Below are 72,089 nucleotides of genomic sequence, written 5' to 3'. Positions count from 1 at the left end.
ATCATTTGTAACACAATTCAGATTCCACGGCACACAAACTCACAAAAAAAAAAAAAAAAAACCCAAAAAACTACCACCATGTCTAGGAGTACAGCTAACAGTTCCTGAGTGGAGAAAAGACAATCCAAAGGTTTATTATTACACTGCAGCACGCTGCTTTCATCATGAACTAATGAGTGAGGTGCTATCAATGTTTCCCAGCAACAAATAAATGATGTAAATGTCTTTGTAAAAGACGAATTGTGAAATGTCTCATATGACGAGAAATCATCATTACTTCTTAAAGCCCAAGTTAACCTGTTCAGATTGTTTATTTTGTACATGACCAGCAGTCAAACTTTTCAAATTCTCAGTTTTTCATCACAGAAAAACTTAAAAAAATAGCAAAAAATTCATATTTAAAAAGCTGCTGTGAGAAATTTCTGTTTAAATTATTTAATTGAGAAAAGTGAAAACTTTCATGGAAAATGTCAAGCACAACAGAGGCTGTACCTAATCTTTTCTGTGCTGTTGTTTTTTTGGAGTAGGGGTTTATTATAAATGATAACCACAACCAAACTTGAACAAGTCAAATTTTCCATCTAAAACCTTTTTTAAACCCACAAAACCACACGAGAAAAACAAATGAGATAAAAAGTTTATTAATCCTGCAGAGAAACCATATTTCTGCCACAGAAACAAGAGAGAGATCCAACAAGCATGACTAATATCTAAATAACAGAGATGTTTCTGAGGACATAAAACACAATAACAACATAATAATAAAAGCTGTCTTCTGATCTGTGTTGCAGGGGGATTATAGACCAGCAGCTGGACGTCAGTGGTTGGACTGGTGGACTACTTCAGTGAAGAGTAGACGACGTCTGGCTCTGGTTTAACATCTGAACACAAACACACACAAACAAAAACAGGAAACATGATTACAAGCTTGAAACAATTAGCTCATCACCTGCATTAAATGACATTAAGAAGTCAAACTGTCTCCACCTCGACAGAATATTTCTCTGACAAGCTGAGAAGTGAGATTTTGAAATGGGGACCATCACCAGAAGCTGCAGCCTGTCTGCAACACTGGAGAATGAGCAATAACATTTGGTCACCCTTGTGCTGTGTTCAAATAATCTGCCAATGCTGACTGGTCTGGTGGACCTGCCAGATTATAATGTTATTATATCAATACAACCATAAAGGCGCATGTAAAGATACTTCAGGCAATTCTGAGCAATACAGACTGCATGTATGAATAATACTTGGGATTTGTCTGAATTTAGAATATACATATATATTCAAGCCCATAATTAGTCATACCCCTGACAAATTTTGACTCAAAGTTAGTTTTATTCAACCAGTAAGTTATTTGTTGACCGGAAATGACACATGTGTCTCCCAAAAGATAATAAGATGATGTACAATAGGCATGATGGGGGAAAAAAATAGATATCTCAGCGTTTATTTACATTTGGGCAAAATGTGTCATATCCAGAATTATTCATACCCTTCACAAACTTTCACAGTCTCTGGGAAAATCCAAAGTTCTATACCAATCCAAATAGTCCAAACTGTGAAGGATCCTAATTACCCTGATTAATTGGGAACAGCTGTTTTAATCAACTCAACAGGTTAAAAACAGCAGCTCTCTGCAGGTGGTTTGTGGACAGTAATGGCTAAGACAAAGGAACTCAGTGAGGACCTGCGGCTGCGCATTGTGGCTGCTCACAAGTCAGGAAGGTGCTACACGGCCATATGCAAATGTTTTCAAGTTCCAGTGGCTACAGTGCAAAGTATTATTAAAAAATATAAGACGTTCCACACTGTGGAAAATCTCAGAGGACATGGTCGGACGCCAAAAGTGACACCTGTGCTGGCCAGGAGGATAGTTAGAGAGGTGAAAAAGAATCCAAGGATCACCACCAAGGCCATCCTGGGGAATCTGTGCTCTGCTGGTGGCAATGTCTCAAGGCAGACAGTCCAACGGACACTGCAGACTTCTGGGTTCCAGGGACGCAGAACAAGGAGGACGCCAATTCTCCAGATAAGGCACGCAAAAGCTTGGTTGGCCTTTGCAAATGCTCATCTAGACAAAGAATAAGACTTCTGGTCCTCTGTGTTATGGTCAGATGAAACAAAAGTTGAATTGTTTGGTCACAATGATGTTTCCTTCATTTGGCGTAAAAAAGGAGAAGCCTTCAACCCAAAGAACACATCCCCACTGTCAAACATGGTGGTGGGAACCTAATGCTTTGGGGGTGTTTTTCAGCCAATGGACCAGGGAACCTTGTCACAGTAAATGGCACCATGAAAAAAGAGCAATACATGAAGATTCTCAACAACAACATCAGGCAGTCTGCAGAGAAACTTGACCTTGAGCACCAGCGGACATTTCAGCATGACAATGACCCAAAACACACAGCATAAGTGGAGAAGAAATTGTTAGCAGACAATGATGCCTCTTGTACATCGTCTTGTCTTTTCGGAGACGCCTGTGTCATTTCTGATCAAAACAAAACTTGCTAGTTGAATAAAAGTAATTTGCCAGGGGTATGAATAATTATGGGCTTGCCTGTATATGTCAGCCCCATCTAACAAACATCTTGTATGTAAAGTTTTAAATTAGATTTGATGTGAAATTTGTTAACTGCTGATGGGCTTGTTTTGGAGATCAGGCTCCTCCTTGTCTTCAAAATCACTGTCAGTGTCTGATTATAAGGCTATGCCTATTAAAGTTGATCTGATTGAGGAAGTAAGCCATGTACTGCAGGATAGAGTGCTCACTGCAGAGGCCTGCTGTAAACTATTTCCTGTGTGCCATTCCCAAGCACTCTCTCTCCTCCCTCCGGTCTACTCCCTCCGTTGTCCAGTGAAGGCAAAACGCCTCATGTTCTGAATACTCTTCATCTCTATTTTTTTTCTGGCTAAACATTGGAAAGAATGAAAACACTGAGGTCCCACAGACTCAAACATCAGCTGTTGTCAGAATTTCTTATGCACTCATGGGCTTGGATGTCATGATACTTTGGGGCTTTTATTGATTTCTTTCGACTGTAATTTTTCCCGCATGTATTGGCTTTACAGCATATATTATTCATGACTGTAAAAACTTTAAAAACAAGAATTGGAAGTGCAAAAGTTGGAATTTATTTTTGAATTGTTAGTGACTTATTTTTTAAATCATTAAAGATGTATGCTACTTAGCAGATAGAGAAAAAGAACCAACCAATGTTCAGCCAGTAGATGGCTGCATGTTACAGATATCATGTCCAGCAAGTTCACAATTATCTTTTTTATTTGGCTCTTTGATAGGAAACTGGTCGTTATCAATATCTATTTCCATTGTACAGGATTTCTCCTTGTTAAATCAGACACCACAAAAAGATGTTATGTAACCAAATTTAAAGGAGCTTTTTTGCTCCTTTCAAAATATTAATTTCAAGTCCCCCCTCTTTGACCTCATATAAATTAAAGAGTAGAACAATAACTGGTTCACAGGGATTACTTGTGCATACACTAATGTAATTTTTACAAATGCTGGTCATATTTGATATGAATATGTACCATGAACAGGATATAAATGACAGGAAATCAAATAAAAAGAAGTCCAGTTAAAAAAAGAAAATGAGCATTATCTGAATAAATAAGTTGGCTTCTGTTGGGTTCTGCTTTTATTGTGCAGAATGTGAATTTTTCCCTCTGAAAATACAAAGTCCAGATGAACAGAATCAACTTTCTGGGACTTTCTTACCTGGTTAATTGAACATACATTAAGACATACAGAGCAGCTGTACCTGGGCCTTCTTGTTCTGATGGTTTTTAGCCCATGACTGATGCCTTCAGTTCTCATTGCTGAGTATACAGCGACTGATTCTGTGTCTGCAGAATAAAGAGATTACAGTTATTACAACAGAATGACTGCTGTTATATTACTGCACTACAACAAAACCTGTGTTACTGTTTTCTTTTATGCAGCAGCATGAAAAGATTCAGTGATGGTTTTCATAAACCACAGCATCTGATGAGTTTTTTTTCCTCATCCTAACACCTCTGCTGTGAAACACACAATGACCACCTAGAAGTGGGGGGCATTTCTGTGAAAAGGCAGGTGGACGGCCGCAAAACTGGCAACTTTTTTTAATGCAGACTGACACTCTTCACCACAGAGCACAAAGTAAGCATGTTCTCGCACCAGGAGGAAGCTGCAGGGGTGGTTTTAACTGCAGACAATTAAAAAGTTCTTGTATTAAAGGACCGTGTGAGCTGATTTTGGCAATTACTGTATGTCTCATTAACAGAGATGGGCAGTAACGCGTTACTTGTAACGCGTTACTGTAATCTGATTACTTTTTTCAAGTAACGAGTAATGTAAGGGATTACCATTGCAAAAACGGTAATTAGATTACCGTTACTTTCCCGTAGGAACGCTGCGTTACTGCGTTACTAAAACCGTGATTTTTTTGCGAGAATGTCTCATGACAGTGACGTAAGCGAGTGCGACGTTCGTGACAACAGCTGTCTGCAGATCAACAATGGATAATATATGGAGTGCGGGAGAGAGTATGAGCATGCAGCGTTTAAAGCGTGGAAGTACTGAGCTTATTTTGAGTTTGATTCCATAAAAAGTGACAAAAACATTACTGTCCATTGTGCGTGGGAAGAAAACTTCTTTTTACAGCGAAAAAAAACCCCTAAACTTCCAAGAAAGCACCGAGTGTACTACGACTGTAATGGGAAATTCACAGAGAAACTCGCGGATTCTTCCACTGACCGCCGCGGCACACCTGCACCAGGGTAAACCTCCGCCTACCCCACTCCTGCTTTACAGGTGAAAATAGAGCAACAGGACCGCTAGTCTTTGATTTTATTTATTTTCTGCTGTGTTTTACTTGCATCTATTTGAAAGAGTGAGTGTAAACACAAAAAAATATTTTATTTTATGTGCTGGAATGTGCAGAAAATAGGTTTAAATGTGAAACAAATTTCTTCCAGTCAGAGAATGTTGCATATAATTAAGTTTTTGCTTGATGCATAAAGTTAAAAGATTTAACGTTTTAAAAAGAGACTTTTCCATTTGATTACATTTTGTATGATGGATTATGCAGAAAAAGTAGAATTGGGCTGAAAGATCTATCGCTTTACCTATTCAGGTTGTAAATTGTGTTTTTAAAAAGTAACTAAGTAACTAAGTAACTAAGTAATTAATTACTTTTGAAAATAAGTAATCAGTAAAGTAACTGGATTACTTTTTTTTTTTTTTTTTTTTTTAATTTGTTCATTTCAGGCACAATAATAAAGTTGAACATAAAGTGCACAAAAACAAAAAACAAACAACAAAATGTACCTGAAAAGGAGTGGGATGAAGAAAACTTATTAAATCCCACCCCTATATTCACTTATCAACAAAAACAATAAACTTCCCGCAGCTACGCCCAAGCAAAACAAATAGAACCTTCATAACTGAATACAGAATATATTAATTATAAATTGCGTTACCACAGGTAACAGGCAATAACAATTACAAATAACAAACACATACATATACATACATACATATATATCTACACACACATGTACATATATATACATACATACACACACTTTTTTTTTTTTTTTTTTGGGGGGGGGGAGGTAATCAGTAATTAGTAACTGATTACTTTTTTCAAGTAACTTGACCAACACTGCTCATTAACACAGGTTATAAAATATTAACTAGCACAGATTTGAAACAAAAGTCACAACACACCTTTCATTTAGCACATAGTAGGAGGGTGAATCAATGCAGTAGCACCTTTAAGGTTACATGTGTCCCTAAGAAAATGAGCTGCAATTTGGACAAAAAGATATTCTGTTCCTTCTAAAACAGCAATGGTCACCATTAAACTGCCCGCTCTGTTCCTACATCAATGTTGAAAATATAACTGTAGTCAAATGTAGATTATTAATCAAGCTTCTTTGCTTGAAGCCTCAAAAACAGGATATTGCTGTTGACACACACACACACACACACACACACACACACACACACACGAACGCACACACACACGCACACGCACACACACACACACACACACACACAAAACCTGCAATGTTCCCACCAATGCACACAGGGCCAATTACTAAATATTAACAAGCTAATATGATGGTAAAGATGGTGAATTATACTATACAATTTCAAAGGTTTAAATATGTTAGATCAAAGCTCGGCCTCAGTTTTAGCTGTAAAGAGGAGCTGTACCTCTGATCTTTGACTTGTTGTCCTTGTTTTTGATGTCTTTTGTTCTTGCTGTTGAGTAGACTGCATCTATATCAATGTCTGCACAATAAAACACATACAGAGGGCATCACTGTAGGTTATGCAGGTGATAATAGAGCTCTTTGTAAACTAGTGGCTACTGCAAAAATCATTATGTGAACAGGACTCAGATCATAGAGACTCAGATCTTTTCATTTGAGATTATTTAGTTTAATACAGTCAGATTCAGAATTTATATCTAGATGCTTCTAAAATGTTGGTATCATCTAAATATAAAACACATATGTATAACATATAACACATATATATTGTTTTTTATGATGACAAACAGGAAACTGGACGACTGCAGACCTGTTAGTGTCTATTAACCACAGACCACAGACAGTTCAGCACACAAAGAACAACACTTGGTGATACACATACACACACACACACACACACACACACACACACACACACACACACTCACACTTAAAAAAATAATAATAAAAATTGTGATTTCAGGGTTAAACTTGAGCCCTAATTCAGAAATAAAGAATGTTCAGTTTGTTCCTAATCATTCACCATTTTGTATTTATCTAGCTATTTATAATGCATAATCTCTTTAATCATCTATTAACTTGTATAAACTATTATGAAAACACAGTAATGTCCATCAACTTAAAACCAAGTCTAAATTATTGGAGGTTAGATAGTGTAAATTTGTAAACCATGTTGCCAATTTCCAGTTTACAAACCAACTGAAGATCTAAAATCCTGTCTTTCCTAACAGACCATACCTCACTAAGCAGGCACACAGTTTTGTAACATTGTTGCTTCATTAACAAGTTAATTCACAGTCAATACAATCAGTAGGTACGTACACACACATATATTTATATTGAATACAAACTCTAAAAAAGCTCAGATGTCTGAATATCAACTTTACCTTTCCTACAAATGCATCTCATTAACAGGAGAGCAAACGCAATGACTGATCCAACAGATGACAACACAGAGAGAACAGGAAGGGAGAGTGATGAAGAGGTGGATGTAGGTGGAGGTGTGGATGTAGGTGGAGGTGTGGTGGTGTGTTTGTCTAAAATAAAGCAAACACAATCATTAAGTCCTCGTCACATTGAGAATAAATACTAACACTAATACTAATGTAATCACGATGAGTGTATACTTTACTTTATTCTACAAAACAAACCTAGACATGTATAGTCTACAAGTCTGAGTCTCACCTTCAGGTTTCCTATGAACAAGTCGTCTCATCAGCAGAACCAGTATCACCAGAAGAACCAAAACACAGACTGATGCAGCAATCAACACAAGGAGGATGAAAGACATGTGGTTATTATCAGGTGGAGGTGTGGTGGTGTGTTTGTCTAAAATAAAGCAAACACAGTCATTAAGTTGTCGTCACATTGTGAATGTTGAAACCTGCAGAAACACAGACAGGTGAGTGTGTCACCTGTGACAGTGATCCAGCTGGATGGAGACTCTCCATGACCGCTGATGTCACACTTGTAGAGGCCTTCATCAGACCTGGAAACATGCTGGATGGTCATGTGACCTGTAGGCTGCTTCCTGATGAGGGAGCCATCTTTATAGAAAGCAGCTGGGAGGTTGGAGGGAGTGGTCTTTGTTTTACAGAGCAGAGTGACGTCATCTCCCTCCATCACAGGGAGGACAGGACTCTGCAGGATCACTGATCCACCTCAACACAGAGACAAACTACAGCATTTCATCCATTTACACACAGCTTCATCAACACTAACTCCACACACTCAGCTTACCAGTGACTGTCAGGTTAACCATGTTACTGATGGGACCCTCTCTGGACTCACACCAGTAAACTCCACTGTCCTGTGTTAAGATATAGCTGATACTGCAGGAATTCCCAGTAGATTTGCCCCACTCAGCTCCACATTGAGTCCTGGTTTCTTTGCTTGTGTTTCTCCTCAGAGTCCATCCAGCAGAGCTGTCGTCCTCCTCACAGCTCAGAGACACAAAGTCATATTCAAAGAACTGAGAGCTGCTGGGACTCACAGTCAGATGAGCTGTGAGGGCTAAAATGACATTACCATTGTTAAAAGGATGTTTTGCTGTATCTGCATTGCGGCTATCATTTTTTAAAGATCCAATATACAAACATAAACCCAAACGGGTCATATCAGTGAGCATTTATCAGGTTTAAACTGTGACAGAGGAAAGTTACTGACCTTGGTTTGTTCTGCAGCTCAGCTGTGACATCAGAACTAAAGAAATGACACTTTGAGGTGAACATCAAGAAGAGCCCCCCCCCCCCCCCCTTTTTTTTTGAAAAGCCTATCCATGCATAACAGAACCAAAGAAGGTGCTCACTGTAAGAGTGGATGCTTTATTTTATCATCTGTCACATTTCCAGTTTAGAAGCCTTAGATGATGCAATAACATGCCATAATTTTTTATCAAACAGTATAGGATAAAAAGAAAATGTACTTTTTATTATAAACTGAGAATATTGCTGCAGATTTTACTTTTTTGTCATATTTTTCATGGATAATTTGAAATGAAATGATTGCAGACTTAATGAAAATATGAAAAATGGAAAATTAAGGTCTACAGTGGGGCAAAAAAGTATTTAGTCAGCCACCGATTGTGCAAGTTCCCCCACTTAAAATGATGACAGAGGTCAGTAATTCGCACCAGAGGTACACGTCAACTGTGAGAGACAGAATGTGAAAAAAAAATCCATGAATTCACATGGTAGGATTTGTAAAGAATTTATCCGTAAATCAGGGTGGCAAATAAGTATTTGGTCACCTCAAACATGGAAAATCTCTGGCTCTCACAGACCTGTAACGTCGTCTGTAAGACGCTTTTCTGTCCCCCACTCGTTACCTGTATGAATGGCACCTGTTTGAACTCATCATCTGTATAAAAGACACCTGTCCACAGCCTCAAACAGTCAGACTCCAAACTCCGCCATGGCCAAGACCAAAGAGCTCTCGAAGGACACCAGGAAAAGTATTGTAGACCTGCACCAGGCTGGGAAGAGTGAATCTACAATAGGCAAGCAGCTTGGTGTGAAAAAATCAACTGTGAGAGCAATCATCAGAAAATGGAAGACATACAAGACCACTGATAATCTCCCACGATCTGGGGCTCCACGCAAGATCTCACGAGGGGACCTGGTGAATGACCTGCAGAGAGCTGGGACCAAAGTAACAAAGGTCACCATCAGTAACACACTAAAACGGCAGGGAATCAAATCCCGCAGTGCCAGACGTGTTCCGCTGCTGAAGCGAGTGCATGTCCAGGCCCGTCTGAAGTTTGCCAGAGAGCACATGGATGATACAGCAGAGGATTGGGAGAATGTCATGTGGTCAGATGAAACCAAAGTAGAACTTTTTGGTATAAACTCAACTCGTCGTGTTTGGAGGACGAAGAATACTGAGTTGCATCCCAAGAACACCATACCTACTGTGAAGCATGGGGGTGGAAACATCATGCTATGGGGCTGTTTTTCTGCCAAGGGGACAGGACGACTGATCCGTGTTAAGGACAGAATGAATGGGGCCATGTATCGTGAGATTTTGAGCCAAAACCTCCTTCCATCAGTGAGAACTTTGAAGATGAAACGCGGCTGGGTCTTCCAACATGACAATGATCCAAAACACACCGCCCGGGCAACAAAGGAGTGGCTCCGTAAGAAGCATTTGAAAGTCCTGGAGTGGCCTAGCCAGTCTCCAGACCTCAACCCCATAGAAAATCTGTGGCGGGAGTTGAAAGTCCGTGTTGCTCGGCGACAGCCCCAAAACATCACTTCTCTCGAGAAGATCTGCATGGAGGAATGGGCCAAAATACCAGCTACTGTGTGTGCAAACCTGGTAAAGACCTATAGTAAACGTTTGACCTCTGTTATTGCCAACAAAGGTTATGTTACAAAGTATTGAGTTGTATTTTTGTTATTGACCAAATACTTATTTGCCACCCTGATTTACGAATAAATTCTTTACAAATCCTACCATGTGTATTCATGGATTTTTTTTTTCACATTCTGTCTCTCACAGTTGACGTGTACCTCTGGTGCAAATTACTGACCTCTGTCATCATTTTAGGTGGGGGAACTTGCACAATCGGTGGCTGACTAAATACTTTTTTGCCCCACTGTATGTTAAAGCCAGCTGTGAACACTCTTTTCTTCAATAACAGTGAAAATCTTGCTGTGTCCATTTGACTTCATGACTGTGTTTGCCTGTCTGCATGTTGAGTGGGGAGCCAATGTGTTGTGACTAATTCGTAAGGTTGTAAAGATGACTTTGAGACAGTGGGAGTCTTTATCCCACATAGCAGACAGGTCTGGCCCGGATCTGGTGTCAAGCCGGCACTGCTGGCTGACTTCTGGCGTGGTCAGTGGTATGTCATCCAGATGTGGGCCAGACCTGACGTAAATGGCACTGTTTATGTGATGGCATGCCACATCTGGACCGATTATGATTTGGTTTATGTGGCCCAGGCTCATAGAAAACTGGTCTGGCCTGGATCCGGCATCAAGCTGGCATGTCTGACTGACTGGTGTCACAGCTTGGTGTATATCAACCGGATTGTTGCCAGATGACACTATTTATGTTCCTATTTTCCTATTTTAGTTAGAAAACCCAAATGTCATGTTGCAATACTATACTGCTATGGTAGCCAACGTTTCAAATGCAGGTTTGACACGGTTGTGGGTGTACACATTATCCAAAACCTAGTGACGGTTTACTCATGTTTACCGCTGCGTGGCTGTAGCTCAGGGGGTACAGAAGAAGAAGAAGTGTGTCTGCAACTGGCCTTGTGCTGGCCCAGATCTGGGCCACCAAAGGGCCGTCATTCTTTGTGGTATGTGGGCCATGTGTAAGCACATTGAGTGGGCCAGTTTTGCTATGTGCGATTAAGCACCATCTCTGATTGTGTCTCATCATGTCTTTGCCAAGCTCTCTATTAATGATAAGAAACAAGGGGCCACGTTGCTCAGACAGAGACCCGCAGAGAGAAAATGTCTTGGATACAGTTACTGAAGAAAAGAGCTGTCCAATCATTGACCCAATCATGTTTCACATACTGCTGTTTTCTCAACAGACAGAAGCTACACTGAACTTTGGTTGAAAATATGGACGATCTGACTTTGCCTTGATGTGCAGGAAAGCTTAACTTGAAAAGCCCAAAATGTTTCTTATGCTATTGGGACTGAAGTCCAAACATTTGTCTCTGACTATCTGTTTTTAAAATATGAGGAATCTATTTTGTAATCTGTTTAGTCTTCATTTGGGACAACTTCAGATTTCTGAACTAGTGGGTCCCTTCATGATTTCTTAGGTTTTTGTCACACTTACATGTTTCAGATCAGTAAACAGACTTAACTTGTTTTGGGTGGTTTTTTTTCACCTCAATTTGTTGTCAGCAACATGTTTCAATAAAGTTTTGATGAGAAAATAATAAATATGAAAATTATTAATTAAATAATTACTTTAAAAAACAGCTGATGAAACAAACACAGAGATTCTACTTACAGAGCAGACACAGCACAGACGTTTCCTTCATCGTCCTTCTCACTCATTTGAGCCTTTTTTCATTTCTGTCACTGACACCAAGTAAAGCCCGCCCTCTTCCTCTGAGGAGGAGCTTTTCTATTGGTTCAAACACAGCGATGTGTACTAGTACACACACACATACACAAAACTCGCAGCTAAAAACAATTTCCATCTAGTTAAAGAGGAAGAACTGTTTAAATGACTTTCTGGTTCACACTGGAACAATGCAGGAGGACTCACAGCTTAAAGCCTTTTATCTTTTTCTCATTCCTCGGTCTGTACATCCTGTTTTCACTTCCCGTGTCTTAGTCCCTCACACGAGACGGGTGAGCATGTCAGGTGAGAAAGACTCATGAGGAGATAGGAGGCAAGGCAACAGGAGTTTAACTAAATGAAGTGTTCTCGGCAAGGAGTCTAATTTTAAAGCGATGTCATAACGTCTAAAAGAAACTGCATCATGAATTGTTGTAGCATAAATTGTTGTTGTAGCCCTGTATTAGCCTATGATTTTATAATGCTAGGTGTAAGATTCTATACATGTAGTCTTCCTTCCTCCATAGTTTGTATATTCCAGCTGTGTCCCACACACTTCTTTTACACAGTGGAGGTAAAAACTCTTGTACAGGATATACCTGTACATCCTCCATTGTAGCCCTGCTGCAACGTGGACATTTATTTCTGGGTTACAGGCAGTAAGATGTAGGAGGCCTCAGAGTTTAAACACTTTTATCTCGTCTTGAAAATCAAGCACAACTGTAGAACTGCTTCTCCACAGGTATAATGACAACTTCATTTCATCTTGAATCTTTTATTCATTTATTTATATTTTTTCATTTTCTCTTTTTGAAGACATGAGCAATGCTGTAGATGATCATGCCACACTCTAATAACTGCCTACACTGAGTCATTCATTTTAAATGTCTTGGTTTGTGTTTGTAGCATAAAAGTTCTACACACATTCAAGCTTGTGTCAAACAACGATTAAAAATATCTCTTGCCACAGTGTTGGTTTGAGAGAAAGTCAAGCAGGTTTTTTTCATTAAATCCTTTCTACCTGCAGGTTTCTGGCACTTCAATCCTGCTCAGTGGTTTGTTTGTTTTAAAATAATTGTCAATAATTCCAGTTAGAAAGCTTCTGATCAAAACCCACAGCCATATGAAGGTGTCTCAGAATGGCCTACAGTATCTGAGTTGAACAAAGTCAAAACAGCATCAACAGAAAAACAAGTGAGGGACAGGTACACGATCATACTGATAACGCCTGTACTTTAACTAACAAAGTATAGGTGCAACACAAAACTTCCAGGAAATGTCAATATTCAAACATTCAAAATCTTTCAACCAGGATGTTAGAAGGATGTTCTCAGACCTACATAGTAAATCTCTACAGCAGTCTGTATGTGGGACTCATGCTGACTGCTTCCACAACATCCTTTATTGACTGGAAAACAGAAACAACACTTGGAAAATGGAATAAATGGGATTTCTAGCTTTTAAGATTTAGGTTTTTAAGGGATATCTACAGAACAGCAGTAAATGTTTTCCACTGTTTTCTATCTTTAAATAGAACAAACTGAGATACAAAACATGCAGAAGTCATTCATGGCGTAACATAGTTCTTAAAAATTGGAGGCTGATGGATGAAATAAAATAGCTGTTGAGCTGACTGCTGGGATGCTGTTAGCTGGTAGGATAATCAGAGTTGGAGAGTGATGTTGTTTGCAACGAAAGACAAAGAAAGTCCCGCTTTTTATTTCTGCCTAACTCATTGACAGACACACATATACTCACATGTACACACATGTACATACTGTAACAAGGGATATATATGGTGGAGCAATGGTTTCAGGGTGTGGTGTCAGGGGAGGCTGACATGCACCTGATCTCCATCAGCCTCCCCTTCAAGGATGGTGCCGGGACCGGAGGAGGGCGGTGTGTGTGTGTGCAGAGCAGCTGAAAACCAGCTCGAGTTACATAAAGGTGGAAAAAACCAAAAACAAATAAAAGCCACAAGAACGTGCAAAGCTCGTCACAATATCCCTCGCTGTTACCATTGTGACTCTTTTCTTACAACGCACTTATTTCGGTTCATCCAACAGTCCAGCCTACCAAACGTCACTCTAATGCAACTTGCTTAAAGGTGACGTGTTCAAGGTGTTACAACAGTAGCAGAACTCGAAATCAAAAATGGCTGCCGTGAGGGCATCATCATGGTCCATTTTGTTCAGTGTTGCCCTCTTTGTGTTCGTCTCTGCAGGTGAGATTTTAGCTGATAAAAACCAAATGATGTTTCCGTGATGTTTACAGAAGATGGTTTATATTTTAACAATATTTCCCTTAGGAGTTAATTATGAATTGGCTCGACATCTCCGTGTATGTGAAAGCGACACAAGGCTGGGTGGACTTAACATTTGTCACTACGATCCAGAATGCACAGAAACAAAGAAGTCAATTTGTGTGTCAGTGTTACAGTGCAATTATTTTTTTTTCTATTTGTGGAAAATGGCCCATGAACCAATGGACTCCCAAAACCTTAGCCAACTTCACTTTATCAGACAGGATCTATTCTTGATTCAACAGGTCTGGCAGCGATCAGGCCTGGTGGTTAATGACAGTTCCAAAAGTTGATTCTGTTCAAGTTTCTACCACTGAAAATGTTACTTCCAGATGAACAAAATCAACTTTTGGGGATTTCCTGGATGATTGAGCATGCATTACGGATTAAATTAGGATTTAACAAGGGGGGAACTTATATAACTTTTCTACACAAGGTAGAGAAGGGTTGGATAGCTTTGACAAACATTTCAAAAGTAAGAAATCAGGGAGGAGGCAAATACTTACACTGAACATTTAGTTTTAGGTAGGGATGCACCGTTACCACTTTTTGGAAAACGAGTACGAGCATTTCAGTACTCGCCGATACCGATACAGAGTACTTAATAAAAACATGATTTAAATTTACAGGTAACAGCTTTAGTCATATAATTTAACAAAAAAACAAACAAACAAGGCACTAGTTTGGAATTAAGAACATTTATTTAAAATGAAAAGCATGTTGTATGCAACATATTACAGAATAAATAATTATAAAAAAAACCTAAATTTAATTTTACATTTGTTCGTCTGTTTCTCTGTTTAGAAGTCTCACTAGCACAGTCACAGCTGGGATGACATCAGAGGCTAGTGCGTCGTAGCTGCTCACCTTTTTAGTTTTTTCCTCAAAAGGGGCGAGGATGGCAACAGTCTTCTCCATGCGTGCTGTTCCAGCGCATCTGTACGTCCTGCTGCAGTCTCTTTATTGGCTGGTTGAGCTGTCCCTGAATGTCCTCGAGGCGGGAGTAGGCTAAGGCGGAATGTTTAAAATGCCCAACTATTTTCCGCCCCACTGCTATAGCATCAGCTCTGCTCCTCTGTGCTAATAAGCCCTCGTGAACAGCCAGTTGGAGCGTGTGCGCGACACACGGCAGACTTGGGAGCCCTGCGTCATTCATGGCTTTAATCATGTTTTTGGCATTGTCACGAAGCACAACATGTACTGATGTTTTATGTATACCCCATGTCTGGACTATTTCCTCAAACACATGCACTATAGCCTGGCTGGTGTGCGAGCCGTGGAATTGTTTGGCATGTAATATGGCTCGTTGCTGCGTGAAACTTGTCTATCCACTGGGAGGTTAGGCTAATTAGCGACACGGGGCTGACACTGCTTGTCCAAATATCCGTGGTGAAACTAAACGCAGAGGAGGCTTGCAGTAGGCTGTGGATATGTTTTTTCGTGGACTCATGTAGTTTAGGCAACTCCGTGTCAGTCATGTAGTGGCGGCTTTGGGCATCATATCTGGGCTCCAGAACATGGAGGAGACGCAGGAATCCAACATTTTCTACCTCCGAGAGTGGCTGGTCAATCAATGCAATGTACTCGATAAATGCCTGTGTTATTTTTACAGCACGTGGATTGTCTCTGGACATTTTCTCTCCTCTTGCAAGAGTTTGCTGCAGCTCTGAGCTGCAGCCGGGGCCTGGGGCGGGCACTCGGCGCCCTTACACGCCGCTCAAACATAGACATTTCTCAGACCGTGGTATCGGTCTCCGGTATATACTTTTAACGAGTACGAGTACTTTAGAAAATGTGGTATCGAGGCTGATACCGGTATCGGTGCATCCCTAGTTTTAGGAGTCATTTGCATATACAGTCATATGTACAGAGCTACATAGGTCGTTTTTTAAGCGCTGTACTGTAGCTACAGAAAAAGCAGCATGCAGAGACTCGAGATATAATGACAGGGATGCTTTCTTTTCTGTACTGTGTTGGGTCGATATATAGACATTGCATATCAGAAATGTTCACATCCATTCTGACAAAATCGTACCACAAACTGAAGCTGGTAGTTTGTGGTTGCCCATATACAAAACTGTGGAATTTGAAGCTGTCGGCTAAGGCAAGGTAGCTTGGCTAGTTGTGTCGATGCATCACAAAGATACTAGTTCATTTTCAGCTATTTGTGATGTTTTTATAGCTTTAGGGAATATTTTCAAGTCTTAAGAAATACAAAAGAAACCTATGGTCTTTTAAATTATTTTTAATTATTTGCTTATTTTTCTATGGTCTCATTAGAGTGAAAAAACAAAAACGTATCAATAGCTAACACAACTTGTCAATCACAAATAACCAATTAAGATTCAATGTCCCTCATATTGTCAGTCACATTGCCTCCTCACTCACACTCAGTTTCAAGACACCAACATGCTCAGCAAAAGGTTTGATCCTTTAAAGAAAGGACAAACTGATGAATGCTGCAACCGGGGTTATGTGCATTGTTCATATACAGTCTTTTTTTAAAAAAAATCTTATAATAATTGTTTAACACACATCGATGCAAAGTCACCAAAATTAGTCATATTTTGTGTAAAAGCAGCAATTAGTGAATTATTATTTTCATTTATTTAGTTTATTTGACAGTGTACACCAGTACACTGGATTTAAATCAAACAATCAGGATGCTAAAGGGTAGAAGACCTTCATCTTCAATTAACAGGAATTTTAATTATTTTTTATATACAGTCCCATATTTTCAAAGGCTCAAAAGTAACTACACAATTTACTGACAAACAGATGAACTGAGTATGTGCTTATAGATAATAATGTGATGATAGATGAGTTTTTACAGGGGAGGATATTAGATTTTAGATAAATGTTCTAAACAACTGTAAGAGAGACTTGTATGTTTTTTTTGTTTGTTTGTTTGTTTGTTTCTGTTTTCTTTGTTTTGTGCAGACAATAGTTTTAAAGTTAGAGTTGTGTTCAAAATAATAGCAGTCCAACATAACTAACCTGATGAATCAGTGTTTTTGGTATAACTCACATTATTACATGGCAAATAATTTAACAGTAGGTGTAGTACAGTAGTCCCCAACAATCAGGCCATGGACTGGAGTCATTTGGTATCATGAGAGTTGAGACTCGGGTGTGAAATTTATGGTTTTCGGGGTTTTTATTGTTTTTTTTATCATTTTTATCGTTAACTCAGTTTCCCTGGGTCTTTTCCCGTGTGTTATGAATAAATCTTCTTTTTTTGGTACTGCTACTGTTTTTATTTTGTTGTATTTATCTATGACACCTTAAAGGCTGATCCGTGAAAATATTGTCAGACACAAACTGGTCCATGGTGCAAAAATGGTTGGAGAACGCTGGTGTAGTAGATTTAGAGAAACCAACAGACCCAACATTCATGATATGGATGCACCCGAGTCTGTGTAACTGAAGAATTAAGTGAATGAGTGAGGTCGTTCATTATGTGAAGAAACAGGTGGCCATGTGGTGGTATTTAAGGTAGTATTTAAGGATGAAGCCAGCACATGTTGTACATGCAATTCTCTCTGAAAACCTGAGAAAGACGGGTTGTGCCAGACATTGTTCAGAAGAACAGCGTGCTTTAATCAAAACGTTGATTGGAGAGGGGAAATCATGTAAAGAAGTGCAGAAAATGATAGGCTGCTCAGCTCAAATGATCACCAATGCTATATAATGGAAAGCCAAACCAGAGAGATGTGGAAGAAAATGGAAGACTACCATTCGAATGGATCGAACAATAGCCAGAATGGTAAAGACTCAGCCAATGATCAAGAGTAGAAAACAAACAGGGCAGGAAAGAAACGTTCAGACAAAACGACAATTTTATTTGTTGAATTCTTCACCAATATATGTAAGAATGATACTTAGCAGAAAGAAAACAGCATAGGCTGCCAGGTTACACCATTACTAATCCAAAGGTGCATTGTGTATTTGATTCCTTTAACCTCGCTGCTCTCTTAGTTTCTCTTTCAGACCCAAAAATCATCACAGCCGAGTCTGGACAGAACGTCACTCTGCCATGTCGAGCTTCAAACAACAACTTCATAATACTTGAGTGGAGCAGAGCTGATCTGGGGACACAGCATGTTGTTGTGTACAGGGATGGGCACTTTGCTCCAGACAACCAGCATCCATCTTTTAAGAACCGGGTGGATCTGCAGGACAGACAGATGAAGGATGGAGACGTGTCTTTGATTCTGAAAAATGTGACAACTGCTGATAATGGAACATATGAGTGTCGTGTCTTAATGGGAGAAATACACTCGTGGGAGCTCAACATCATCTACCTGAGTGTTGTTGATCCTCCAGGTGAGTGAGTAGAGTTGAGTGTGTGTGTGATCAGAGGTGAAGCTGCTTCCTGGTTGTTGATGTTTGTTTCTAAAGATGTTGTTGATGAGACTTTGTAGAAAGCAGCTGGTCTGAGTGATGTGATCAGAGTGCAGTAGATAATGTCTGACAGCAGTTTGAAGAGGAAATGGATTCTGTTCTGTTCTTCACTCATCACCTACCTGACAGCTGACACCTCACACCTGTTTCTCACCTGCAGGTCAGACTGGAGGAGACACAGAGGATGGAGGGAAGGAGGCTGGAGGGAAGGAGGATGGGCCTGTTGGACTGATAGCTGGTCTGTCTGTTTGTGCTGTGCTTGTTGTTGTTGTTGTTGGTGGTGGTGGTTTTTTGATCTACAGAAAATGTAAACAGAATGGTGGTTCATACCAGCTTCCAGTTGAACTGAAGAATGTTTGAAATGTGAGTCTCTGCTGTTTTCACTTCTCAATTTTGTCATTCAGCACTGCAAGATTATCTGAATGGCGTTTTTATGAAATTCGGCCAGAATTATTTTTTTTCTTTCTTGAAGGACAAAACAAATGTGGAAACATCACAGTGAAGATGACAGTATTGTGATACTTGTGTATACTGATGAAGTCATTAACAGATTCTGAGTATTGTGATTACGTATCCTCTACATTACAGTATCACAAACAGAGAATGTGTTTGTTTTATCTTCTGGTTCAGCTGCTCTTTGTAAGATCAAACTTGTTTAAACCACACAAACTGACCCTCATGTTGCAGTATAATTACATGGGCCGAACCAAGTGACGAGATAAACACAGTATATTACAGCCTGAGTCTGAGTGTACACAAAGTTCTGTCAATTATACTTGAGTTTAAGACCCTTTGATTTTGATCAAAGAACTCCAAGGGAATCACCTCAGACACAGCTGAAGATTGTTATAACACTTTCATTTATCAGCAAGTCAGTGGTCTTTAATGTGGTCTTTATGGAACTGAATGTGTGCACTCTGAATTTGAAAGTTGTAACAACTTGAAACAACTGCTTTGAATTTAAGGAAACGTTAATTAGAGAAGTGAATGTTTGGACTGAAATACTTTATAATTGGAAGTCAGAAGTAATCAAATAATGTAAATGTTCATGCTGAACTTATCTGTGCAGTTTGTTGTTCAATAAAAATGTGGCAGGTGAGGGCTATAAAATATTTCCTGCTTTGTTATTATTTTATTCTGTAATACAAAAGAAAAAGATCACCAACTAGTGGACTGCTGGACTCCACACATTTTGCCCTTTGTCTGCTACAATGCATATTCATTTGTTTAAATGGACAGAAATCATATTTAAAGACTGCTGCCATCTACTGCTAATACTTGGTGCTTACAAGTGTTTCCACCGGATTAACAGTGCATTGTTTTGGCATTTCCACCATATGCTAACTCTTTGTTTCAGAAGTTAAAACTGTTAAAATGTTACAAATTGAAGGGATGTCATCATCTCATATGGCCTGTGAGCATCTTAGGACATCTCGGGGACACTGCTGAGAGAAAAAGATACATGGTATACCCCATTCAGTTCCGTAAATATCTGGTTGGACACCATATTTCTGGGATTTTTAGGGACAAATACTGCAACCTCAATTTTGTCTGAATTTGGAAATTTAAAAAATTTAAGCACATTCAGGCATTTATAGGTTTAAGGCACGCCTGCAGTTAAATAGGCCTTTCTTCATACATAAATATACAATTATCTCTGCATGGCCAAGAAAACTTAGTCTGTGTTTTATTATAATGTTACCTAATGCATGCACAAATAACAAAAAAAATGTTTTCATTTCTCCTTTAAAAGAATCGCCATGCTTGGATGGATAAACAGTTGAATCAAAGTGAACTGAACGCTGTGCTGTAAAACTAAATGGAACAAGTTACAGTTTTTCTCAGTCGCTTTGGTGCGTTTCTCAGAACACCATTAACATTTGCACAGCAGTTAGTGCATTTCCCAAAACAATTAGTGCAAACTGCAAAACCTAGTGGATAGCCTGCAAAAGCACGTCACATGCACAGAATTGATTATCCATACCGCAAAAGCAAGTATCCATGTCAATGAAACTGCCAGTGCCATCAAAATGAAAAGTCTTGACACCATCTTTATGAACAAGATAGTCAAATGGCATTGTCATGTTTCCACTATGACAGTTTATAATTTCAGTGTTTCCCATTGCAAAAACAATTGGTGACACCTGAAAATGCTGACGACAGCACTGTGGCCTACCTGTACAGCCATCTGAAATGTGCAGTGAAGTCACTGTAGATGTTATGGGAGTCTTGGGAGTAACTGAGACACTGAATACGTACGTTTCACATTTCCATTGTGTAGAAGTGTTTGTAATCCTACAGAATTGTGCAAAAGAAAAATATGCTACAGTCACTTGTTCACTGTAGAATACATGTAAACATAAAATCACCCATTTGGTAGAGCTGTGCACTAATGTGAACAATAAACAGCACATGTAACAGTACAGTAAATCATTCTGGCACATCCAGACGTTCCTGTCTGTCTGGCCACATATTTTCATCTACATCACAACAGATGTTATCCCTCGCAATGCAGCGAGGAAAGTATCTCCTGGAGTGGCGAATCCACCCTCTGCAGGACTCTGCTGTGATGTCATCACAAGCTGCATCCATAGCTGCTAGCAGGGCCATTTGGGTATGTGGATGCCTGTCATATACCTTCCACCTCCAGGAAGAGAAAAACTCCTCAATTGGATTTAGGAATGGAGTGTAAGGAGGAAGAAACTCCATAAGCATCCTGTCGTGTGCTGCAAACCACTGCCTGACTACACCAGAGTGATGGAAGCTAACATGATCCCAAACCACTACATACATTGTCCAATTGTCACCAGGATCATCCCTTTCATTTAGATTCAGTATGCACCTCATGCCAATCCTGTCTGTTGGTTTACATTATATATATACTTGTAGAGTAGGGGATACTGTAACGCGATTCACCTATGACTGGGTAGAAGAGGCTTTTCATTGGTTGCAAGTAAGAGTAACACACACCAATTTTCATTAGTGTGAGATAAGGTTCACCTGAGAAAAGTAATTTATGGAGATTTTCATGGAAACTCCTTAAAAATAGGGTTTTCAAAATGGGTGTACAAATTGTTTGACAAGATGTTCAACAATTTTGAGTGCACTGACACAAGCAATGAAATGAAGACTATTAATTGTATGGACAATGACTATTCAGCCGGTACAAGTATAAATAATTGTGACATTCATGATGAAAGCAAGGAGATAGTGACCATTCTTTAGATATTTGTACTTACTCAACTGCTTCATGTCGAAAGGCATTTGACTTTGGACGAAATGAACATGAAACCGCCACAAGGTTGTGCCAAAACGACTACATGTTGTGGAGGTTGAACTAACTGTTGTGCAAAGTTTAATTCTGTTGTGAGAAATGCACCAAAGCAACTGAGAAAAACTGTAATTCATGGTTGAAACACAATTTTACTGATGAAAAAAAAAACCTGATGAAATTAAGACAAATTACAGACAAAAGAAAGACCATAGAGAGAAACACTGAGAATAACACCTTGATTTTGATGAAATTATGACTTTTCAGATATGATTTTGTCTGATTAATAAATTAGTCCTTATTGATTATGTGGCAACAACACCTTATGTCTGATGAGAGTGAGCATGGTGTGATGATTGTATATCCATTGCTACGTATAACTACTCAGACAAGAAGCACAGCAGCCTCACAGTTCAGTTATTGAATGATTTGTTTTAATTTTTAGATTAACAGGAAGCTGGTTTGAATTCTGATAAAACTGCTCTTAGTGTTTTCTGTAGCTCACGAAAGCATCCAAATACCACCCCCAATCAAAGCGAGGACAGCTGCAGCTCCTGCTGACGCACCGATTATCACTCCAACAGGTACACCTTCCTGACCTGCAGGTGAGAAACAGGTGTGAGGTGTCAGCTGTCAGGTAGGTGATGAGTGAAGAACAGAACAGAATCCATTTCCTCTTCAAACTGCTGTCAGACATTATCTACTGCACTCTGATCACATCACTCAGACCAGCTGCTTTCTACAAAGTCTCATCAACAACATCTTTAGAAACAAACATCAACAACCAGGAAGCAGCTTCACCTCTGATCACACACACACTCAACTCTACTCACTCACCTGGAGGATCAACAACACTCAGTGTGATGCTGCTGATGAGCTTCTCTTGGTTTATTCCTCTCTGAATGACACGACACTCGTACGTTCCAGCGTCATTAATCGTCACGTCCTTCAGAATCAGAGACACGTCTCCATCCTTCATCTGTCTGTCCTGCAGATCCACCCGGTTCTTAAAAGATGGATGCTGGTATGATAGAAGAAGTTGCTGACCGTGGTACTTCAGGACATTTTCGTCTGTTATGTCAGATCTGCTCCATGTTACAGTGTCGATGGGCTTGTTGCTTTGAGCTCGACACAGCAGAGTGACAGTTTGACCAGATTCAGCTGTGATGCTTATCGAGTCTAAAAGAGCAAACAGCACAGAGCAGAGAGGTTAAAGAGTCCAACATACAATTAAAGACTTCACAGTGAGGAGCAGGTTTTGCAGCCCGCTGAGCTCTGCTGATCTGGAAATGCAGAAGTAAAGTACGATGTAAAGGTGGCACACTGCGACTACTATTAATTATTATTAATCTCACTGTAGACTAAAATTATGAAGAGACGCATGAAGAAATCATACTGCTGTATTTACAGTTTTTATAGGCAAATATTAAATGTACTTTTACATAAGGGGAGAATAAAAGGAATAAAAACATTCATTGTTAAAAATCTATATGACTGCATGTTTAACCAGTCACGCAAATGTTAAAGATTCCTGATCAGTTCTAATTCAGCTTTAACTTCATCGGCCCTGAGATAAGAGAGATCACATCAGCTACTTATATTCACAGTTCCACTATGAATACAAAGAGAATTCCACAAGAAATTAATGGTGCATTTAAAGCAAATTCAGTCCCACCTGCAGCAACAAACAGGATGCAGACAGAGAGCAAAGTCCAGCAGAGAGACGCAGATGTCACAGCACACATTTCTGCTTATCTAGCCCACACACAGATTATACGAAATGTCCAACGGATGATGGTATTAAAACTTGACTACATTCAGGTTTTTTCTTTAACCTCAAAGTGTCAGCGTGTGAGAATTAGTGTGTCCATTTACAGCAGCTCATTGCCTTTTTCTCTTGAAGAAGGAGGAGTTGTGGGGCGACAACCATCCCATCAAAGGGTCCAACCCACTGGGCAGCTTTACAAAGTCTGGAAATTTCAGTAAATTCAAGAATTTCTCCGGTTTCTTAATAGAAGGGAATAAAATGGTGCCGGGGAGGTTAAAAATGGGAAAATGTTAAGAATTAAATGCTACACATATAATGATTTTGTTGAAATTCCAGCTAGGATATAATATTTCCTATCAATAAATAACTTAATAGGGATTAAAAATGCTGGAAAGGAAAGCCAATTTACAAAGCACAACATCACAAAGGTTACAAAGGTAAATTCTGGATGCCTTCAATGAAAATAATAAAGGTGTTGCACGAAAAAAATAAATAAATAAATAAATAAAAAAAAAACATAAACTTATTCTGGGGGATCAGGTTGGGGGTTTTCAATGATTTTTCATGAAATGGCCCTTTAAATAACACACTACTTCTTTGGTTATTCTCCTAACATCTCTGATGGACAGAGTCTCACACCCCATGCATGTAAACGTTGCTGAACTGCAGAGCTGCTTCAGTGACAGACTGCTGCATCCTAGATGCATGAAGGAGCGTTTCCGCAGGTCCTTCCTCCCTGCAGCTGTCAGACTGTACAATCAGAACTGCTCCCAACAAACACAGATGTTTACATCAGCGCTGTAACAACTTTTACTGTTATAACTGCACATTACTTTTCTCAGCTTATATATACACTAAATTATTGAAAGTTACATGTTTACTTTTTAATGCACGGGTACAATAAACAATCTGCACTTTTCTAATTATTCTAAATATTCTTAACTATTTAAACATCTTTCAGTATCCTGCTATGTTTGCACACTATGTGTACGCTAATTTAAACAACTGTACTGTACTCTGCTCTGGTAACTATTGTCCATGATGTAAAGATGTAAATATGTAAAAATTGTGCTTCGGTTCTGTGTGTCCTGTTCTGTTTGTATATGCGTGTTTTTTTGCTGCTGATACAACCAAATTTCCCCTTGTGGGACAATTAAAGGATTATTCTATTCTATTCTATTCTCTAAGTGATTTTCTGCTTCTTTTCATTCTTCTTTCACCACGTTCATGTGATTTTTAGTTCTTTTCCGGATCCTATTAGGTCTCTTTTTCAATATATTTGAATATATAAATTATATTATATGAATAAATTTGTACCTTTAATCTAAATCCTTTTGGTCCTTTCTTTCATTGATTTGTGTTTGATTTATGAATAAAAAGTGGAGCAGAGTCCAAGCAGACAGATGCAGGTCAGTCTCTGACCTCCAGCGACTGAGATAAACAGAGATCACTGACCAGCAAGGTTTTAACTGCTGCTTTAATAAACAACTTCATCCTCAGACAACCTTTCAAAGTTCACATTGGCTTCATGGATCATGAGGATAGTTTGTGTGTTGCAGAAAAACATCACTAACATGTGCATAGAAGTGCAACCACAAAAGAAGTGCATGTGCAAGATGCACTCTGGTTAGTGCTGTTCTTAATGATGTCTGTAGTTAATATTAGTGTATACTTTATTAATTCTGCAGGAAATTAGTCCACTGCATGATTTAACCCATTCACTCAGTGAAGCAGTGGGCAGCCACCAAATCAACTAGTGTGTAGAGACGGTAACTTGCTCAGGGGTACCTCAGCGTAGCTGTTCAGTGGATTTGTTACCAAGTCTGAATCACTCTGAATTAAAGGGCTTGTGAGTTCTGCATGCTTGCCCACGTTTCTTGATAAAAGGAGATAAGTTTACTTAGAGATGGGCCATGAGGACAACAACAAAAGAGAAGTCTGAAGTACATAAGCAAAAATAAATTGTATTGCAAAAGCCAAAAATCCATCTTTTAAATAATAGTTCTGTGAACATTTTATGTAAATGTGAGCCATTACTGCATGAAAATGTAATACAGATGTGCCAAATTATGTGTCTCACTGTGTGTGTGTGTGTGTGTGTGTGTGTGTGTGTGTGTGTGTGTGTCTTTGTTCACTTTTTGACATTTGAACATTCATTAATTCTGAAGGTGTTTTCATAGCTGTCAGCTTTTTGAATGTCTGTAGAGACCGACTATCATGAGAAAGATCGATGGATCTGTTTGTGCCCCGGTCACCCAGAGGTACATTCCTTATGACAGCAGCGGCTATAAGATATGATAGCAGCTGCTGCCAAGGCTCCTCTACCTCAGACGAGGAAGAGCCTGCAGACTGAATGCAGTTCATGTCTCCTGTCTCTTCTTCTTCTCTATAAAACAACTCAGTAGTGTGAATTACTGATGCACAATGAATAAATGAGGATGTAAAATATGTTGTGTTTTAGTCTGATGATTTTGAATTTTTAAAATGCATTTTCACAGAGAGACAAATGTGAACTTTGCCACAGTTTAAATGGGACTTGCTGTTCCACATGTATGTAGTGTAACAAGATGGCCTGCCTTCCTGTGTATGCTTTTTTCATGCAAATATAACTCCAGGCCACACCTCTTGTATTCCAAAGCTTACTGAAGGTTTTCCGATCAACTAACAGGATTTCTAAACAATCTTGTTTTTCAAGCTGGAGAGCTGCAGAATTCAGCTGTAAGATGGAGTGTACATGGTGGGGGTGGCCTAAAAGCAACATGTGGAATTTACCTCTGGGTGACAGGGACACAGACAGAACAACAGATCCTTTAGATGACAGTCACTTTAAAAACACTTCCATTACTAACACAACACACACTCACAAAAGGAAACGTCTCTTGCGGAAAAGGAACGAAAAACTTTCTGTGCTTAGCAAAACACCAGAAACAAACAGAAGCTGCATGTGATGAAGAACAAATTTAAACTTGGCTTCATTAAGACATAACAGACTTTATTTAATCCCACACTGGGTCTGCCCTCCTGCTGATGGGACAGGCCTGGACCACCTCGGCTGAGTCCTTCAGATGTGGAGGAGTAGTGGCTCTCCTCTGAGCGTCTCCCCAATGTCTTAAAATGAGCTTTCAGATTTTCTTGTGCCTTAATAATATGACTGGGGAAAGGTGGAGCTCTAATACGATTTCACATCAGGTACTGACAGCAGACACTGAAATATATGAATTTGAATATATCTGAACACATCTGGTCTGGCAACCTTTCATATTTCCTTCATGAATAAAATTGAATTGAATTTGACATAATGTCTCAACATATCTCATGTAGTGTTCTCCCTGATGAGTGAACTCATCGTCCTCTTTGTGTTTGACTGTCACATTTGGAATCAATAAGAGTGTAACAAACTGAATTTATTTGCCTTTATCTTTTATTTGAAGTTTAAATATGCAAACAAAACTTTCTCAAATACCTAAAAATAGGTCAATCTGCTCTCACAACAGGCACGCCTAGATATTTATGTACAGGAGCATCATTAGCCCTTGTTATTTGAAGACTGACAGACCTTGAAATGAACTTTATATTTTTCCTCAGAATACAGAGTGGGAGAGCTGCTGAAAACAAACACACAGCATGTCACGCTGACTAGTGGCAAAGACATCGCCGTTCAGAAATTTAGAACAGTTTTATTTAGCTTTGGATGAGCAGAAGTGGATGAAATGCCTCCTGGGACATGTGTGTCTCTCTGCTGGATTTTACTGTCTGTCTGCCTCCTGTTTGCCTCTACAGGTGAGACTGAACTTGCTTTAAATTCAGCCGGATTCACAAACTAACACTGAGGTTTGGATTGTAACTCATGTTACAAGTTCATGACTTTTCTGTCTGATGCTTGATTCTGTCTTTGATTCCATGACACGGTCAGAAGCTCCTGCACATAAAGAGTTAAAGATCTGAGCCTCTGCTGCAGAAAGCAGATCCAGTAAAAATTCTGACTTTGTTAATCCTGAGATATGTGTAAATAGGAGCGTAAAATAAAACTCTGAGTCTGACCTACTCCAAGTTTACTGTCTGATGCTTCCTGCTGCATGAAAACCATTCCAGCACACCTGCAGAGATTTAACACAATCAAACCCTGGCTTCATTTTCTGATCACAAAACCATATTGTTGTATTAACTGTCTGTAGAGGGCCATGACTGTAAAAAGTTAACTTTTGTTAGTAACACTTTATAATACGAACTGTAGATAAGGCGCAAGTACCCTGGACTGACGTGCGATTTGCTGTTATAGTGTGTTAAATTTTGTAGATCTTTAGTCCATGCATGGTGTATGCGAACACATCATGAACATTCACCCCTTCCTTAGCTATTAAATCAGAGGCTGGTTATAAAAAGCAGCTGTGGCCTACTCCTGATCTCTGGCATTTGCCAGCCCTGCTACTTAAGTTACTGTTTTCTTTTCTGCAGCTCTGTATTTGCAGTTATTTTTTCTAATAATCTTTGTTCGATGAAATTGACTTGCTACACCTCTGCTTGTTAATAACAAGCCTCTGTGCCTTTTGTAACTATAACAACATTGCTAACAACAGCACTGGGTAATGTAATCTCTCCTGGGTTGTAACTCCCTGTCCAGGAGGTGTTGTCAGCACCATTTAGTCATCTATATTGGTTTTTCTCCTTCACAACGCCTCACCGGCAACCAGTCACTTTTTTGCAGGAAACAATGAAACAAGTACAATGTAAGTACCCTGTACTTTCTGGGGGGTGGATCCTGTTATGGAGTGACTAAGGTGCAAGTACCCTGCACTTACGTCCAATTTGCAGGAAAGTACAGGGTACATAAGATGTAAGATGGGGAAATATTATTTACTTAAAATTAATTTAATTTTATGCTATTATTTTATTGTTTCCTCTACGAAACAAAATTACACGTTCCTTCAGAACCTGACTTGGCACATGAAATTACATGTAATTAGAGGCAACTTGCACATTATCCGCAGGTCATGTTATAAAGTGTTTCCCTTTTGTCACCTAATCGTGAGACAAGTGTCACGGCGAGTGAGATGAGCCGTGTGGAAGAAATAAAGGAGGATCCAAACGTAGGCACTTGTAAAGGTGTGAGGGTAGTTTATTAAACACAAAATATAAATGGGCAAACGGCAAACGGAACAGAACGCTATCTAAACTGAGAACAACTAAACTAGTGAACACGAACCAGGACATGAACATGAAGGAGGATGAGCAGCGGAGAATGACGACGGACAGCAGGGAGAACACACAGAAGGAGCACGGTGGATACACAGACGGACCAGCAACTACAATGACAGAAGACGCGACTTAAATACACACAGAGAAACACAGGGAGATTACACACAGGTGGGAGACACAGCTGGGAGTAATCAACAAGACGAGACAGAGGTCAAACTGAACACACTCACATGAGACGCAGACCTTCACAATAAAACAGAAAACAAGAACACTACACGAGGACGCACATCAGACACAGAACTAAACCCACACAAAACATGAGAACACAAACCCTGTGAACAAAACCCCAAACCACTCCATAATGCAAAAATAAACCCAAAACATAATAAACTCAGAATGCTGGGTCGAACCGACCCAGAACCGTGACAGTAAGTGAAACTCCCAAGAGTTTCTCCAGCATGCCCTCGGGTCTGCTCGATGTCAGTGCTGTAAATTCTGGTGTGTGGATCAGTGAATCGGTGGATCATTTCCTCTTTGCGTACATCTTGATGTACGTGTAGAGCAGGTGGCTAATAATTGATCCATTTTGTAGTTGGTATCTGTAGGTAACAAGGAGGATTATGTCTATGAAGAACAGCAGCAGTTTTTATTTATTAAGATTTTCTTTACAGTTGTACCAGATGTGTCGTATTTTAGTTAGAAGATCCAAATGCCATGTTGCAATACTATACTGCTATGGTACTCAACATTTCAAATGCAGGTTTGACAGGTTTGTGGGTGTACACTTTATCCAGTGAGGGTCTATGTTTAACACCAGGTTGAGGCGGTAGAGCAGGTCACCTACTGATCGGAAGGTTAGTGGTTCGATCCCTGGCTCCTCAAGTCTTCATGTCAAGAGTGTAAATGTAGTTAGGAAGCACTCAGTTTAGAGAAAGTGTGTGAATGTGGCATGTTGTATAGAGCGCTCTGAGTAATCAGAGAGGGTAGAAAAGCGCTATATATCATCTCAGGTAGGGATGGGTACCGGTATCCGGTGCCATTTTGGCACCTGTTCTGACATAAACGGTAGTAACCAGACTGAAAAGCAGCGCACATTTCGGTGCTTTATTTCGGTGCTTTTTTTTCGGTGCTTTTTTTTCGGTGCTTTTTTTTCCCTGAGATGTCATACAGTTTGGATTCTAGCCAATCATTTTACCTTTCCAAGGATAGTAGGCGGGCCCAGGTACGTACGTTCTTTTAGAGCAGAGCTATAGATTAAAAATGACCAAGGCGAAGCGGTCAAAGTCTGGCTGTACTTCACAGCAAAAGATGCAAACTCAGCAGCCTGCAACAAGTGCTGTAAGGTGATACTGTCAAAGGAGGTAACACCTCAAATCTGATGAAACACCCGGCGACGCATAATGTTTTTTTAAAAGCCAAGAAATGCACCGTATTTGATAGCTTGCTGCAAGACCTCACACCGAGCACATCTACTGCGGGTGCAGTGCCTGTTATCGGACCCGGAGTTAGCAACATCCCCCAAAAACCCGAAGAATAGAGTCCTGGCCCCTAGCCCTGCCAGTGTAGCAGAAATGATGACAGATGATGATGGCAGCAGCAGCCGTTCTCCTCTGCGTGAGTAGCTTAATGTTGTTCGTGTGTAATTTACATTGAGCAGACTAACCACGTTATTAAATTAATGCATGTAAGGTGAACTAGCAAACGTCGTCGTAGTTACATGCGGCTGTTTTCTTGTTTAATAGAGTGAAACCATATATGCCCTATAGCTGCAGAAAAGGCTCACATTGTTATCTTTTTACAAAAAAAACCAACAGCTAAACATGAGAGGTTTTAGGATAAAGTTTGTTCTTTCCATTGTTTAAGCAATGGTTCGAGCACCGTTTAAGCACCGGCACCGTTTCAAAAGTACCGGTTTGGCACCGGTATCGGATAAAACCTAAAACGATACCCATCCCTAATCTCAGGCCCTCCAAGGTATGGAGGCCTATCTGCTCCATAAGGGCTCCATGCCCTGGAGGACGGGGCTATAGCCCCCCACACCCTCTAGCACAGTGGTTCCCAAACGTTTTTTGCTGGGCCCCCCTTTGTTTTAAAAGAAAAATGTTCGCGCCTCCCGCACACGCACACGCGCGCACAAACACATCCTCCAACCAATTAAGTAAACAATTAATCAAACACAAGTAATCTGCAATAAATTACACGTAGTAAGGAAATAAACTACCAGTGTTGGGAAGGTTACTTTTAAAATGTATTCCATTACAGAATACAGAATACATGCCCCAAAATGTATTCTGTAACGTATTCCGTTACGTTACTCAATGAGAGTAACGTATTCTGAATACTTTGGATTACTTAATATATTGTAGCGGGCCAGGGCTGTTAGGGGTTTTGTTATTGGCATTTGTGTTCTGTTTGGCAGTTATGTTTGTTGTGTTGCCATGGTTACGGGTGGCGCTCCCTCTGTGTGTTTCCGGGTGAGAGGGCGCCATTTGGTGTGTTGTTGTTGTTGCCGCGCTGAGGGGGAGCTAGCGGCAGTGCTCCTGGGCCGACTTAAATAAATGGCTGTGCTCCAAATAAACCTCTGTCTCCTCTGTGTCCGAGCTCGCCACATTGGTGTCAGAAGTGGGATAGCTCACCCTCGCCAGAATGGAGAGAGACACTCAGAGGCTGGAGCAAGCGAGCGGCCATGTAAGTCCACCGACGGGCCCCGACGGTGCGAGCGCACCGCGGCAGCGGCCCGTCGCGACCGACGCTGGGACAGCGTTTCATGGGCTGCTTTTTCCAGAGCGACTACGCCAACACGTCCGCCTGGCCATGCCTCAGACTCTCCGTGAGGCGCTCCTTGAGGCTGAAAGGGCCGAGCTGGTGCTCACCTCACCACCTAACCAGCAGGTGCCCCCCCCAAACTACCCTCAAATCAGAGCCGCAGACTACGACAGGGAGGGGGAGGTCCCGGAGGTATGCCAGCTGCAGCCCTCGGTGCCCTGGAGGCGTCCCCGTCGACCGACCGACCGCTGCTACCGGTGCGATGAGCCTGGCCACGTGGCGCGCGACTGCCTGGCGCCCGCCCCGAAGGCCAGAACTATGTGGCCTCAGGGGGATGAGAGGGGGAGCGGTACAGCGAGGGGACCACCGCTACAGCTTCCTGCCCCTCTCCAAGAACGATGCACGGTGGCGGGCCTAGTCGGGCATCTCAAGGGACTCTACCTGAGCTGCTGTGTTGAGGACCAGCCCTGCCAGGCCCTGGTGGACACGGGGTCCACCATTTCCCTAATACGACCTGGTGTGTTTCGTGGAAAATCTGGGCCGCTTGTGATGGGTTGGTCACCCACCGACACCCAGCTGATGACAGTGACGGGGGAGAGAACTGACATGTGGGGGAAGAAACTGTTGCGGATCCGAGTGAAGGATCTGGAGCTGGTGCACGACTTCTGGCTTGCTGACATCCAAGAACAGTGCATCATCGGCCTTGATCTGCTGACCCGCTGGGGGGCCTGTGTTGACACCGCAAAGCTGGCTATCACTCTTGGTACAGAGACTCTGGCCCTCCAATGCGGTCAAAAGCAGGGAACCGGAGACTGCAGGCAGACTCGGCTCGTTCAGCACACCACCGACACCGGCTCTGCTCAACCCATCTGTCTGCGCCCACGCCAGCTGCCCCTCTCGAAACGGCAGGGAGAGCGGGCCCAGGATGCACGGGGCGTGGCTACTGCTCGGGCCACAGCCGGCGGAGGGGGATGGCTCTCGTTGACCATGCAGCAGCTGAAGCAGGAGCAGGAGGCTGATGCGACGTTGGTTCAGGTGGGGCCTGGCTGGAGGCAGCACGACGCCCAGGCTGGACAGGGGTGTCAGGACAGGGGCCCGAAGTGAAGGCCTATTACTCCCAGTACAACAACCTGGAGACCCACGACAGCCTCCTGTACCGGAGATGGCGGGCTCCCGGGCAGGGCAGAGATGTCCTGCAGCTGTTGGTGCCTCGGACGCTGCGGTCGCAGGTGCTCGAGCTCGTCCACGGCTCGGTGGGGGCCGGCCACTATGGGAATGCCAAAACTCTCCGCCGTCTCAGGGGACGGTTCTACTGGCCTGGTTGTCGACGGGAAGTGGAACTTCATGTACACTGCTGTGACACCTGTACGGCACGGAAGGGCCCCACTCAACGCTTCACTGCCCCCCTACAGCAGCATCGGGTGGGGGCCCCGATGGAGAGAGTGGGAGGAGACGTCCTAGGGCCTTTCCCCGTCCCCGAGGCAGAGAACCGGCGCGTGTTGGTGGCCAGGGACTGCTACAGGAGGCTGAGGGAGCTGCGCCAGGCCCAGGTCAGTGCCGGAGTACGACAGAAAGGAGCCTGCGACACCAGGTGCCGAGGGGGAGCTTTCGTGCCTGGCGACAAGGTTTGGGTGTACTGCCCGGTTCGCAAGAGAGGGGTGTCCCCAGGCTGTGCGGTCACTGGCAAGGGCCGGCGGAGGTCGTGGGGCGGCTAACAGAAGTGGTGTACCGGATCCGCATGCCGGGTCCAGGACGCGTGGCGGTGTTGCACCAGGACAGGCTCTCACCGTACTGCCCGCCCGCTTCCGCAGCCGCCAGGGCAGGGGATGCTGGTGGCACCCCAGGTTCTCATCCAGGTGACTCTTCCCCTGCTGGTCGAGATCGGGCTGCGCGCCGGAGGAAGACACATGGACAGGACTTTGTGTTGGGTAATGGGGTTGTCGGGGACGACTGACCCCTTAGGTGGGGGCTATGTAGCGGGCCAGGGCTGTTTGGGGTTTTGTTATTGGCATTTGTGTTCTGTTTGGCAGTTATGTTTGTTGTGTTGCCATGGTTACGGGTGGCGCTCCCTCTGTGTGTTTCCGGGTGAGAGGGCGCCATTTGGTGTGTTGTTGTTGTTGCCGCGCTGAGGGGGAGCTAGCGGCAGTGCTCCTGGGCTGACTTAAATAAACGGCTGTGCTCCAAATAAACCTCTGTCTCCTCTGTGTCCGAGCTCGCCACAATATTATCATGCTGTTTACAACTACGTGAATGTACTATTGCTGTGATTTATTACTGTTACTGAAGGTCCGCGGCTCCGAACAGTAGTAAAGGGACCTCTGGCTAATACGGTGGGTTCCGTGTCGGGCTGGTAGCCGAAAACTAGCTTTACTTTGTTGTCTGGGTCACTTTGCTTCCGAGAGACAGAGAGAGGCGTTGAAAGGCTGCTCCAACGGAACTTATTTTTTTCCGGAGGAAAACACGAACACAGCGTACAGTCGAGTCTTAATAGCTTACTTACAGCTGGGCTCGTCAGGGACTCTTCTTGGCTGCAGTGGTTATTATTATATTTACATGCTTCCAGCTCCCGTTTTTGCTCCGTGACAACTCGGACTTTTCCTTTTACTCCCTCCCTCGCTCACAGACACATAACGGTACGGTAGTCCATTCTCGCTGCAGCACGGACTACACTGCTCATCATGCTACATTCTTTAGGGCTATACATGTAGCATTCTGCCTATTAGCTTAGCACAACAACAACAACAAAAAAGCGCTCTCTCACCCAGGAAACACGCAGAGAGAAAGCGTCACCCTGTAACCATGGCAACCGTAACGCTGCCGCCTGGAACAACAGAACGTAGCTGTCAAACAAACCCAAACAGTCCTGACCCGCGACAATATGAAACAGGAAAGTACCGCCGTGTAATCCATTTATTTCAACAAAGTAACTGTATTCTGAATACCACCTTTTAAAATGGTAACTGTAACGGAATACAGTTACTCATATTTTGTATTCTAAATACGTAACGGCGGTACATGTATTCCGTTACTCCCCAACACTGTAAACTACTAACTCTTTTACGCTACCACGGGTATTTTTGAAAACGCAGCTGTTTCGTCAACACGTAAACGGCGTTTCGAATCACCGAAAACGGAGATTATTTAAAACTCCTTTTTTGCGTTTACGTGTGGACGAGGAATAAAGAGTTCATCACGCAACATCAAAGGTATGTGCCTTTTTTCACGTCATGCTGTGCGCCACGTTATTGTTTACATGAGATGAATTGCAGAATGGCAGATAGTCAGATTAACAGTATTTTGTCTCTATCTGCAGGTTTTACATGATTACATATTTTTTACGCAGCTACTGTCCCTCTATTTAGAAAGGCAGAAGTGTCACAGTGTAATTATTTTACATGTAGTTGTTTTTTTCCTGTGTAATAATATTCAACATTGCTATCAATACATTTTTCAAAAAATGTCTCTCTGTGCAAAATGCGTTTAAAAACATAAACAACTGTGGGATACTGTTTGTCCGTGATTTAGACAGGGGGAACAAATTGTGGCAGGATCAGCCTGATATTATTTGTATCCCGCTGTAACTTCACTGTATAAACAGTTAACATCTCCAAAATGTCAGGAGTAGTTAGTCATTACAACAAGTGTTTGTGAACTAAAAGTCAAGAATGTGGGATACTGTTTGTCCTTGATTTGGAGAGCCCAGCGCGTGCTCCCGATGAAGGGAAAACCAATTATGCAGGGGAGACCTACCTTGGCACTTGTGCAGGTGAAACCAAAGGGAAGATATGCTTCACCATATTTTCTAGTCTTTGGCTTAGAATGAAGTTGGTTTGGAAACATATTCAGCTATGCTTCATCTCCTGCTTTGCGTTTGTGTGGGCGCCCCGTCAAAAACCTGTCCACGGGGACATGGGGCGACCGTGGCTCAGGGGGTTGGGAAGCGCACCTGTAACCGGAAGGTCGTCGGTTCGATCCCCGGCCTTTCTGTCCTGGTCATTGTGTCCTTGGGCAAGACACTTTACCCTACCGCCTACTGGTGTTGGCCAGAGGGGCCGATGGCATGATATGGCAGCCTCGCCTCTGTCAGTCTGCCCCAGAGCAGCTGTGGCTACAACAGTAGCTTGCCTCCACCAGTGTATGAATGTGAGCGTGAATGAATAATGGCATTGTAAAGCGCTTTGGGTGCCTTGAAAAGCACTATATAAATCCAATCCGTTATTATTATTATAATGCTAGCAGTGTCCAAGCGTTGTTGTTTTTTTTCCCCTTTTATACCGAGCCCCCCCCCCGGGCGAGCCCCACACTTTGGGAAGGTCTGCTCTAGCAGATCATTACATGAAGGAACCTTTTAAATACAAGCGCGTTCATGCTCACAGGTGTACACACGGGTGCTCACACACACAAACTACACCCTTTTTGGGTCCTACCTCAAAGCACACTGTGCGCTGTCAATCTTACGTGCTGCACAATAATATTCAATATTTAGTATTTACTGTTATATTCACATAGATCATCGCGATGATGTTGTTTATTATATTGCTCTGTTTTTGCTTGTTTTCTCTTTTTTCTTTCTCAACAGGTGATCCAGGTGATTGATATGTGTATTTTTTGTCTGTTTGTTTTGTTTTTTGCCCTTTATTACCGTTCCTCTTCCCCGCTGTTTTTCTTTCCCTGCCTCTCTTTCTTTCTCCCTTTTCTTTCCCCCAGTCATGTCTGGCCCGTGTGTAGCAAGTGAAAATAAAATAAAATAAGCAATAAAAACAAAGGTGAATCAAATAGACCAATACGTCAAGGCTGGGATGGTCCATTTGGTAAAGTAAATCCGTTGGGCATCTTTCTTTGCCTTTAGACAATAATTCTGATGGCAAAAGAACCAAACGGGACAGGCGGGAAAAAAGAAAAAAAAAAGCGCTATATAAGAATCAGTCGATATACTGTCAGAACAGAGTTTCGTCATGTTATTTTTGCACTATTATGTTCTGGCACATGTTGTTATTACATGGCTTGATTGAGATACACATTAGGCTGACATCTGGGGCCAGAGCTGAAACTGTTCAGGGCCAGCACAGGGTCAGCAGTGTGTCTGCAATTGGCTTTGTGCTGGCCCATCTGTGGGCCACCCCTTGCAAATCTGATCTAGTGCAACTAAAGGGCTGTCACTATTTGCGGGCCATGTGTAAGCACATTGTGTGGACCAGATCCTGGCCATATCAATTATGCTATGTAGGGACATGTGGGTGCACACACCACACATATACAAGCAAAAGAATACGAGTTATTCTGCCCTAATTATGGGCACTCCCTGATGATTTTATGCAGGTGCGTAACTAGATTTGAAAAGGTTTATTGAACCACCCCAGATTTCATAACGAGCATTAACTTGTCCTTCGCCTGGAGACAATCAGAGAGAGCTGCAGAAAAAAACAAACATCTGATGTCACACTGACAAGTGTTTGATTTAGTCAGGTTTAAAACACGGTTATTCTGTTCTTCTTGGAAAAACAAAGATATTGCCGTTTGGAAATTTAGAACAGTTTTATTTAGATTACCCAATTACGGTGAGTGATATGTTGTGATTTGTTTACTGGTTAGAGAAAAGAACAAAACATCTGTGATAATATTTTGAGTTATGGCTTTGTGATCTGTTTACTTGTTGGAAAAAAGAAAAGAGAAACAAAATGAAAAAATAAATAAATAAAAGTAATAATATTAGTAAAAGAAAATGGAAAGAAAGCTAAAAAAGTAAGTGGAAGGAAGAAATTTTTATCTTTGAAGAAAACGTTGCCCAACAAAGAAATGTCATGTCTAAGTTTTGTTCCAATTGCAAACTGAGTTCTCAACTTATGAATAGTTCACTGTCTTTGTAAAAGAAAAGGGATGTAGCAATGGGAATTGCATTTACCTGTGTGTTCCGCCCGGAGTCTAGAGAGTGTAAATAAGGGTGCATTAAGAGTTTAATAAAGTTTACCTCAGAGGAGGGAAAGTTCAACCGAGCACCTTGTGGAGTTTATAGATTGAACAAGATGAAACAGGATTAAATTAAAACTTAAAGTAATTATTTTCTTGGATGATGTAAAAATACTCTGTCTATTGTAAACCTTTGTTAGAGCTACTTCCATTAGCTTTAATTAGATTTGCATACAGGGTGCCAAATATTTTACAGTTCAATTCAAAAAGATCAAATTAGGTTTAATCTAGTTCAGCTCTGCCATGTCGAACTCCACATATCAGCGTCCCCATCAGAGCTGTGGAGTGGTTCAGACTTCACCTGCAGGAGGGAAATGTCCTTTTATAACGGAATGAGCAGTTTGTTTCATTGAACCAGCTTCCATCGTTTGTGAACCGGGTGGATCTGCAGGACAGACGGATGAAGGACGGAGACGTGTCTTTGATTCTGAAGGATGTGACGAGTGACGACACTGGAACATTGACAGTGACAGGAAAAGCATTGTTGATCATATCAGCACCGTCTACCTGAGAGTTGAAGCAAGCTGCGATGAACACACAGCGATCAGCTGTAAACATTTAACACAATTACAATTGAATTCTTTAGTGTATTTCTCTTTTTTACTTAAAAGCATTCTTAAGTAGATTAAAAAAACTGAACAGTATTTTTTTTGTCATTTACTTTTTCATGATTATATATATATTGAAAAGTAGTAATGCCAATAATCTTCTTATAATGTGCCCATTCCCTACTTTAACACTGCTACAATGCACTTTCACCAAAATAAATATTTTTCCTCCTTTCTTTTGATCAATTTTGATCTTTGTTGATCTGCTTGTAAAGGTTGATTCAGTATGAACAACTTTAATTCTGCTATTTAGAAACTTTTTTCATTGCTTTTATATATTTGCTTTTTTATTTCACCAGTGAAAACAAAAGAATGTCGCACGCACGTCTTTGTCATGAGACACTCTCACAAAAAAGAATGACGGTTTAGTACTGCAGTAACTTAGCGTGCTTACGGGAAAGCAACAGTAATCTAATTACTTTTTTGGCAATAGTAATCCCTTACTTTACTCACTACTTGAAAAAAGTAATCAGATTACAGTAATGCTTCACTGTCCATCTCTGCTCCTGTCTCTACTTTTTCTCTATAAAACAGGTCAGTCGTGTGAGTTACTGAACCACAATGAATAAATAAGGACATGAAAGATGTTTTAGTCCGGTGATCTTAATTTTTTTAAAATACATTTTGAAAGAGACACAAATGTGAACTTTGCCACAGTTTAAATGGGAGTTGCTGTTCCACATGTATGTAGTGTAACAAGATGGCCCGCCTTACTGTATATGCTTCGTTTTAAATGTGAAATGTAGCTCCAGGCCACACCTCGTGTATTCCAAAAAGTTTAGTGAAGGTTTTCTGAGTGACCAACAGGATTTCTACACAATCTAGTTCTCACTTGTTTTGTTTCTACACTGTAAATACAGCCTGGTATATATTTATTTTGAGAGATGGTGGAACATGTTTAGTGGTTACTGTCAGATGTGATGTATTATTGCATGTGTTCAGAGATAAAAAGAGTTTGCAAAGTTAATAATAAGCAGGTTAATCACCAGAGATGGGCAGTAACTGTAATCTGATTACTTTTCTCAAGTAACGAGTAATGTAAGGGATTACTATTGCAAAAACGGTAATTAGATTACCGTTACTTTCCCGTAGGAAAGCTGCGTTACTGCGTTACTAAAACCGTGATTTTTTGCGAGAATGTCTCATGACAGTGACGTAAGCGAGTGCGACGTTCGTGACAACAGCTGTGCAGATCATAATATATGCGGGAGAGAGTATAGCATGCAGTGTTCAAAGCATGGAAGTACTGACCTTATTTTGAGTTTGATTCCATAAAAAGTGACAAAAACATTAGTGTCCGTTGTGCGTGGGAAGAAAACTTCTTTTTACAGCGAAAAAAACCCCTAAACCTCCAAGCAAGCACCGAGTGCGCTACGACGTAATGTGAAACTCACAGAGAAACTCGCGGATTCTTCCACTGACCGCTGCGGCACACCTGCACCAGGGTAAACCTCCGCCTAACCCAGTCCTGCTTTACAGGTGAAAATAGAGCAACAGGACCGCTAGTCTTTGATTTTATTTATTTTCTGCTGTGTTTTACTTTCATCTATTTGAAAGAGTGAGTGTAAACACAAAAAAATATTTTATTTTATGTGCTGGAATGTGCAGAAAATAGGTTTAATTGTTAAACAAATTTCTTCCAGTCAGAGAATGTTGCATATAATTAAGTTTTTGCTTGATGCATAAAGTTAAAAGATTTAAAGTTTAAAGTTTTAAAAAGAGACGTTTCCATTTGATTACATTTTGTATGATGGATTATGCAGAAAAAGTAGAATTGGGCTGAAAGATCTATCACTTTATCACCTATTCAGGTTGTAAATCGTCTTTTTAAAAAGTAACTAAGTAACTAAGTAACTAAGTAATTAATTACTTTTGAAAATAAGTAATCAGTAAAGTAACGGGATTACTTTTTCGGGGAAGTAATCAGTAATTAGTAACTGATTACTTTTTTCAAGTAACTTGACCAACACTGTTAATCACAGTGTTAATGCTACTGCACAGATATGTTTTTGAAGGTGGAGAGCTGCAGAATTCAGCTGTAAGTTGGAGTGTATATGGTGGGGGTGGCCTTAAACCTTCACGGTCATGCTGTCCTGTGGAATTTACCTCTGGGCGACAGGGACACAGAGAGAACAACACATCCTTTAGATGACAGTCGCTTTAAAAACACTTCCATTACTAACACAACACACACAAAAGAAAACCTGTCTTGCAGAAAGGTAAGAAAACATTCTGTGCTTAGCAAAACACCAGAAACAAAGAGATACTGCTTGTGATGAAGAACAAATTTAAACTTGCTTTCATTAAGACATAACAGGCTTTATTTAATCCCACACTGGGTCTGCCCTCTGCCCTCCTCCTGGTGGGACATGACCAGAACACCTCAACTGGCTCCTTTAGGAGAGGAGGAGTAGTGGCTCTCCTCTGAGCCTCTCCCCAATGTCTGAAGGCCTGATGTCAACACACGTGAATGAAAATGAGCTTACAGATTTTCTTGTGCCTCAATAATACAACTGTGAAAAGGTACATTTCTAATAAGATTTAGGTACAGGTACAGGTACTGACAGCAGACAGCAATTTGAGAGGAAATGAATACATCCAGACTGGCAACCTTTCATTCATAATTAAAAACTGAATTAATATTGACATAATGTCTCAACATTTCTCATGTAACATTTTCCCTGCTGAGCAAACTCATCGTCCTCTTTTTGTTTGAGTGTCACATTTGGAAAAAATCATTGTAACAAACTGGACTTATGTGCTTTTATCTTTTATTTGAAATTTAAATATGCAAATATAAAATTCTCAACTGACGAAATGAACACTTTTAATGAAAGCACTGTAGGGCACATGTGGTCTCAAACACTGCAAATACCTAAAAACCAGGTCAGTCTGCTCTATAACAGCAAGCAACTCAACTAACTAGTGTTTGACCTGGTCAGGTTTAAAACACAGCTAGTCTGTTCTTCTTGGGAAAACACAAAAACATCACCGTTTGGAAATTGAGCATAGTTTTTCTTTTTGTCTTTTTTTTAGCTGTGGATGAGCAGAAGTGGATGAAATGCCAGCTGGGACATCTGCGTCTCTCTGCTGGATTTTACTCTCTGTCTGCCTCCTGTTTGCCTCTACAGGTGAGACTGAACTTGTTTTAAATCCAAACGGATTCACAAACTCACACTGAGAGCCATGTTTGGAGTATAACTCATGTTACAAGTTCATGAGTTTTCTGTCTGATGCTTGATTCTGTCTTTGAGTACATGGCACGGTCTCTTTAACTCTTTATGAGCCTCTGCTGTAGAAAGTAGATTCACTAAAAACTCTGATTTTGTTAATCCTGAGATATGTTTAAAAAGGAGTGTACATTTGATCTCTGAGTCTGACCTACATCGAGTTTACTGTCTGATGCTTCCTGCTTGATGTTTGTTAAAATAGAAGTGAAAACTTTGAATCAGTTAGCTGTTTTTTCATAGGTTGCCTAAATGACTGTACACAAAGAACTTTAATATTTAGTTAACCTTGCTGTGCAAAGATGCGCTGAGGCAATGACCCAATTTCTGGTAAGTGACGGCCGGAATGGGAGACTAATTTATTGATTCATATATAAACAAGGATCACCAAACTCTAACAAAGAAGGTTTTTTTCTACAAAACTAAATCTTATGTTTTATAATAATAATAATAATAATAATAAACTTTAAAAAAAAAACTACAATTGTATTAAAATATTCATGATTAGGGAAAACCAGCTCAATGATCCTAGTTAATGCAAATCGTTACAATTGAGCTCGGACATCAGAACACTGGAATGGAAACAATCAGGTCATAAAATATTATTTTTCAAGTTTGAATTATATCAGTTTCTGAGTCTAAACACTGCAAAACACAAATACATTTCATAGTCAAAGCACTAACCTACTTTTACAAACAGATGTCAGAGGAAGAGTAGAGAACGTTTAATTCAAATTCAACTGGGAAATTCTTAGAAAAGTAAATCAAATGTATTTCACTAGTGAGCCAAAATGAAAACCATGAGCTCAGCAGGAAGGACTTTGAAGTGATTAACTTGAAAAGTCATTTTCTGACAGACGTTTATAAGATCAAAGACTCTTTGCAACCACAGCTATCACCATCTGTTGGTCAGCCGATGCAGACCAGCAGAGATTTAACACACACAAAAAGATGGGATTAGGTTTCTTTAAATCAGCTGACTCTCTGTTTGCTCCTCACTGTGTACAAACACTTTTCTCCTCTTTCAGATGGGAAAATCATCAAAGCTGAGCCTGGACAGAACGTCACTCTGCCATGTCGAACTCCACATATCAGCGTCCCCATCAGAACTGTGGAGTGGTTCAGACTTGACCTGCAGGAGGGAAATGTCCTTATGTACTGGGGTGAGCAGTTTATTTCATTGAACCAGCTTCCATCGTTTGTGAACCGGGTGGATCTGCAGGCCAGACGGATGAAGGACGGAGACGTGTCTTTGATTCTGAAGGATGTGACGAGTGACGACACTGGAACATTTCAGTGTTACGTCGTCCAGAGAGGAACAAATGGCAGGAAAAGCGTTGTTGATCATATCAGCACCGTCTACCTGAGAGTTGTAGGGAGCAGCGATGAACACACAGCGATCAGCTGTAAACGTTTAACAAAATTACAACTGAATTCTTTAGTGTATTTCTCTTTTTTACTTAAAAGCATTGTTAAGGATATTTTTTTTTAAAAAGTAACATTATTCTTTTTGTCATTTACTTTTCGAGATTATTTTGATATCAAAAACTAGTAATGCCAATAAACTTCTTAATGCAGCCAGTCCCTACTTTAACACTGCTACAATGCACTTTCACCAAAATAAATATTTTTCCTCCTTTCTTTTGATCAATTTTGATCTTTGTTGATGTGCTTGTACAGGGAGTACAGAATTATTAGGCAAATGAGTATTTTGTCCACATCATCCTCTTCATGCATGTTGTCTTACTCCAAGCTGTATAGGCTCGAAAGCCTACTACCAATTAAGCATATTAGGTGATGTGCATCTCTGTAATGAGAAGGGGTGTGGTCTAATGACATCAACACCCTATATCAGGTGTGCATAATTATTAGGCAACTTCCTTTCCTTTGGCAAAATGGGTCAAAAGAAGGACTTGACAGGCTCAGAAAAGTCAAAAATAGTGAGATATCTTGCAGAGGGATGCAGCAGTCTTAAAATTGCAAAGCTTCTGAAGCGTGATCATCGAACAATCAAACGTTTCATTCATTCGTGTGGAAAAACCAAGGCGCAAAATAACTGCCCATGAACTGAGAAAAGTCAAGCGTGCAGCTGCCAAGATGCCACTTGCCACCAGTTTGGCCATATTTCAGAGCTGCAACATCACTGGAGTGCCCAAAAGCACAAGGTGTGCAATACTCAGAGACATGGCCAAGGTAAGAAAGGCTGAAAGACGACCACCACTGAACAAGACACACAAGCTGAAACGTCAAGACTGGGCCAAGAAATATCTCAAGACTGATTTTTCTAAGGTTTTATGGACTGATGAAATGAGAGTGAGTCTTGATGGGCCAGATGGATGGGCCTGTGGCTGCATTGGTAAAGGGCAGAGAGCTCCAGTCCCACTCAGACGCCAGCAAGGTGGAGGTGGAGTACTGATTTGGGCTGGTATCATCAAAGATGAGCTTGTGGGGCTTTTTCGGGTTGAGGATGGAGTCAAGCTCAACTCCCAGTCCTACTGCCAGTTTCTGGAAGACACCTTCTTCAAGCAGTGGTACAGGAAGAAGTCTGCATCCTTCAAGAAAAACATGATTTTCATGCAGGACAATGCTCCATCACACGCGTCCAAGTACTCCACAGCGTGGCTGGCAAGAAAGGGTATAAAAGAAGAAAAACTAATGACATGGCCTCCTTGTTCACCTGATCTGAACCCCATTGAGAACCTGTGGTCCATCATCAAATGTGAGATTTACAAGGAGGGAAAACAGTACACCTCTCTGAACAGTGTCTGGGAGGCTGTGGTTGCTGCTGCACGCAATGTTGATGGTGAACAGATCAAAACACTGACAGAATCCATGGATGGCAGGCTTTTGAGTGTCCTTGCAAAGAAGGTGGCTATATTGGTCGCTGATTTGTTTTTGTTTTGTTTTTGAATGTCAGAAATGTATATTTGTGAATGTGGAGATGTTATATTGGTTTCACTGGTAAAAATAAATAATTGAAATGGGTATATATTTGTTTTTTGTTAAGTTGCCTAATAATTATGCACAGTAATAGTCACCTGCACACACAGATATCCCCCTAAAATAGCTCAAACTAAAAACAAACTAAAAACTACTTCCAAAAACATTCAGCTTTGATATTAATGAGTTTTTTGGGTTCATTGAGAACATGGTTGTTGTTCAATAATTAAATTATTCCTCAAAAATACAGCTTGCCTAATAATTCTGCACTCCCTGTAGAGGTTAACTCAGTATGAACAACTTTACTTCTGCTATTTGGAAACTTTTTGTCATTGTTTTTATACATTTGCTTTTTTATTTTACTAATGAAAATTAGATGATAACTAATGCAATAGGACAAAAACAATAATCAAATGTGATGACACTTTCTTCAACAAAAAAAGAGATAAAATGGAGCAATAAGTTCCAAGGAGAACCAATGAAGTTGTGCGGAAGGATGGGATGAGTTTGGAAGTGATCCAATCAGAAGTAACCTCCATGTGCAGTAAGGTTAAATGTGGGGAAACAGTACAACTTTATTTTTGTTTATTTTTACACCTGCAGATTTATGGTCACAGCAGTAATTTGTGTTACGTCCTCAGGAGTAACCTGGGCATAACAAGAAATGTGAGCCTAAACTATGAGCAACTGCAAACACCATGCAGCTGTTTATTGAGCTACAACAAAGTAACAAACTAAAGATCTCTAAAGCTCCATAGTCATCCATGCACCAAATAAAAGTCAAACAAAACACAATTTGCTTACATAGATTTCTACCGTTAAAAACAAGAGAAAACAGGTTTCAGGAGAAAAGGTTTCTCACTCCTATGAGGCTGCTGCAGTTTTCAATATTTACAGTGAAACAATACGAGTTGTCTAATTCACAAAACTATTTCCAACTGTTTACAAAGCTGTAATCTAGCACTCATAACATCACACACACACACTGACTTTTATTTAGAAACCGTTTGAGGTTTTCACACAGTAACACTCAAAGCCACCAGCATTACCTTGATCTTGAATTTTTAAAATAAATTTTCACAGAGAGACAAATGTGAACTTTGCCAGAGTTTGTCCAGTTTGTCCAGTGTTGGTCAAGTTACTTGAAAAAAGTAATGAGTACCTAATTACTGATTACTTCTCCAAAAAAGTAATCCTGTTACTTTACTGATTACTTGTTTTCAAAAGTAATTAATTACTTAGTTACTTTTTAAAAACATGATACACAGCCAGAATTTTTTGCATAATTCATCATAATATAATGTAATCAAATGAAAAGTCTCTTTTTAAAAATTCTTTTATTAGTTTTGATCTTTTAACTTTATGCATCAAGCAAAAATTAAATTATATGCAACCGTTTTTGACTTGAAGAAATTTGTTTAACATTTAAACCTATTTTCTGCATATTCCAGCATATAAAATACATTTTTGTGTCTTTACACTCACTCTTTAAAATAGATGCAAGTAAAAGACAGCAGAAAATAAATATAATCAAAGATTACGCGGCACTGAGTCCTGTCATTCCTAAATCTATTTTCACCTGTTTAGCAGGAGTGGGGCAGGTGGAGGTTTGCCTGGTGCCACAGCGGTCATGTCAGTGGGAGGATTTGGGGGTTTCTCTGCGAATTGCACATTCCCGTGGCAACGTACTCAGTACTTGCTCAGAAGTTTAGGATTTTTCTGCTATAAAAAGAAGTTTTCCTCACACGCAGTAAACAGCGGACTCTAATGTATTTGTCACTTTTTATGGAATCAAACTCAAAGTAAGGTCAGTACTTCCGCTGGAGAATGTTTGAAATGTGAGTCTCCTGCTGTTTCCACTTCTCACTTTTGTCATTCAGGGCTGGAACAGACAGATGATCTGACGAGAGACAGAAAGTAATAACACTGAACGGCATTATTATAAAATTTAGCCAGAATTGTTTTCTTTCTTTTTTAGAACGGGTTGGAAGATGACAGAGGAGCAGTTTGAAGAGGAAATGGATTCTGTTCTGTTCTTCACTCATCACCTACCTGACAGCTGACACCTCACACCTGTTTCTCACCTGCAGGTCAGACAGGAGGAGGCTACAGAAATCGTCCTGCGCTGGTAGCAAGTCTGTCATTTTTTTTAATTTTATTTTATTATTTTTTTTTGGTGCAGTGGTTTTTCAGTGACCTTCAGAAAAAAATATAACAAATAATGACAGACCACAGTTAACAACAGTGGTCATCTGGCAGGCAGATGTCATTAAATATATATAAATATATATTGCACATTATTGTGTTTCTAAGCGACACTTTCCCCTCACAACTTTATCACCTGAGGAACAACATCATGGTGATTCTTAAACAGCAGATGATTCATAAAGGTAAGTGCAAAAAATAGTTTAGCTAATCAGGAATTCTTAAAATATTTAACTGGACAGCAACTCGCTCAATTTTAAACATAACCAAAAAAAATCAGACAACTACTGAAAAATGACAGGATAAAATTATTCAAAAAATATTAAATATGAGACAGAAATGTCATCATATAGTATCAGAAATGTAAATATCAGATATTTGGATCGGTCTAAACCAGCTACTTTTATTTTATTTATTTATTTTTTAAATTTATTTATTTATGTAATATTTATTATTTCAAGGCAGCTGTCAGGTTTGGAAAGATGACTCAAATATAGATAACACAAACTGGATAACAAGGGGTATGCTCTTTATTAAGGCTGATAAAAGGTTTGACCAAACAAGAAAATGGTCTCTGTAGACAACTAGAAGACATAGGAACAGACTGGAATGGGGAAAAAAAAAAAAAAAATAGAGAGATACAAAGCCCAATTAGGTAAATAGAAGAAAACTTCACCCAGGTCAAGGTGGGTAGGAGAACTGAAAAAGACTTAGGAAAGGAGAAGAACTGGAACAACCCTGCAGTAGTCTCTCCTTAAATACGTTGAAACTATAATGTGCAGAAGATAGAAAACACACATCTTATATCGTCACAGCTGCTCTAACTCAGCTGTTTTATGGAAGTCATATAAACGATGCTCCATAGCCAAATAATTAAGTAGATCTTATTATCTTATATTTTACTGCTGTGATCCACTGTAACTCCTTTCCGCTTCCCTCTTTAGCATGTTCTGCAGTAAAATTTCCTCCATCCATCACCTATCCCAACTGATCTGATGTAGAAATTAATTTAGGATGATCCTTAAGGCTGCAAAGCAAAAGACATTATTAACCCTTTAAAACCGGTCGGAGCAGGCACGCTCCGTTTTGCGTAACTATTTTTAAATCCCGGTAGCACTGCAACCACGTAAGCTAGAGCAATAATTTTTTTTGCATAGGGCTTTGGAGTTGACGTCACGCCGCAATGCATTGTGGGAGCGCGGCGCCATGTTCGGGGTCTACGAATCAAAACAGACACTGTGTTGGAACGACGACGACAAGAATCATGCTTAAAAGCAGCTCCAAAGAAAACGGATGGTATAGAGACCGATTGCGTCCAGAGGCGAAGCAGCGGTACTTGCAGAAATAGCGTACATTGGAAATGTGGATCCGTATGAAACACGGCCGTGGAGTAGAAACCCTGAAGACCAAACCGCTATTGACGTAGCCTGACATATTTTCGTACCTTATCTGTGGAGTCAGCGCGTACAAGTCGTCATTCAAACAAAGGTAAGTCAGCTCGAGTACTGTGTGTGAAATGTGTTTGATTTCCCTGCAAACATTCAGATTAGTGCAGCATAAATTCATTCATGAGGGGGAAATTACAGTGAGAACATGTGGAGGCTGTTAGAGGGATAACATAGTGAGTTCAGTGCATTGATGTGACATTGTCCTGAAGGATTTAATTATTCTTTATGGTCAAAGAAATTGCAATGATTTATTCATATTTATTATAAATAATTCTAATTATACATCTTGCTTCAATATTTGTATCTTGTGTCACTAAAAATACATTTTATTTTAATTTTATACATTGATTAATGACCTGCAGAATCTCCTTATCATATTAAGTGATTCATAATTGTCACTTTATGCTTTCTCCATCTCTAAAGTGATGACATCCTTGCATTACATACTTTAGGTTCATTTTCTGCAGGCAGGTTTCTGAGAGAGAACAGGCTGATTTAGAATATAACATGCAGCGTTCTATAGATGGATGCATAAAGAAATGAAAAATTACATGTATGTGCTAACTTTCTAAACACTTCGTTACATTTATGATAAAAAAAAATAAAACACATTTGTATCGGCCTTGGCTCATAGTTCTTGTCTTTAAATGAACTTTGTCTGTGTGTGTTTCAGGTGCTGCACTCTCAAAGACTGAATGAACCAGCATTGCAGCCATGGGTCACTGTGAGCATCACAGGGAAGGTTGAAGCTGCCCACTGCACCTGTATGGCCGGAGTCGTGGAGACCTGCACCCATGTCGCTGCTCTTCTGTTTAAAGTAGAAGCAACAGTGCGGATCTGTGGTACAAGGACTGTTACAGATGAACCTCCATACTGGGTTTTGCTGGGTTATGTGACCAAGATACAGTCAGAGGTTGGCCATAAGATAGACTTCTCCTCTTCAGCTGCCCAAAAAAAGGCTCTTGATCAAAACATAAACAGACCATCCGTATTGAAAGGTAAAAGGAGCCGTCCTCAAAAAAGAAAAATCCCACCTGCTACTGTGGAGGAGTTGTCACTGCTATAATGCCATAATGTTTTATATAGGGGTCCAGATTTATGTTTGTAGTGCACTGCCATGTAAATAATTTGCATTTACTGAATATGTACTGACTGAGTACCACTGTTCAAAAGTTGAATAAAGAAACAAACTAATTTTTGCCTCTTTTTTATTATTAAAACCACTTTATAGAACATCACATCAGTTACAGTGTAGAATCCATGTCATTTATAGTTTACAAAAGACAAAATGTTTACATAAAATCATGACAGTGTTTACATGATATCACCCACTACTAACATTATTTACTGTATCTTTTGAAAAATAAATACCACTATTTATACAGCAAAAGACTTAAGAATATTTAACAGGAGCAAGTTTCATTTTCCCTGGTTTTACTACCACACTGTTCACCAAACGCAGCAAACCTTCACAGCTTATCCAGAAGGGTCACCTCTTCACCCTCACATGGAAGAAGTAATCTGATTGGCATGGTGGTATGTTTGAAGCAGGTCCCTTATGTAGCGCTGGAACCCAGTCACGATGTGTTTCATCCATTTCATAGGCTGGTTTGCTGCAATAATGCCAAATAATTAGAAACTCTATAAATAGAAGGTAGTTCTGCAAATTCACTCAGTAGGATGTTTGTTCTAATTTGCTATGACCTCAGAGCACATCGAAAATAAAACTAATAGGCTATAAAGAGTGATATGAACAGATTTAGAACTTACCGGAATGAAAATGTCTGGAGCACCAACAGATATTTGGAGATGGAAGAGAGCTGGATATCAGCTCGTCTCACAGCTGCTATCCAGGCTAGACGCCTTCGTTTGGTAACATCGATACACGAGCTGCCTCATGTTGCTTCCAGGTTGGGAAAGAATGAAAAGATAAACCATTTTCAAGCTTATTCTCTTGCCGGTCGTGCGATCACACATTGCAGCCGACCACACAGCTAATACGAACCATGGCTGTTGTGTGTGCCTTCGCTCCCTTTTCACTTGCGCTAGACCCCCAACATGGCGGATCGGGCCAAAATCTTTTCCACGCCCATCCCTGTGACATCACGCTCCAAAGCCCTATATGAAACCGGAGGAGTTGTACTTACATCTTATGCCATCAGCTTGTCCTAGGTCACGGTTTCCTTTCACATATAGCTTTGCAAAAACTGCATAAAAAGCACTTGCAGCAACAAAAACATAATATTCCAGAAACACGTTTTGCCGATCCGATCAGCTGTTTGTAACACTTCCTACTCCATCAGCGCCAACTACCGCATGTCCGCCATGACCTGCCCGAAACTGGAAGTGACGTCATTTTCGCGGAAATGTAGTTTTTTACCTTCAGGGGTTATGAGCCTATACTGGTGTTTTTAAAAGTTATGTTTGACTTTATGACTTTGTGTCGTTTCTGGGATGCTTAGAACTCAAATTGCACTGCTGGAAATAGTTTATTTTGATGCATATGCTGTTTTTTTTGCAAATTTGCATCATAATATATATTTTCGTTTTTCCTGCAGTATATAAAAATTGGTGTATTTCAAAAATAAAACTATAAAGACACTCAAAATAAATTTCCTGTGATGGAAAACTATTTTGTGCAACTTTTTTGTATTTGCAGTTTTGAGGGATAAGCCTCTTAAATTTCTCTAACTAGAAATATATGTTAAAAAAACAAAAATGATTTTCAATTTTTTTGTAGTTTATTTCACTTTTTTTGCAATTTATGTAATTACTATGCACTTAATGCAGACATATTATTACAGTTTGGGCTATAATGGTTGTATTGATGTATAGCAACTTGAAATGCTCCCAAAAATGGCACTACAGCATGTAAAAATATAATACAAGCTCTGGCAGACTTGGTTCTATGGTAGGTCTTAAAGGGTTAATGGTGAAAGTGATGATACAGGACCTTAAACACACTTTAATCAGTTAACATTTATGAAATGTGTCCATAATCTTTCAAGAGATTATATAGATCTGCACATGTCAGGCAGCAACAGGAAGTAGCTTTTAATCCAGAAATGTGATGTTCAGAGTTCAACTGTGTGATTGACAAACAGTTGTTAAAACTATAAATATATCAGGAGGTTATGGACGAAATGCAAAATGCAGTAACAATGAGCAAGATTGTGCATCTTTGTCTGTTATGTCGCTTATCTTCATGAATGGTTGGATGGTCCATTGCAATGGGTTGGGATGGTGTTTCCTCCTCCCCTTTCATAAAGGAGGGTCCAGTGTATCCTATGCTAAAGAAAAGAATAAATAAAGGGATTAAAGTTTCTTTACTTAGTAATTGGAGAATTGGAACAGCTCTTATTACAGCCACCATGCAGATACTTCCAGTTAAGCACCTTCCTAAGGAAAGTGGACCTTTGGAACGCACTCATGCATTAACAAAGTCAAACAGGAAGTGATAAAACACAGAGTCAAAATTCACGCACAGCAGCTTAAACTCATGTAGCACCCCACCCGTTATACTGAGTCTAAACCCACTTACCTCAGTTCGGACCCCCTAGGCGGGGTGTTAGGTTCGTTACAGCCTAGATACCACAAATGGTTCTGGTATAGACAGGAATCAGGGAAACTACCAGTAAGCCCTGACCTGCAAGTTAAACTTAACCAGTAGTAAAGAAACGACCCCAGACAACTCTTTGACACAAAACGAAACATTTACTGAACGTAAGGGCAGGGACAAATACTGTACAACACACCCCTTTTTTAAACTCAAATGATATTCCAGCTCCTTAAACCGAATGAAATATACTGTATAAATGAAAGAATTCCCTTTGGAATCATATTAGACAACCCAACTTATGTTATCACCTCTTGGTAAGTGACTCACTAATATATAACCCAAAATATGTATATAAATCCACTACACACACAATATTCACACATGGGCCCCACGCACACTCACATTCACACTTGTTGCAGGCCTGTTTGCTGCTCACGCGGACGATGGAGAAAAATCCTCTTCTCCCCAGTAAGAGCACGAAAGTCTGACTTACAGTTCAGTTGCTCAGTAGGTTGCCGTTCACCAGTCCCAAACTAAATCCACTCTCCGCTCTCCCTGCGGACCCGATGCTGTCTCTGCTACAGCGCGTTAGCCAGTCACTGTCCAGCTCTCCGACAGTCCATAGCGGCTGCCTCCGTGGCGCAGCCAAGCAGTCCGTGCTAGCCTTTAGCCTCGGCGGTCGTAGCTGGAAACACAGTTTTCCAAGGTGGTGCGACCGCTGAAACAAAAAGTCACTTCACCCACACTCTGTTGCGAAGCTCTCACACGGTTAACTTTCTAGTCACACACTCTTTTGTGCTAGTTAACCTCAGCAAAACTAGCTGAGTCTCTCACTTTGGTTCAGCTAACCCCCGTGCATCTCTCCATGCCGTTCTCTTCTCCTCCTCCTCCTCCTCCATTACAACAGATACACAGGTCTCCTTCCCTGCTACCTTCATGGGCCTCCAGAAAATTAGAATTCTGAACAATATTTCAACTCCCTTCAGAGTTACCTACCATAAAATAATACTTTATGATTAACATAATAGTTTCATTGCTCTAATTACCTGTATTTACCTTGTGACATATTACAGGGCAAATTACATTCAGGGTACAGTTACATCACATAACATTAACTGTGAACACCTTATGTTAGCATGGCGTTTAAGTCCATGGGAATTATGAGTGTCTACTCCCAAATTCCCATCCGGGCTACACCCTCCCCCTTCTAAATGTGTTTGATGCCCCTATCAAACCCCACAGATTTAATAAACACAAAAATCTGTGCTCTGTTAATCCAGCTCTAATTTAACACAGGAAGGGCATAGTGCTAGTGGGTGACACCATGAAGTCTGGCAAGTGTGATCTCGTGAATGTCTGTAAGTGCCACTTCCCACCAAAACCCCATGGCTCAAAACCACTACAGGGTGATCTGATGATTGTCCGAGTTCATCATAACTCAGTCTCACCACAGGCCTCTTTAATCTCTGTGGGCGGCCCACTGGATGCTCCTCTCCTTCCAGCGACATCCCACTCTCTTCGGTTCCCTCCTCAGGGCCAGTCACTGTAACTGCCTCAGGGTCTAGATGGAGATCTGGAGGGTTATGATCATCTGGATTCCTTTCCCCATTTGCCAAATCCGGGGTTGAACTCTCAAGATCCAACACATTTGGCTCTTGACCTCAGTCCCTCAGAAGCTGGTCTGACAGTGACGGAAGGTTTTCACAATCCATGTATGGAAATTGTGTCAGGCATGCATCTTCGGATTCTGACTCTGAAAAAGATATTGCATCTCCCTGATTGTCAACTGGTTTAGCCTTGGCAAATCCCCTTTGGGATCGAGTGACAGGTCTAGCAAACAACTCTGGTTCACTATCATTTGGAAGTCTCACTAGATACCCAATAGGCAGTAAGTGGTTACGATGCACCGTTTTCTCCACCCCCAGTCCCTTCTCAGGTTTCACTCTGTATACTGGTAGATGGGGCATTTTGTCAAGCACAACGTAGGGTGCAGTTCTCCACTTATTCTTCAACTTGTGCTTTCCAGTGACACCAAAATTCTTTAGCAACACTCGGTCTCCTGGTGCCAAGGTCTGTTCTTTCACATGCTTGTCATGTGCTTTCTTGTTTCTCTGATGACTTTTGTCAGCAGCCTCTGTCGCTAGGTGGTAAGCTTGTTGCAAATCAGCTTTCAGCTTAGCTATGTACTGGTGATGTGTCAGACTGCTGTTTGTCTGGTCGTTGGTTCCAAAACAGATATCCACAGGCAGCCGGGCCTCCCTGCCAAACATAAGCAGGTAGGGTGAGTACCCAGTTGCTTCGTTCTGCGTACAATTGTACGCGTGTATCAAATGACTGATGGACTGATTCCATGCATGTTTCTTCTTGGGATCCAAAGTTCCCAGCATGGAAAGTAACGTCCGGTTAAATCTCTCTGGCTGTGGATCTCCCTGGGGATGATAAGGCGTTGTCCGGGATTTCCGGATTCCCAACACCCTCAGAAGGTCTTGGATCAGCTTACTCTCGAAATCACGTCCTTGGTCGGAATGTATCCGGGCCGGAAGTCCATAATGCACAAAGTACCGCTCACAGAGAATCTTGGCTACTGTGGAGGCTTTTTGGTCTTTAGATGGAAAAGCTTGTGCATATCTGGTAAAGTGATCAGTCACTACCAGAACGTTAGCATATCCCTGGGAGTCTGGCTCTAGGGATAGAAAATCGATACACACAAGATCTAGTGGCCCACTACTGGTGATCTGGTTCAATGGAGCAGCTCGTTGTGTAGGTGCTTTGCGTGCAACGCATCTCCCACAATTCCTGATGTATTGCTCAACTTCTGCACTCATCCTAGGCCAGTAGAATCGGTCTCGTATGAGCTCCACAGTCTTGTCCACCCCCAGGTGACCTGACTCATCATGAAGTGATCTAAGCACCATGGCAACATGCCCTCGGGGTAGTACAAGCTGATGTATTTCCTTTCCAGGTTGTCTCTGTACTCTCCTGTAGAGTACTCCATCAGTGATTACCAACTTGTTTGCCTCTCTTTGAAGCAACATGACTTCTGCATTGGAGTCTTTGTCAAAAGTAAAGTGAATCGCTCCATTCATGGATTTCTTTACAAGAGCAATCACTGGATCATTGTCTTGTGCTTTGATAAAGCTCGGCTTTGCTTATCTGGGTCAAACACCCACAGTCAAGGCGAGTGGGGAAAACAAAACACTCTGGGCGTGCCTTGAGGGAAACCCCTAAAGATTCAGCAAAGCTGAATGCCCCTCCTCCTGCTGACTTTCTACAGGAGATCTGCTTACACAGAGCTTTGACACTGTCCAAGGGCAGAGTTTGCCAATCAGCGTCCTCTGTTGGTAAGGGGTTGCGCGATAAAGCGTCAGCATCAATATTGCTGCTTCCAGGTCGATACTGGAGAGTGAAGTCGTATGTGGCAAGAGCAGCTAACCACCGATGACCAGTGGCGTTGAGCTTGGCTGTGGTGAGGATATATGTGAGGGGATTGTTGTCCGTCCTCACAGTGAACTGTGCTCCGTACAGGTAGTCGTGAAACTTGTCAACAACAGCCCACTTCAACGCCAAAAACTCAAGCTGGTGCACGGGGTAGTTTTTCTCTGATGAGTTAAGCTTTCGGCTAGCAAAGGCAACTGGTCACAGCCCTTCTGGGTGTTCTTGGTTGAGCACAGTACTCAATCCCTGAAGGCTAGCATCAATGTGTAACACATAGGGCTTGGTTGGGTCTGCGAATGCCAGAACAGGTGCATTTGTAAGAGAATGTATAATGTTCTGGAAAGCTTTCGTACATGCAGCATCCCACCTGTCCCCAAACGGTTCATTTACCCAATGGTACTCAGGAGAGTTTTCTCCAAGCACGACATCCCAGTGTACTTCAGACCCAGCAACACACTCAGACACAAACTGGTTCACCCGAAAGACAAAACTCCAAAACACAGACTGAACAACGTGGTGTATGCGGTACAGTGCAGCGAGGAATGCCCAGACCTCTACATTGGAGAGACCAAACAGCCACTTCACAAGCGTATGGCACAACATAGAAGAGCCACCTCCACAGGACAAGACTCAGCAGTCCATCTGCATCTTAAGGATAAAGGTCACTCTTTCGAGGATGCCAATGTTCACATATTGGACAGAGAGGACAGATGGTTTGAAAGAGGAGTGAAAGAGGCCATCTATGTCCACTGTGAGCGACCATCTTTGAACAGAGGCGGTGGTTTACGACACCAACTGTCTGCCATCTATAATCCAGTTTTGAGTTCCCTCCCCAGACGCCTTAACGCCCACTCACATCCTGAGCCATCTGACCTCAGGAATTCACACGACAAGGTGGGGCCAGGTTTCAAAATGAGCTCACCCGAAACCCTGGCTGATTAGGTCCCACACCCGCTTTCACACCTTGGCGCATGTGATTAGAGGATCACCAGGGGGTCCTTTGTCCCTCCTTGGGGGGATACTCCCACTGGGTTTAAATCTGGGACTCTCGGCCATTTGACCTTAGAACTGAAGAAGCTTCTCGGATGAGAGGTGAAACATCTTCAAGCAACTTAAAGAAGTCCAGACGCTTTTCTTTGCAAACTCCTTTGACTACGATGACCTGGATGACTGAGAACCTTCAGACATACCCAATGGTAGGTCTTTTCTGGGACTCTGACAGCTCTCTTTCTTTTCTGGGTTGGTGGGTAACCTTTACATAGTTCGGTTAACGGCTTGACAATGATGGAGTAGTCCTTTATGAAGCGACGGTAATACCCACAGAACCCTAAGAAAGACTGCAGCGAGGGAAGATCGGTGGGTTGCTTCCAGTGAGCTACTGCCTCAACTTTGCTTGGGTCGGTGGCAATCCCTTTCTCTGACACTATGTGTCCAACATATGTCACCTGTGGCCTGCAGAACTGACATTTGTCAATGGACAATTTTAGGCCAGTCTCTTCCAGTCTGTCAAGAACTTTGATTAGTCTCTGCTCATGTTCTTCCAAAGTTCTTCCGAACACGATCAAATCGTCAAGGTACACTATGACCTCAATCATGTGCATGTCTCCCACGGCTTTCTCCATTACTCTTTGAAAGGTCGTGGGAGCTCCTGTTATACCCTGGGGCATCCTCTCAAATTGAAAGAATCCCAAAGGACATATGAAAGCGGTTTTCTCCTTATCCTCTTCTGCCATGGGAATTTGGTAGTATCCACTACGCAAATCCAAGACAGAGAACCACCTGCTGCCAGACAAACAGTCCAAAGCCTCGTCAATACGAGGAACTGTGTATTGGTCAGGGATAGTTCTGCGATTCAGGGTCCGATAGTCCACACACATGCGCAACCGCCCTGTTCTCTTTCGTGCCAAGACGATGGGGGAAGCATAGGGACTCCTTGATTCTTTTATTATCCCCGCTGCCAAAAGTCCTTGCAGGTGGCGGCGTAAGTCATCCAGATCAGCTGGGGCAACACGGCGGGACCGCTCTCGGAAGGGGGTATGGTCAGCTAGACGGATGTGATGTTGCACTCCTTTAGCCAAACCCACATCCCATTCCTCTGTCGAGAAAACTTTGCCTCTCTCTGCAAGTTTCTGACAGCCTCTGTTTCCATTCAGCTGGTATAGGAGAGTCCCCAAAATTAAACAGAGATGGGTCAAGCTTAGGAGAAGCTTTTGAGTTTGGGGCTGGGACATCAGTCACTATATCAGCTACATGCAGATGTGCAACCACAGTGCCCATGGGAATGGCAGTGTCTTTTAGTGACTGGTTGCGCATGAGCACCAGAAACTTGTCTCTATCAAGCATCTTGGAGAACAGTACGGTTGGCTGCACAAGCACACTTGGGGGAAGGGCATGTGAAGCTGCCCATTCCGTGATGAGGATGCTGTCTCCAATAGTGTGGATGTCTTTGACTTTACAGACAGCTATATGTTCTTTCCCAGCTGGAATGACCAGTGGGCCAGGACCAGTCCACTTAACGTTAGCTACTGGACTGTCATCATCCTTGGCAGACTCAGACATAATAGTCGGTAGGTTCTGAGGCTGCTGAACATTCACTTTGGCAGAGCAAACATTCTCCACCCTCATTATCTTTCCAGTTGCAGAAATGGGCCTGATTTTGTGAACATTGGTGCCCACCAAGACAGGTATGGTATCTGAGCACCGAGGGTCTGGGCACACCAAAGCGAGGACTGGGATTGTCTCGACTTTTTCTCGTGTCTCTTCAGGGAATTCCAATCCAATTTGAATATACCCCCTGTAAGGATAGCTGGTCTCTGATTCACTTAGGCCCCAAATATCTATACCAGTGACAGAGCGTAAAGGCACATGAGACAAGTGTTTTGAATACCAGCTGTCAAAAATGATGGTCACCTGAGAGCCACTGTCCAAGAGAGCAGTGCAAGGTACACCATTGTTAAGAGATTTTCAAATGTTTCAAGTATTATTCCCACTGCCATTTGTACGTTATTGAAAGTTTATCTTTAATTTCAGTGTTAATAGTTGTTTACCCATTTATTCTTTCCATTTAATCGTATTTTACTGCTTCACTAGAAGTGAAGCTGAAGTAAAGACAAAAGCATAGTGTTCTCAGATATGATTTACCCAGGACATCTCCTCTGTACCTGGTTCTCTACGAGCCGTTTCACTCCCAGGAAGTGGAGAGCAGGACGTTCTTATCTATAGACTCCCAAATACCAAGAGGGGCCCATTCTTTGGAATCACACACACACACTCTGAGATCATACACACACACACACACATACTCTGAAACGCTATAAATAATGAACTGCTGCATACGCTGGTGGTGAGCCTGAGACAGCAGCGCTCACCCAGCGTGCGCACGTTGTTACCATCTAAACTGTCTTGAGTGTCTTTATTTCGCCTGAAGAATGTCTTGTTTAAATATTTACTCCTTACATTTATTTGGTCCTTCGAGCCAACAGAGTGACCTCGTCGTTTCCTGGATTCGTGAACCCACGCTGCAAAGTCTGTCGCGACAGCCTGTTTCTAGTGAAACAGTAAAGACCAACTACGTGAATTCGCCGTTGGCCAGCGTTTTTAGCAAGAGGTCCACGATCCCAGGGAGCGAGGAGGATTCTCTCTGACCGGCATTTTCATCCGAACCAGGTGAATATAAACACTCAAGAACACATTGCGGCTAAAATCGGTTTTTAGATTGACACGGTTCTTAAAAGACTCGTCCTTTAAGGACTGGAAGTCAGGGATCTCACTCTTACGGGTGAAAGGACTCGCCTGTAAGACGGAACTGGCAGTCCCCTTGGGGACTCGTTCCGCAATTAAAAGGCTGGAAGTCAGGGATCTCACTCTTACGAGTGAATGAAAATAAAGGGATCTCACTCTCACGAGTGAAAGGACTCGCCTGTAAGACGGAGTTTGACGGTCCTGTGTGGGGTCACTCCGCAGTTTAAAAGGTTGGAAGTCAGGGATCTCACTCTCACGAGTGAATGAAAATAAAGGGATCTCACTCTCACGAGTGAATGAAAATAAAGGGATCTCACTCTCACGAGTGAATGAAAATAAAGAACGTGTCAATTAAAATAGGATTATAGTACCGCGTGTGAAGTTTATGTGTTGTTGAAGAGTGAGTGACCTTTTGAATAGAAACAACAGGTTTCTGCACCACTCTTACTGTTTCCTGTGTTGACCGATGTACTGGTGAGAAGGGGTCAAAGGTTGCGCTTCAACGCATAAAATTAAGGCCGCCCTGGGTCTAGACCAGGGTAGAAGGCTGCCTTAATAACCTCCCCCGACTCTAATATCAGCGAAGGTCACACAGAGTGTATGTTGGCAGTATTAATACATAAAAGCAAAACAAGGTGTTTCCAAATACAATAAATCAAAATAAAATTATAAGCAATTTACAATAAAATATTATTGATAACTCTAAGCCCAAAAAATGGGAAATAAACCCGCAAAGCCTGAATTGACTGCAGATGAACTATGGTTAGAAAAGAAATGCCCCGGTGCAGGACAAATAAGCGCAAACAGATGGAGAAATCCTAAAGAAAACCTAAATGTCCCACGTGGGAGGGAAAATGCATTAACTAAATTATAAGAAACCCTCCAAGCAGAAATAAATACTGAAAAGGATGCTAAAAAGAAATCAAAACATACACAAGAGTTGTAATATTTTAAAGCATGGAAAGAGGAATGAAGTGGAATAAACAAAAGGTTAAATTAAGGTTAACTTAAATTAAAGCAATGAAATAATATTGGGAAGACAACCAAGCTGAATGAATGGAATGCGTGAAACCAGATAATTCACACAAAATATATCAAATAAAAAAAGAGAGATGCATACGGCATATTAAGGCTGTGTCATTGTTCAGCCAAGGAAAATGTCTCCAGCTTGGGAAAGGGTGAGACTGCAGCTCACCCTCAGCCCTTGGTGGACACAAATAAAATATTGTAATATACTATTGCTGTTATATAAAAAGATAATAACATTAATAATGAAATAATATTAAATATGAGGAGGCACCTCAGTCAGTTGTGATGTGAGGTGGATAATTGTTAAAAGTAGTCTGCATCAAGCTTAAGGTTTGCTCAAATTCAGTATAATGACATATGAGATGAAGAAAATAAAGAAAATATGTAAACTAATTAAGTGCATAGAGACACTTGACCCGCTTGTAAACCTGTCATCCTAGATGAGATTTTGTTAAGATGAAGAGCAAACCTATACTACCAAGCTAATGAGCAAGATACACACTTTTTATTTTGTATTAATTTTTTTTGTTTTTCAGAGCAGAAGCTGCATGATATTAAAGCTCGAACATGCAGCTGTCTGTGAACCCAGTTTTCACCCTCACACCCCTGATCTGTTTTTAACAGCAGCTTTTTGCATCCTGTCTCATGTGTGTAAAGCGTTCATGCCATCAGCAACTTGTTTTTGTTTGTTTGTTTTGTTGGTTTGAAAAACAAATCTGTGATCATACTTGAGGATCACAGTGACACGAAATGATTAGGCACATGATTTACTGATGCCTAGTTTTAGAGCTGTGAGCTACGAGCTGTAAGCAATGCAAAGTTTTTCCCAACTTAGAAGTTTGACATATGTAACATGTATGAGATATATGAATTATTTTAAAACGAAATAGAAATTGTCCAAAATGCCTTAAGAAAATATGTAGTGCTGTATCTACAGAGAAAAAAGGAAGAAGAAGCATTCAGTAACTTGGAAATAGCCTTTCTACTTGCATGTAGATGGAAGTGCAGGTTACATGAAAGCTGTTTTAACACAGGCATTTGGAGAAAAACAACGTCTGCTTGCATTTTACTTCTGCAAATTAGACTCTGTTGTGTGCAGGCCGGTGTAGCTGCAGCAGAGGCAGTAAAAGGTCAGCTGACATTGTTTTAGGACACACTTTAATCATCAAAGTGCCCCATGCAGTGACTTCTGAAACAGCTCTCTTCATGCAACTTCATGCTCGATGATGATAATTTCAGAGCCAGCTGAGAGCTGGGTTGAGAGCGATGCTTTGTTTTAAGTGACAAAGCAGAAAAGTTAAACTTAGTTTGTTTTTGTTTGTTTGTTTGTTTTTTAATACGAGAGAATGGTAATGGATAAGAAGTGATATTTTGTTTAAGTGTTGAAGAAAGCTAAATACTGCAACATACGTCTAGTGCATGATCTGCGAGCAATGAATGGATCATCTTATTTATCTTTAAATAAACTCCGATTATGGAGACCTGAGTCACATACTTAGGGTACACCCTTAGGTGAAGGCAGAAAGCTACTAAACAAAGAAAAGAAGTTATATACAATGCGCGATAGCCACAAGACTAAGCATTCACATTCTTTCTGACTCTTAATGAGCCTGAGTTATGACCTTGGCTCCCTATTTTTCTGCCTCCACCAGAGATGGGAGTGAAGCTCCCGTGGAATGTGCTCTGTTCTCCTTACTGCATCTATAAAAATAGCATTCAGTAACTTGGATATAACCTTTCTACTTACATTTAGGTGGAAGTGCAGACTAGATGAAAACAGTTAAATTCAACAAAGAGTTCGATTACTCTGGAGAAACGGGAAATGTGTCTGTAACAGGAAAACGTGTAACAGGAACTACATGCCCATACAAAGGAGCTGACTGTGTCAAGACGCAGACAGACAGAGAGACACAGAGACAGCCAATATGTTTACTCTAACTGTTTTAATAGTTTTGCAATTTTCATTAGTTTTATTTTTCTTTAGTTTTGACTTAAGATTTTAAAACTAAACACATTTTTGCTACAAAATCAGTTAATTTTGTGACCACTCATTGCAGTTTTAGATAGTTTTACTTTTGTTTTTATTTTTATTTCTGTTAACGAAAGAATATTTTTTTTATTTTTTATTTTTTTTTTTTTTTTGACTTCTAGTTTTGTTTTTTCGTTGGTTTGACTTATCAATAATGAATTTGATCTGCAGTACGCCATTTTGAAAATATGGCATAACAGAGGGCGACAATTTTGCAGACCAAGCAGCAAAATCAGTAGCAGTACAAACAGTAGACGCACTTATGGTGACAACACCTCTATGCAAATTCCACTGGATATCTTGAGAAATGAACCACACATTTGTGCCATTACTAGAGCGAAAGAAATGGTTGAGATGCGGAGCAATTCTACAGGATGATCTGATCATATGTGATGGGAAACCGTTACAACCGAAGTCTTTATACAAAAACAGTAGCTCTTGTGACACATGAAGTTGTTCATGCGTCAACAGGAGGGAGTCTAATTAGTTAAAAACACTAGTTAAAGACACTTCTATACATTAAATTTCAAACAAGTCAATAAGAGAAACAACTCTAGCAGAGTGGATGACAAAGTTGCTGGAAAACAGAGAAATAGTTTTGAACAATCAACTGCCGAGTGATTCTCTTCCAGTTTCTTGCAGGTTGAAAAAGGGTTGAACCAATCCAAGAACCACAATCTCCCGAATAGAAAAGTGAGCAGTAAAGTCTAGACTGCAGACCGCTCTAACCTCTGGTGTTCACTCGGTGGGGAGAAGGGCTATCAGTGGCAACACTGAGACACTCGCTCCTCTTGCTGGGTGTCTACTCATTGGAGGCCAAGGGTGTGTCCACGGTCGAGAAGAGGAGAAACGCTCACAGAGGGAGACCTGATGGAGATGGAAATACTAAATGCAAACCAGGATGCCCCTGAGGGTGAGAAACCGCACAGACGACGTCGATGCTGGACAAGAGGATGCCAACTGACCACTGTCACAACGATGTGTTCCATGCTCGTGTTCACAGTATTCTTATCACTGGCCCTGGTAGGCATGAACACGGCCTGCACCAGCAACCCATGTGACCCACACTGCCCGAGGATTTACCGGCAGGCTCCAAATGTGACGTGTCCTGAAAGGGGAACCATTTTTAAGCTGCAGCCTATGCCCAGAAGAACGCGCAGCGCAACGAGAAACAAAGAAGTGGAGAACAATGCTGCACCTTCATACCTAACAACACTGCAGCTGACGGCAGTCTGACCAGAGCCCTGGAAAGACTGAAGACCCTGAACGAGAGAATGAAAGAACATTCTGGAGTGGACACTTCCATGTGGGACAGCTGGATGGACATGTTTGGAAAGTACCGCAGCCTAGTGTCATCAATCCTAGTGTCAATAGCTGTTTTTGCAGCCATATTGACCCTATGTGGCTGTTGTTGTATTCCCTGCATAAGATCCATGATCAACAGACTGATAGCCACAGCTATTACACTGGACCCTGTCGGCCAAAAAGAAATTATGACACTGCTGGAGCACGCCGACACTGACTCAAACACCGACGACGAAGATGAAGAAACAACCTGTAACTAAAAGAAAAAAGACACTCCTGTTAATAATGAAGCAACAGTTAAAAATGCACTGTCAAGAGACTGTATGCTGATAAAAGTTAAAATGTGTAAAAACAAATTAACAACAGGAGGGATATGTTAAGAGATTTTCAAATGTTTCAAGTATTATTCCCACTGCCATTTGTACGTTATTGAAAGTTTATCTTTAATTTCAGTGTTAATAGTTGTTTACCCATTTATTCTTTCCATTTAATCGTATTTTACTGCTTCACTAGAAGTGAAGCTGAAGTAAAGACAAAAGCATAGTGTTCTCAGATATGATTTACCCAGGACATCTCCTCTGTACCTGGTTCTCTACGAGCCGTTTCACTCCCAGGAAGTGGAGAGCAGGACGTTCTTATCTATACACTCCCAAATACCAAGAGGGGCCCATTCTTTGGAATCACACACACACACTCTGAGATCATACACACACACACACACACATACTCTGAAACGCTATAAATAATGAACTGCTGCATACGCTGGTTGTGAGCCTGAGACAGCAGCGCTCACCCAGCGTGTGCACGTTGTTACCATCTAAACTGTCTTGAGTGTCTTTATTTCGCCTGAAGAATGTCTTGTTCAAATATTTACTCCTTACAACCATCTACCTTCACACAAGTTGTGGAGGGTGGCCCTACCAGTCCTTCAGGGAAACTAGGCGTCCGGACATTGACAACACTCCGGTTAACACCTACATTGGTGGTAGTCGGTTCTTTTGCAGGACTGGGAGTTTTATTACTTTCACCTTGCTTCCGTTGAGCCTGAATGAATTTTTGTATCACTTTGGGGTAGTTTTCTGGAGCCTTACACTTGGTAGAGATGTGCCCATCCTCCCCGCAGCGATAACAGAAAAAGTGACTGGGATCTCTGAGTGTTCTCGCTCCCCGCTGAAGGTGCGTGGGAGAACCATGGTGCCTCGGCGAGGGCACTGCGACCCCTTTACTGGGGTTGACCGACATGACAGAGATCTGCTTTCTTAGCCTCACCACTTCTTTCTTTAAAGCTTGGAGGTTTTTGTCTTCTCCCAAGCTTTCTGCTTCAGCATTCTCTGCAGATGCTGCCCCAGGTGAATGGACACCTGGCACCCCTGCTGCAGTGGTGAGCTCATTGACTTCGGTTTTCAGACCTTGTATCTCAAGTCTGAGATTTTCCATTTGTGCCCCTGTGGGTACAGTAGCACTTTTGACATGCACGGCTTTGCTGGGGTTAAGTCTGCGCCGAGAAGCTTCATGCTCCTCTTCAATGCGGGCCTCATTTATAGAGTTGGATGTCTCGAGACCACTTTTACGTGGTCTTGGTCTCGTCTTGGTCTCGACGGACTTTTGTCTTGGTCTCGGTCTTGGTCTCGCTGTTTCGGACTTGCGTTCTCAAATCGACATAGTGTTCGGGAGATTTGGAGTCAACCATCAGCGGAGCGGGGGGGTGGCTTACTGGGCTTTAGCCCGGGTCATTTTCTGAGAAGCATGGGGTTTTTTGGAGTGTAATTTGTTAGTTAGATGCCTGGCTGACAACTGTATAAAACAAAAACAACACACGAAGCACAGAGCGCACCGTCGTAAATTCCCCCTAATTTTGGTATGATCCGAGCTCAGGCACTAGGCGACTGAGCACAGCACACATGTGAGCGAGGGGGGAGAAGCTGCTCCCTGCGAGTTTGCTGCAGACAGAGGAGAGCTTAAGTTTGACCAGGTACCAAAGCAAATCATTCGTACTGTACAAATAATGTAAATATGACGGTGTGTCACAAAAGACTCATATCAAACTGATCACTTGGTTGTGTTACTTACTCTTCGAGTGAATCAACAAATGGATAAATAAAAAGCCGAACAACAATGCTGATTTTTTAGAGAGTCTTAGCTTACATTTCATATTTTCAGTTGTTACCCTCCACGGCTAAACAAACTCTCTAAATCGGTTTCAATTGTGTACTGATGAACACAACAATGGACATAAGGAGCTTCTTTCAAAGAAAAAACTCAGGTAGATGTTATTTTATATATTATGCTTTGTATGTTGTTCAGTATATCTATGCAAAACAAGAGGAATTTCAATACACAGCAGCATATTCACAGTTGAAACCAGATATTTACATACACTTTAGGGAGAAAACATAAAAACTTTTTTTTACTGTTAAACATCAATTTAGAGTAAACTTTTCTTTTAGATAAATAAATGTTGAAATATCTTTTGAATTAGTTAAATGTCAGAATAAAAAGAGGGAGCTGTCTATTTTAATCACTTTCATCAAATTTAGGAGTACATATACACTAAGTTTATTGTTAATTAATAAGAAAACTCCAGACGATTCCATTCTGAGCTGAAGAAGCTTCTGATAGGTTAGTAGAGTCCATGTGAGTAAATTGGTGGCACACCTGTGGATGCATATAAGGCAAAACACAGAGCCTGTTTCTTTGAAATGGGAAAATCAAGAGATGTCAACCAAAACACCAGGAAAAGAATTGTGGAGCTCCATAAGTGTGGCTCAATTTTGAATACAATTTGGTGCCATTTGCAATTAAGAAATACAGATAGTTTCTCTCTTTACTCTTAAAGTTAACAAATATGTTTTTTATATTTATCAATCTAAAAAAATAAACATTTAGTCTGATTTGATGTTACAATTAAAAAAGTGTTTGTGTTTTTATCTGACGAGTATGTAAATATCTGGTTTCAACTGTATATTTGATGATTGTCAGCACAAAGAGAGAGCGAGAGGAACAGAGAGGGAGAGAGAGAGAAGAATGAGGACAGAACAGAGATGGAACAAGAGCAGGTGAGACACACATGTTAGTCAAGTGGTTGTTTGCCAAAACTCATCAGAACATGTATCTAGTACCTAGTGTAACTTTTTAGATACCATTTGTTACTTTTCAAATTCTATATTTATTAAGTTATGCAGGCTTGTTTGCACAACAAGGCTAAATAATTATATAAACCTTTCTCAATCTAAATAGTGTACTTTGGTAGAATTAAAAAATAAGTGTAGTGCAGGTCTATGATGATTTTCAGTGCTACTATCATCTAGTTCTGATTCTGGTTCTGTCTTGGTAACTGTTGTAGTCCTGTTTTAATTCCGGATCAGTTCTGGGTCTGGTTGAATTGGGGTTTAGTCCCTGTGTCTTGATACAGGCCCGACTTTGTTCTGCCTTGCTGCTTAATTAAAAAACTAGTTTAAGGTGTCCTGCATATGTATATAGAAGTATATATATATATATATACATATATATATATATATATATATATAAACACCCAGCACGCCCCTGCGGGCGGTTTATCCTTCAAGCTCGGGTCCTCTACCAGAGGCCTGGGAGCTTGAGGGTCCTGCGCAGTATCTTAGCTGTTCCCAGGACTGCGCTCTTCTGGACAGAGATCTCCGATGTTGTTCCCGGGATCTGCTGGAGCCACTCGCCTAGCTTGGGAGTCACCGCACCTAGTGCTCCAATTACCACGGGGATCACCGTTACCTTCACCCTCCACATCCTCTCGAGCTCTTCTCTGAGCCCTTGGTATTTCTCCAGCTTCTCGTGTTCCTTCTTCCTGATATTGCTGTCATTCGGAACCGCTACATCGATCACTACAGCCGTCTTCTTCTGTTTGTCCACCACCACTATGTCCGGTTGGTTAGCCACCACCATTTTGTCCGTCTGCATCTGGAAGTCCCACAGGATCTTAGCTCGGTCATTCTCCATCACCCTTGGGGGCATCTCCCATTTTGACCTCGGGACTTCCAGGTTATACTCGGGACAGATGTTCCTGTACACTACGCCGGCCACTTGGTTATGGCGTTCCATGTATGCCTTGCCTGCTAGCATCTTGCACCCTGCTGTTATGTGCTGGATTGTCTCTGGGGCATCTTTACACAGCCTGCACCTGGGGTCTTGCCTGGTGTGATAGACCCCAGCCTCTATGGATCTTGTATTCAGAGCTTGTTCTTGTGCTGCCATGATTAGTGCCTCTGTGCTGTCTTTCAGTCCAGCTTTGTCCAGCCACTGGTAGGATTTCTGGATATCAGCCACCTCCTCTATCTGCCGGTGGTACATACCGTGCAGGGGCCTGTCCTTCCATGATGGTTCCTCGTCTCCCTCCTCTTTCTTGGGTTTCTGCTGCCTGAGGTATTCACAGAGCACGCTGTCAGTTGGGGCCATCTTCGTGATGTATTCGTGGATGTTTCTTGTCTCATCCTGGACTGTGGTGCTGACACTCACCAGTCCCCGGCCCCCTTCCTTCCGCTTAGCGTACAGCCTCAGGGTGCTGGACTTGGGGTGAAACCCTCCATGCGTGGTAAGGAGCTTTCTTGTCTTGATGTCAGTGGCTTCTATCTCCTCCTTTGGCCAGCCTATTACCCCAGCAGGGTACCTGATCACGGGCAGGGCGTAGGTGTTGATGGCCCGGATCTTGTTCTTACCGTTCACCTGACTCCTCAGGACTTGCCTGATCCTCTGCAGGTACTTGGTGGTTGCAGCTTTCCTAGCGGCCTCTTCATGGTTCCCATTTGCTTGCGGGATCCCCAGGTACTTGTACTTGTAACTGTCCTCTATGTCTGTAATGTTGCCTTCTGGTAGTTCAATCCCCTCAGTTCTGAATAGGATGAGGGACCTATGGATATACATATATATATATATATATGAAGTCATTCTTTTTTGAACAAAACTCAAAACAGAGCCTAATAATCTTTCAGTCATTTCTACCCTCACTTAATTTCCTTTTGCTGCTCAGCTCTCATACAGTGGCTCAGTTATGCTCCAATCCCTCCATATTGTGGCCAATCACATGCGAGGATATAGGATAATATCATTATGTGAAAAACAGAGAGGGTGAGAGATGCGACAGTCAAGTGGAGCGTGCATCTGTCCTCTCAGTAAGTGAGTGAGACAGTAGACAGCGGTGAGGAGGGCTGTGCGAAAGCAAAAACACATAAACATGCCTGACACCCGTAAACGAAGCAGCATCTGGCTGCAGTTTAAAGACTTTTTTTGTCTCGGTCTCGGTCTTGGTCTTGGTCTCGACTCGGTCTCGGTCTTGGTCTCGTCTCAACTTGGTCTTGGTCTTGTCTTGGTCTCGATACCCTCTGTTCTTGGTCTTGTCTTGGTCTCGATACCCTCTGGTCTTGGTCTTGTCTTGGTCTCGGATTAGGCGGTCTTGACAACAAGTCTACTCATTTAACAGCTGCAGAAAGGTAGGGGGATTATCTTTTTGTTCCCTTAAACGCAAACTTAACAGCATCAGGTCAGACCCTGTTGCACCTTTAATGAGCTGATCAAGACGTGCTTTGTCTATGAGGGCAGGAGACAAATAGATGCACGAATAACGTAAATAAAATAAACTATTGACCCAATCACGAAACCCTTTGGACCTCCATAACTATGCATAAAAAGAAAAGAAAAATGTTTTCATTTCTCCTTTAAAAGAAATGTTGTGCTTGGATGGACAAACTGTTGAAACAAAGTGAACTGAACACTGTACTGTAAAACAAAATGGAACAAATTAACCGTCTACCAGTAGATCTCTCTCACCTGCATGCCACTTTGTGCTTGTTGCAGCCATCTTTACACTGAAAGGTCAAAAGGTCAAGGCAAGCAGGGGTGTTAAAGGTCCCTTAGCAGTCCCTGGAAGTGGAGGGAAGTCCTGCATGTTCACAGCTACTAATTTAAAAACATTTTCATTAATGTGAAAGTATTTTTATTGTCTTGTTATTTAAAAAAATAATAATAACGTGCTGTAGTATTTGGGACTTCTGGATAAATCTATGTCACCCATATTTAGGTCAGACCCTGAGCTAAACTGGTCAAGATAAACGAAGGAGTTGAGGACAAGAAGGGCTTTAACTGGTAGTTTAATTAACAATTTTGGGTCAATGACTGTGTTATTCTATATGAAAAGTTAAACTTGATTTCAAATGTATATACTGCATATAACAATGTAAACCAACCACTACTCTTTTAAATCAAATTTCAATGCAGACATGACAAAGCTGATGATGTTTTATTCTTCTTTTACTGGGTCAGCTCTTCCTTTTTTCTGTGATTTGTTGTTTTAGTGTCAGTATTAATCATAAAAATAGGGACAAGCTAGAAAACTTTACCAAGCAACAGTGTTAGACTATATCTGTGTGAAATAAGTGTGTCTCAAAGGCACAAACCACCAGTTTGGACCCTTAGCATCCTTTATATGTAGACTTTCAGGTGTTTCCATCAGAATTAAGGTTTGATTTCTACAGTTAAACACAAGTTATTTTTGTGGTGATTAAATCTTCACACTGTGAAACACTCTCATGCTTTCAAATGGAAGCTAAAACATTTACATTCATTAATTTTAATACTGTCACATACAGAACATTAATTCATGGTTGAAACACATTTTTACTTCTTGTCAGCAAAAACACGATGAAATGAAGACAGATTACAGAGAAAAGAGAGACTATAGAGAGAAACACTGAGAATAACACCTCTTTAATTAGTCTGAAATGAGATCATACAGAGTTATAGTCGAGGCCGATTTGGCAATTAAACACACATTTAAAGATATTGATTAACATCGCTGTGTACAATGTCTTTGTAACCTGATAGATGTGTAAATTCTTGTGTTTGTGTTTTACGTTAACTCAAATCAGGTGAAACTGAATATTTTATAACTTTTGTTAAGTTTTTGTCTAATTTCTATTTTGATGAATTTATGACTTTTCAGATTTGATTTTGTCTGATTAAAAAATTAGTCCTTAATGATTATGTGGAAACAACACATTATGTCTGATGAGAGTGAGCATGGTGTGACGACTGTACATCCATCGCTACGTATAACTGCTCAGACAAGAAGCACAGCAGCCTCACAGTTCAGTTATTAAATGATTTGTTTTAATTTTCAGATTAACAGGAAGATGGTTTGAATTCTGACATGACTCCTCTTTGCATTTTCTGTAGCTCACGAAAACATCCAAATACCACCAGCAATAAAAGCGAGTAGGCCAAATGCAGTTCCTGCTGACGCACCGACTATCACTCCAACAGGTACACCTGTCTGAGCTGCAGGTGAGAAACAGGTGTGAGGTGTCAGCTGTCAGGTAGGTGATGAGTGAAGAACAGAACAGAATCCATTTCCTCTTCAAACTGCTGTCAGACATTATCTACTGCACTCTGATCACATCACTCAGACCAGCTGCTTTCTACAAAGTCTCATCAACAACATCTTTAGAAACAAACATCAACAACCAGGAAGCAGCTTCACCTCTGATCACACACACACTCAACTCTGAATAAATGAGGACATGAAAGATGTTTTAGTCTGATGATCTTGACTTTTAAAAACATGTTTTTACAGAGAGACAAATGTGAACTTTGCCACAGTTTAAATGGCAGTTGCTGTTCCACATGAATGTAGTGTAACAAGATGGCCCGCCTTACTGTATATGCTTTATTTTTCATGCCAATGTAACTCCAGGCCACACCTCTTGTATTCCAAAGTATAGTGAAGGTTTTCCGATCGACTAACAGGATTTGTACATGATCTAGTTCTCACTCATTTTGTTTCTACACTGTAAACACAGCCTGGTAAATGCTTATTTTGGGAGATGGTGTAATATGTTTAGTGGTTACTGTCAGATGTGATGTATTATTGAATGTGTTCAGAGATAAAAAAGAGTTTACAAAGGTAATAATAAGCAGGTTAATCACAGTGTTAATGCTACTGCACAGATATGTTTTTGAAGCTGGAGAGCTGCAGAGTTCAGCTGTAAATTGGAGTGTAGATGGTGGGGGTGGCCTTAAACCTTCAACCTTGAATTTGACATCTCAACATTTCTCATGTAATGTTCTCCCTGCTGAGCAAACTCATCTGTCCTCTTTGTGTTTGACTGTCACATTTGAAAAAATCAGAAAAAACAAACTGGACTTATTTGTGGTTCTCTTTTATTTGAAGTTTAAATATGCAAATATTGGACCAGCTGCACAGGGCAGGTGAACCAGAGAGTGTCAGGAGTGATGTGCAACAGAAGCAGAGGGAACATTTTACAAGATGATAAATGTCACATTTAGGTGATTAAGGTTTTGTTGACGAGATTAAAAGACACGTCCGTCAGAGTTCAACAACATTACAGTTTGATTAAATAAAAAGTTTTAAACTACACAAGGTTCATTTTCTCCTCTGATAGTAATCATATTAAACATGTGAGTGATGGAAGAACGAAAGAGTATAAAGAAAAATACTAAATGTGTGTCTAATTCAACTCTTCCTGTGAACCTTATATCATCCTTCAATATGTTCGGTGTCACAAACTTGAAGAAGCACAGAAAAGATCATCAGACATTAATCTAATCAGTTTTCAGCCTTCATTCATTCATATTGAAAAGTTGGAAATCTTCCCTGCTAGACCAAAGTGCAGCGTTTAACACCGTTGGCCATAACATTTTATTACAGCTATTATTAAATGGAGAGGCCTCTTCACACACTGAGGTTAATTATGAAGCTCCACAGGCTTCTGTGCAAAGACCAGTTCTGTTTACATTATACGTGCTTTAGAAGACATAGCGTACAATTTCACTGCTATGCATATGATACCCACTTTTATTGGTTAAACTGCCGGGATGTCTTAGACACATAATGAGCTTTAATTTTCTGCTTCTAAGTTCAGATAAAACTGAGGTTATTGTAACGGGGTGTAAAAATCTTAGAAACACTGTCTAACAAGATCCTTACTCTGGACAGCATTGAGCCGCCTGTTGTAGTCATTTGGCACATTATAAGTAAAATTGAAACATACAATCCTGTCGCACAACATCAACATTTGTTTATAT

General features: G+C 41.1%; 2 protein-coding genes across 2 annotated transcripts; one reads left to right on the top strand and one right to left on the bottom strand.

Annotated features, from left to right (window-relative positions):
- Positions 1-17,885: 17,885 nt before the first annotated feature.
- On the top strand, positions 17,886-70,374 carry LOC112845986 (cell surface A33 antigen-like). Its single transcript, XM_025905164.1, has 3 exons — positions 17,886-17,913; positions 18,011-18,448; positions 70,221-70,374. Exons 1-3 carry the CDS (start codon positions 17,886-17,888, stop codon positions 70,319-70,321), a joined length of 567 nt encoding a protein of 188 aa, XP_025760949.1. The 3' UTR covers positions 70,322-70,374.
- LOC109199147 (programmed cell death 1 ligand 1-like) lies at positions 22,210-23,681 on the bottom strand. Its single transcript, XM_019354474.2, has 3 exons — positions 23,473-23,681; positions 22,635-22,976; positions 22,210-22,396 (listed from the first exon to the last, which is right to left on the bottom strand). The coding sequence occupies exons 1-3, from the start codon at positions 23,540-23,542 to the stop codon at positions 22,299-22,301; spliced, it is 510 nt and encodes a 169-aa protein (XP_019210019.1). The 5' UTR covers positions 23,543-23,681; the 3' UTR covers positions 22,210-22,298.
- Positions 70,375-72,089: the final 1,715 nt, after the last annotated feature.

Source organism: Oreochromis niloticus, linkage group LG3 (genome assembly GCF_001858045.2).
Source record: "Oreochromis niloticus isolate F11D_XX linkage group LG3, O_niloticus_UMD_NMBU, whole genome shotgun sequence".
NCBI classification, from domain to species: Eukaryota; Metazoa; Chordata; class Actinopteri; order Cichliformes; family Cichlidae; genus Oreochromis; species Oreochromis niloticus.
This window is presented reverse-complemented; position numbering and strand designations above follow the sequence as displayed.

Excerpts from the sequence above, each read along its gene's own strand:
- LOC109199147 (XM_019354474.2), bottom strand. The coding sequence starts at position 23,542 with ATGTGTGCTGTGACATCTGCGTCTCTCTGCTGGACTTTGCTCTCTGTC. Across the intron at positions 22,977-23,472 it reads CATCCTGTTTGTTGCTGCAG|ACTCGATAAGCATCACAGCT; the intron begins GTGGGACTGAAT and ends TTGCTCTTTTAG. Across the intron at positions 22,397-22,634 it reads GAGTGTTGTTGATCCTCCAG|GTCAGGAAGGTGTACCTGTT; the intron begins GTGAGTGAGTAG and ends TCTCACCTGCAG.
- LOC112845986 (XM_025905164.1), top strand. The coding sequence starts at position 17,886 with ATGGTAAAGACTCAGCCAATGATCAAGA. Across the intron at positions 17,914-18,010 it reads GACTCAGCCAATGATCAAGA|AAAGAAAACAGCATAGGCTG; the intron begins GTAGAAAACAAA and ends GATACTTAGCAG. Across the intron at positions 18,449-70,220 it reads GAGTGTTGTTGATCCTCCAG|CTCACGAAAACATCCAAATA; the intron begins GTGAGTGAGTAG and ends CATTTTCTGTAG.